Source organism: Rana temporaria, chromosome 4 (assembly GCF_905171775.1).
Source record: "Rana temporaria chromosome 4, aRanTem1.1, whole genome shotgun sequence".
Taxonomy (NCBI): Eukaryota; Metazoa; Chordata; class Amphibia; order Anura; family Ranidae; genus Rana; species Rana temporaria.
Window position 1 is genome coordinate 49,301,296 of NC_053492.1, and position 72,089 is coordinate 49,373,384.

Here is a 72,089-nt window from a genome sequence, read left to right on the forward strand (position 1 = left end):
TAGGCCAGTCCGACCTTGCCGGGACACGAAATCTTATATTCAAAATCTATAGACGTATCAGGAAGATACAGAAATGAAGATTATAGGCATAATTACACACCAACCGAATGCAATACCTTAAATTAATAATAAACATCAAATTCCCATCTCGTTTTAGTTATATTCTTTTGTCCAAAATGTCATTTTAGTTTTAGTCGTGTTTAAGGCCTAGTACACACGAGAGGATCGATCCGCGGAAACGGTCCGGAGGTCCGTTTCCGCGGATAAATCCTCTGGCGGATTTTGATCTAATGGTTGTACTAACCATGAGATCAAAATCCCCGCGGAATTCCCTCCGTGGTGACGTGTCGCGTGCCGTCGCCGCAATGATGACGCGGCGACGTGCGCGACGCTGTAATATAAGGACTTCCACGAATGCGTCGAATCATCACGACGCAAGCGAGGGATGGATTCGGACGGATTCATCCGGTGAGTCTGTACAGACCATCGGATCAATCCGCTGGACTGGATTCCAGCGGATCGATTTCTTAGCATGTTAAGAAATTTTGATCCGCTGGAAATCCATCGCCGGGAAAAATATCCGCGGAAAAATATCCGCTGGATCGTACACACCAGGGGATCTATCCGATGAAACCGGTCCGCGGATAAATTCCAGCGGATAGATCCTCTCGTGTGTATGGGGGCCTTAGTATTTTCCCTCCAAGCCTAAATCCTATCCTCCAACTCAGAATCCCCCCTCCCAGCACAACCCCCCCCCCCCCAATTTCCCCTCCTAGCATAAATACCCCTAATCATCCCTACTAGAACAAGTTCCCCTTAAAAAATTCCCTATCTACAAATCAACAAATCTCCTCCCTCTCTAGCATATCACCTCTTCTAGCACCCAACTTCCCCCTCCTAGCACAAATCCCCCCAAATCACCATTCCTAGCACACACCCCCAATTTCCCCTGCTAAAATGCTAAAACAATTCTTAATTGCTCCAGATTCCCCCTCCTAATACAAATCCATACCCCCACTCTGAATTTCCCTCCTAGCACAAATGTACCCTCCTAGCACAAATTCCTCCCCTCCCTCTAACATCACCTCTTCTAGCACAAAACCCCCCAAAATCCCCCTCCCAGCACAAATCCTCTCACTCCCCCCCCAACGCAAATCCCTCCAAATCACCACTCTTAGCACACCCACCTAATTTCCCCTCCTAATACAATTCTTATCCCGTGCCACCCTCCAAACTCTGACTCCCAAACAAATCTCCTCAATCTCTTCAGGGTGCCCCCACCTCACAAGATATCACAGTGCCCAGGGAAGCCGCCCTTTCTGCCCACACCTTTTCCCGGTCCTGACACTCCCTACTGCTCTCAATGATGCATTGCTCAGTGCTAAATGGCCCATCTGCAGGCCTGAGCACCGTTATGTGGGAACATACATAGCCTTGACCAAACACTGACTTAGGCCTCCTTCACATGGGGGCACAAGGTGTGTCAAGAAAAAGTTTCCCCCACACCATTACACCACCACCACCAGCCTGAACCGTTGATACAAGTCAGTATGGATCCATGTTTTCATGTTTTTTTATGCCCAATTCTGACCCTACCATCTGAATGTTGCAGCTGAAATTGAGACTCATCAGACCAGGCAACGTTTTTCCAATCTTCTGTCCAATTTTTGTCAGCCTATGAAAATTGTAGCCTCAGTTTTCTATTCTTAGCTGACAGAAGTGGCACCCGGCATGGTCTTCTGCTGCCGTGGCCCATCTGCTTCAAGGTTTGATGTGTTGTGCATTCAGAGATGGTATTCTGCAAACCTTGCTTGTAAGGCCGGGTACTAACGAGCAAACATGTACGATGAAACCGGTCCGTCGGAACGTTTTCACCGTACATGTCTGCCAGAGGGCTTCTGTACGATGGCTGTACTAACCATCGTACAGAAGTCCGCGCGTAAACAATACGCGGGGCGTGTCCGCGTCGTTGCGACGACGCTGACGCGGCGACGTGGGCGGACCTGCCATTTAAAGGCTTCCACGCATGCGTCAAAGTCATTCGACGCATGCGAGGGACGGCGGGCGCTCGGACATGTACGGTAGGTCTGTACTGACGACCGTACATGTCCGAGCGGGCAGGATTCCAGCGGACGGTTTTAAAACACGTCCAGGAATATTTTTCTGCTGGGAAAAGGCCCGGCGGGCAAATGTTTGCTGGAATTCGGGCCCCCTTGTGCCTACACACGACCGAACATGTCTGCTGAAACTGGTCCGCGGACCAGTTTCAGCATACATGTTTGGTCGTGTGTACGGGGCCTAACGAGTGAGTGGTTATTTTAGTTACTGTTGCCTTTCCATCACCTTGAACCGGTCTGCCCATTCTCCTCTGACCTCTGACTTCAATAAGGCATTTTCATCCACACAACTGCCGCTCACTGGATATTTTCTCTTTTTCGGACCATTCTCTGTAAACGCAGAGATGGTTGTGCATGAAAATCCCAGTAGATCAGCAGTTTTTGAGACGTCTGGCACCAACAACCATGCCACGTTCAAAGTCACTTAAATCCTCTTTCTTCTGCATTTTGTTTGAACTTCAGAAAGTTGTCTTCACCACATCTAGATTTAAAGGGAAAAAATATGTGCGCTACCCAAAAAACAAAAATGGCCCAGATTCAAGAAGCACTTGCGCGGGAGCAAGTGTGATTTGCGCCGCGCAAGTACTGATTTGCTCCCATGCAAATTTGCGGCTGATTCTGTAAACCAGTTAAGCCTGAAATGCGGCCATTTTCCCGCGCACGCAGCCTAGCTGTTCCTGCGCAATTTTCGCGCAATTTTGCGCGGGGTGTAAGTTGCGCCTTCATGGAATTCCCTCAGCGAATATGCAAATTAGGTACTGCCGATGATTCAGAAACATGCGCGTGTGATGCGCATCTTGCGCTGGAAGCGCGCAAGCTTTTTTCCCTGGGCAAACTTGCTCCTGCTAAAAGCAGGGGCAAGTTAGCAAAAGATGGCCAAATGTCATCTGAAGGAGCGCGCAACTTCAGCAGCACCTAGACAGACGAGCTGAACAAGCAGAGCACCCACATTTTCGGGACCTCACATCTGTGCACCAACATGCCAGGGGCAGCTATGGTTCTTGATATTCTATTGACTGAGCCGACTCGTAGGAGGGCACGGGAGAGGATTTACAGAGGGCGCTACAACCTTTTTCAGATGAGTGATACTGAGGTGTATCGCATGTTTCGCTTTAGCCCTGAGGTCATCCTTGAGTTGGTAACAATCCTGCAGGATGACATCAGCAGCCCGACCCATCGGGGACAGGCAGTGCAGCCACTGGTGAAGGTAGTGGCAACCCTTCATTTTTTGTCAAGTGGCTCATTTCAGCGCACAGGTGGAGTGGTGGCGGGGATGTCCCAATCCAGCATGAGCAGGTGTGTGCACCAAGTGATCCCTGCAATACTCAGACGAATGGGCACACAATTTATCAAACCAACCACGTCTGACCTGCGGCAGAAGGCAATCAGTGATTTTTATGCATTAGCCAGATTTCCACGCACTGTGGGTGCAATAGATTGTACCCATGTGGCACTCCGCCCCCCCCGGCTCCTCGAGCATATCTACTGCAACAGGAAACATTGGCATTCGATAAATGTGCAGATGATTGTGGATGCACATGGCCTCATATGGCATGTCCGTGCCAAACACCCAGGGTCAAGCCATGACAGTTTTATTTACCGACACAGCCCCATCCCAACCGAGTTTGACCAGAACATGTATGGAGACAGCTGGCTGATTGGTGAGTGACATGGGTGTCAGGTATGACTGCCCCCCCCCCCATGATGCACACATCACAAGGGGCACATGCACGACTAACATCCTCCTGTTTTTTCCCTTCCAGGTGACTCTGCATATGCCCTGGGACCTCACATGATGACCCCATTTCGTAACCCTCAAACACCAGGAGAGGAAAGATAGAACGAAGCCCATGCACGTACCCGTGCGGTGGTGGAGCGCACATTTGGCATCCTTAAATCTCGATTCAGATGTCTGGATAAATCAGGGGGGACCCTATTGTATTCACCCAACTTTGTATGCCAAATCGTAGGGGCATGTAGTATTCTCCACAATTTAGCTCTAAGAAGGGGCATGCACATTGAGCTACGCAATGACCTTACCCCCGAACCATGCAACCCCCCCCCCCCCCAAGAAACACTACCGGATCTTCTGAGGGAAGAGCAATCCGGAATGGTCTTGTGGAACGTCTCTTTGCACATTAAACACACCCTGATCTTGTCACAAGTATAATGCATGTATGTACACCACTGTAGTCCCTAGCACACACCCGACACATGCACCCCAAATTGGATTAGACCCAACAATACCCCATGGTATTAGGGAGCAGCAACGCCGCGTCAAGGCTCCAATTATGTTGCTGTCCATTCATACACCTTTCACATGGCAGAGGGTGACACCCCTTTTCCAGCAGGAGTGCCACCCCCCCCCATTCACACACCAGTCACACTGTAGTATACACTCCTCACCGTGTGTAGGGACTACAAATAAATATAAAAACTCATATCCTGAGCATATAAAAGATAAAAAATCTCATACCCTGAGCATATAGAAAAATAATAAAAAATCATATTGTGTTGAAAAAAAAAATGTAGACATAAAATAATTTTTTTGTTTTTTTCTTTGGGCCAAGGGTGCCCCGGCTCCGGGTCCTCAATCTCCGTGGTGCGGAGGAGGCATGGGGTGGGGATGGAGGGGGGGGAGGAGCATCAACCCCTACTTCCACACTCCTTGCAGGTGGTGGCTGCATGCCCTCCATGGCGTTGGCCAGGCGGGCAAGGATGGTGTTGGTCTGGGCCAACATCCGCATTTGGCGGGTGGTGGTATCCCGCTGATGCCGGCGGGTAACTCTCGCCTCCTCCTGCACTGCAGCGGTGTTGGCCTGCACAGCAGCGGTATTGGCCTCCACCGCAGCTGTCATCCTGCTTAACAAAGCTGGTGTGGTCTCCAGAGCCACCAAGCAGGTGACTATGGCCTTAGAGTTGCCACTAATTTCCCCCAGGCTCTGTGCGACATGTTTGTCCCGGTCCTCATGCAGGGTGAGGGCATGCTGCATAGAGGTGGAGGTGGATGCCATGCTGTCCGCCAGACGACGCACCTCTCCCACCATGGCCCCTATATGGCGGGTCTGCAGGGCCTGCTCCTCCAGCAGACCGTCACGGAGGCTGGAGGGTATATGCCTCGTTTTGGACAGAGCCTTCCTGGGAGGAGAGGCTCGGCCACGGACAGAGGGAGAAGGGGAGGGGTCCACAAGGGAGGGGCTTGCCCTGGAGGGGCTTGCCCTGGAGGGGGATGACGTGCTGGGCGGGGGGTGGTGGGTTGCTCAGGGATGGTGGTATCCTCCTGGAGGGAGCCAGAGTCCTCCTGGATGAGGAAAAAGGAATCCTCCTCCAATACCACTTGCTCCTCCATACTTGTCCCCGGTATGATCTCCTCCTGGACCAGCATAGCCAGAATGTCCATGGGGCCTGACTGGACCCCTGGCTCTGGTATGGATGGGCTGGGTCGACCCGCAGCCGAAGACGGCCCAGCTTCTTCTTCCTCATCACCACCTGTGGATGACACCAAAACGAAATATTTTGCTGGTGCAACACACTTCTCACATGTTCACTTGTACCCCCTCCCATGATGCACAGCAGATATGAAAGAAAAATAATAGTTCCATCTTCACTTCTACCCACAAATATGTTCACTTGTACCCCCTCCCATGATGCACAGCAGATATGAAAGAAAAATAATAGTTCCATCTTCACTTCTACCCACAAATATGTTCACTTGTACCCCCTCCCATGATGCACAGCAGATATGAAAGAAAAATAATACTTACATCTTCACTTCTACCCACAAATATGTTCACTTGTACCCCCTCCCATGATGCACAGCAGATATGAAAGAAAAATAACTTACCAGTCCCCAAGTTCCCAACAGTGGAGTCGTACCCTGCAAGTCCCTCCACCTGCTCCTGCACGAACGTTTGTGCAATAAGCTGCTCCTCCTGATTGAGCCGGATCATACATCGCGGCCCACCTCCCGTGCCACCGGTATGTTTCCTGATAAGAGCCAGTTTTTCACGGACCCTGCGCCTCATATCATTTAATTTCTTCTGGATGTCATCCCAGGTACGCACTTCATTACCCAGGGCATTGATGTCCAGGGCAATGGCTTCATATATAGCCCTCCTTTGGGCAATGGTGGTGTTTGCCCGCTGGGCACCATATAGGACTTCCTTATGCTGCTGGAGTGCAGCAATCAGGATGTCCATCTCCGCAGCCACAAAGTTGGCCTTCCTTTTTTTGGTCCCTTTGGGAGGTGCCATGTCTTGCAAATGGGCTGAATTTCCTTGCTCAGGGGGGGTAGGAAAAAGCAGGATGAAATTCAGCAAAGAACCTGCGCAAGTCTGCTCCTATTTATTTGCTCAGTGCAAGCAGCTGAGCAGGATTTGCCCTGAAATTATGCTAGGCGCAGTTTGACGCATGAGCAGACGGCAGCGCTCTAACTGCGCATGCGCGCGCCCGGCGCAAACCTCTGCTGAGCCGAAAATTCCTCATTTACATAGGGGCACACCCACTTTGACTTGCACGGCCTTGCGCCCTCAGCTTTGCCTTAAACAGGAGCAAATTAACTGAACAAACGATTCCTGAATCAGGTGGCAATTTGGCAAAATTGCTCCAGCGCAGAGAAATTCAGCTGAGCGGCTCATGTGTAAGTAATGGGCAAATCTACCTGAATCTGGGCCAATAAGTGTAACAAAGAATGAACCCTGAACGGGAGTGAAGCAGCTACACAGGAATGTGACAAAACTCAGACAAATGTGGATGGTAATATAGCGCTAGGTGTGAGCCAAAAAGCAATTAGCTGGATTCAGGTAGGGTTCCGCCGGCGTATCAGTAGATACGCTGTTGTAACTCTGAGGCCTTGTACTCACGACCGGATCTGTGCGCTGGAAACTGTCTGCCCGACAGTTTCCGGCGTACAAGGCTGATTTGTGTTTGGTTCCGCTGGCGTGTACACACCAGCGGACCAAATTACCGTCGTACCGGAACGCGTGCACGTAAACTACGTACGACGTCACTATAAAGGGGAAGACCAAACTTAATGGCGCCGCCCTCTGTTCCTCTTTTGCTAGTTACGGGTTTGCTCGTGTTAGTGAAGGTTTGGTTAGAGCTGATTCGCGCTTCTCGGTCTCCAGGCTTTGACAGCGTGTATTCACGGGTTCAGTGCGTGTGCTTGCGGTAACGTAGTTGTCATTCGGCTATAGGCTAGCAGGTTGTTTCTGCTTTAGCAGTTGCATCCTGTGCGCTCGTATCTGTTTGTCACGCGTTTGTCGCAGGTAGTGCTGGATTTGCGAGTGCTTTCTGTTTCAGTGTGTTCTTGACTGACCAGCCGGCCGGTTTGAAGCCATGATGGAGCAGCAGCGTCAATTTTCGCGAGTTGGTGCTGTTTATGGGATGGCTGCTGGATATGTTCATTTTTCCAGTACTTTGGCCAGAAACAGGGGGCGGAGGCGTTTCTGGACCAAGAATTGGTTGCGCCAGCGTGACCAGTTCTCACATATGCCTCTGCTTAGGGAACTCCAGGAGAATAATCCTAATGACTTTAGGAATTTTCTCCGCATGACGGACCCCGTATTCAACAGTCTGCTGGAACTTCTGTCCCCCTATATCACGAGGCAGGACACTGTGATGCGCCAAGCCATCACGGCCGAGCAGAGGCTTATTGCCACGTTGCGGTACCTGGCGACTGGGAGGAGCCTGCAGGACCTCAAGTTCTCGACAGGCATCTCTCCGCAGGCGCTTGGGGTCATCATACCGGACACGTGTGCTGCCATCATCAAAGTTATGCATGAGGAGTATATTAAGGTAAGTTTCCTGGCTGTAATAATGTTGCTAACTAACTTTTTTTTTCATTTCCCAGATATGCTGTGTGTTTAACTAACGTTCCCTTTTCTCCCTATGCATGTTGATATCAGCTTTACATGTTTTTTTCTTGGCCTACCTGCATATTTGTCCCTTACCCAATATTAACCTGTCCAGCATGCTATCCTAGGGACAAACCCACCTTGCCATTTTTTAAAACAGGACTTTTTGGTTTTTGTGTCCCCCCCCCCCCCTTCAAACTTTAATTGTCCCCATCAGAGGGCTGTGGAGTCTCTTAATGAAGTGGCCCTATATATTTCATTTCCCAAATTCTCCATGCACATTTTTCGAATGCAATTTTAATACTTTGAAGTGTCACAAGGATGCTTGTAGGATGTTTTTATTCCAAAGTACTAAATCTCTTTTTTTGTTTGTCCCCACAGCTACCCTCCACACCACAGGAATGGCAGTCTGTGGCTTCCCAATTTGCCCAGCGGTGGGATTTTCCAAACTGCGGTGGAGCAATAGATGGGAAACACGTTCGCATTGTGCCCCCACCCCACTCGGGGTCCTACTATTATAATTACAAGGGTTATCATAGTATTGTGTTGATGGCGGTGGTGTCGGCACAGTATGAGTTTCTATATGTGGACGTGGGGAAGAACGGCCGGATGTCTGATGGGGGAGTGTTCGCACGGACTGATTTCTATGATCGTCTCCAAGCTGGTGGTCTGGCATTGCCACCAGATGAAGATAATGTGGAAGGACTTCCGTTTGTGTTCCTAGCGGACGAGGCTTTCGGGCTTGGTCCTCACCTCATGCGGCCTTTTCCCCAGAGGACCCTCACCTCAGAGAGGAGTGTGTTTAATTTTCGGTTGGCCAGGGCTCGGAGGGTAGTCGAGAATGCCTTTGGGATACTCACCAACCGGTTCCGCCTGTTCAGGACATCGATACATCTGGCGGAATATAAATTGGACACCGTTGTATTTGCCTGCTGCATTTTGCACAACTTTTTACGCAGGCACTCCCAGACGTACCTACCCGACATCGGTTCTGAGGCAAGACTACCCTCAGATCCCCTTCCCGGGCTGGACACTGGTCGCGCTGGCTTGGCCCCCCAATCAGCTCGTGAGGTACGCGACAAATATGTTGAGTACTTCATGGGTCGGGGGGCCATTGCTATGCCAGATCATATTTCTTTCTAATTCGGCCCCCAAAGAAAGGAATATTCTCTCAAATAAAAAATAATTAGACCATTGGACTTTATACAGTTGTTTGTCATTAATGCTTTTTCTCTTTTTATCTGTCTTCCTGGTTCTCTAACTAACTTTTAAAATTTTCCTTGTCAAAAGTCTTTATTTGCGATTTGTCAAAGGAGTTATACAAACATTGTAGAATAAGAACACATTGTAATTAAGGAGAGAGTTCTTTCGCATGTTAGTTATTGTAGCGTTAACTTATAACAATAACAATACGTCCTTGCTAAAAAGGTTTATAAAGATCTTGCAATATTATATTTCCGTGGTGGGATAACTTGAGGTGTAACTTGGTATCATACCAACTATATTAATATTTCCACACACAGATCTGCTTATAGAGTATTGCAGTGAAAGCTTCAATATTGTTATTCTTCGAAGATACCTGGGGTGAGATATGTATCATAAACCTATTAACGATCCATATCACCAGGACGAAGACAAAAACTGAGTCAAAACAAGACAAAAAGAAAAAAAAAGGGGAAATAAGAGAAATAAGGGAAATAAGCGAGAGGAGGGGACAGGAGGGAGAAGGTAGGGCAAGGGAGTCTGCAGGACTAGGCCGGAGGACAACCACCTTCAGCAAGAGATGCCGCTATCGCTCCATTGGCTGGGCTACCATGGCATCAAAACCTCATTATTGAAAGTATTAGACATTGTATAAGTAATCCAAGGTTTCCATTCTTGTTCGAACTTGGTAATCGTGTCCGTTTCGATGGCCGACATTTTGGCGTGAGTCATTGCTGTGTTTGTTCTGGCGTGGACTTCCTCCACTGACAAATTTGGGGATTTCCATGCTTTGGCCATTGTTTGCTTTGCGGCTGTGAAAAGTTGTCTGATAAGTTTGAATTGTGTATTTGATACATCCACCGGTTTTAAATTGAGTAGGGCTATTTTAGGATCTAACGTGAAATTCTTCCCCAGTAAAATGTAAGCTATTTGAAAAATTTTCAGCCAAAATATTTGCGCTTTCGGGCACGACCACCAAGTGTGAAAATAGGTTCCTATATCCGTGCATCCCCTAAAGCATAGGCCTGAATAGTTGCGAGTAAATTTAGCAATTCTGGCAGGTACCAGGTACCATCTAGCAAGCACTTTGTAATTGGTCTCTGACGCTATCACATTTGGGGATGCAGTTTTGATGTTGAGCCATATTTGATTCCATTCCGATTCACTCAGTTCTGTGTTTAGGTCCTCCTCCCATCGACGCATGTATAGAAGTTTCCCTGTGTAGGGATGTGTGATTATTTGGGAGTATATGGTAGATATCAGGCCTCTAGCATGTGGATCCTTTGTACAGATGGTTTCAAAAATTGACATCTGAGTTGGCGGAGCAGGTGCATCTGCCAGGGGTTGAAAAAAGTTTTTTATTTGTAGGTACCTGAAAAGTTCCTTTTGAGGGATTCCCTGTGATTCACATAGTGTTGGGAAGGGAATAATGGAGGAAGAGTTTAGGAATTTGTATTTTTGTGTGCAATCCCTTTTCACCCATTCTTTGAATGTACCTGGGTATACCCACGCTGGATAGAATTCAGGGTTCTTGATAAATGAGAGTAATGGTGAGTGCGGGGATTGTAGACTGTACTTGGCTTTGATTTTGTCCCATAAGGATAGGGAGTGTTTAAGAATGGGGTTACATACATGTTTGCGTAATTTTGGGGAGATCCAGAGCATATTGGAGATTGAGATAGGATCGCTTTCTAGCGCTTCTATAGCCACCCATAATGGAGCTTCGTGTTTTGCGTGGTACTTCACTAAATTTGCTAGTTGTGCTGCGTTGTAGTAATGTAAGAAGTTGGGGTAACCCAGACCTCCTTTAACTTTAGGTAAATATAGGGTTTGGGGCTTAATTCTCGGTTTGGAAGATCCCCATATGAAGGATGAAACTCTTTTTTGGATTATTCTAAAATAATGAGCCGGGATGGGGATGGGAAGTACTCTGAAGAGATAAAGTAATTTCGGCAGGATTGTCATTTTGATAGCGTTTATTTTACCAAACCATGACAGCGAGAGTAGGGTCCAAGATTTCATAAGGTTTGTTATGTGTTTTAGGAGAGAGGGATAGTTAAACGAATATAGATCAGCTACTGCAGCTGTTAGGTGTATTCCTAAATATGGGATGCTTTTTGTTTGCCATTCAAACGGGAGACCTGACCTAGCGGCACTTAGTTCAATGGTGGATAATGATATGTTTAAGGCTCTACATTTTTTAGGATTTATTGCTAAACCTGAGAATGAAGCGAACTGGTTGAGGATAGGGAATAAGTTGGGGCCTGATACCTGGGGCGACGAGAGGAAAAGTAGGATGTCATCTGCATATAAGCAAATTTTGTGCTTGATACCTCCCAGTTCTATACCAAGAATTGTAGATTCAGTTCTGATCCTTTGTGCGAGGGGTTCTACAAGGAGGGCGAACAATAATGGGGATAAAGGACATCCTTGTCTAGTACCTCTTTGTATTTTGAATGTCTCTGATTTGTACCCCGCATATTTAACATATGCTTTGGGATTTTTGTACATTTCCAGAATCCACTGAATATAATTGGGTCCGAAACCCCATTTCCGCAAATTAAATGCTAGATATGCCCAGGAGACGGAATCGAAAGCCTGCTTTAAATCTAGGGAGACAAAGCACGCTGGGATTCCTCTTTTTTTAGCGATATGTGCAATTAAATTCGCCCTCCTTATATTGTCCCCCGCCTGTCTATTGGGCATGAATCCTACCTGATCGCGATGGATCAGTGTTCCAATGAATTTATTAAGACGACGCGCTAATATTTTCCCTAGTAGTTTAATGTCAACATTCAGCATAGATATTGGACGGTAATTTTCACTTAAGGTTGTATCTGTGTGAGGCTTAGGGATCATACAGATAGTGGCCATTAGTGAGTCTTGCCTGAAGGATTTCTGTTTTAATACGTCATTAAATGCATCTGCCAACCTGGGGGAGATTAAGTCCTTGAATGTTTTGTAATATCTAGCTGGGAACCCATCTGGGCCAGGCCGTTTATTCAATTTTAGGTCGTCGATGGCCTCCGCTACCTCATCTTGCGATATTGCTTCATCCAACTGTGATTTTTGGGTTTCGTTTAAGTGCGGTAATTTGATCTGTGAGTAAAAGGTTTCAGCTTCCGATTCATTAAACGAGGTTGTTTCCGAATATATTTTCTTTAAGTGTTCACTAAATTTCTTCACTATTTTGCATGGGTTACTGGAGGTATATTTATTTGCTATTTTTAATTTTATTGGGTTATAAGATTTGTTGGTCGAGTTTAGTGCTCTAGCTAGGTAAGTCCCTGATTTGTTGGCATATTTATAGAATTTGTGCTTAGACCTAAGAAGGGTTTTGTCTGCCGATTCTGTCAGGAATAGGTCATATTCTAAGCTCGCTTTATCGAGCCGCGCTTTGGATGTGGGGGTGTGATGCTGTTGGAAGGCCATATACGCTAACTCATGTTCTGTTTCAAGGGTTTTTGCTAATTGAATCCGTTTGCGCTTAAGGTTTCCTATTTGTCTCTGTAGGGTCCCTCTCAGAACCGGTTTGTGTGCTTCCCAGAGTGTGAGTGGGGAGATTTCTGGGGTTGCATTCAGTTCTAAGTATTCTTTGAAATTACGTTCTATTTCTGCGCAATATGTTGGGTGTTTAAGCAGTATCTCCGGGAGATACCACGTTGGGTCACGGTTCTTCGGAATTGCTGAAGCTACTGTGGTAAATACTGCGTCATGGTCCGACCAGGGGATGGGAATGATGCTGGATGCGATCACCTCCGGCAGCATTCCTGTAGTTAAAAATATGTGATCTATGCGGCTAGAGGACTGATGAGGGTTGGAATAGTAGGTGTAATTGCGTTTTGTTGGGTTAGTTTCTCTCCAGGAGTCCACCAGGTTGTATTTGGCTAACAGATTGGAAAGATTCCATTTGGATTGTTTGTTTAGGGGGGAATAGGGTGTTTTGTCTAGGAAAGGGAGGAGAACCTGATTGGAGTCTCCACAAACAAATAGGGCTCCCCTCTTATGTGTATTAATTGTTTGAAAGAGGTGTGACATAAATGCCAGTGGGTTAACATTAGGTGCGTAGTAGGACACTATGGTCACTGCCAAATCCATGATGAATCCAATCAGGATTATGTAGCGACCCTCTGGATCTTTAATTTCTGACGTCATTGTGAATGGTGTTGTTTTGTGGAATGCGATTAAGGTACCCCTCTTTTTGACAGAGGCTGAAGCCAAGTATGTTTGTGGATAGGATGCGTTAAAGTATTTTGGGGTAGTGGAAGGGGTGAAATGGGTTTCTTGTAAGCAGATTACGTGTGCTTTTTTGGACTGAAAATACCTAAAAGCTTTTGTGCGCTTTTGTGGTAGGTTTAAACCTTGGACGTTCAGAGACAGTATGTTCAACGGGGCCATGGTAGCCAAATCAATATGCCTATCTTACCGTGATTCCATGAGCTGCGGTCTCCCGACCCAATCCGTGCAGACATATAGGGAAGAGGGATAGGGGGGGGATGCAAGAAAGAAAGTGTAACAAAAGAAAGAAAAAAAGGTGCGTTAGTACATGTTACTTTGATAAGCAATAGCATTCTACCAATGCAGTCAAGTGAGTCCCGTGATGGGGAGAAAATATCCCCAACAGGGGAGAAGGTGCCCTCGTCTAGTCCCCGCATATTAGTGCGAGGACCAGAGGGGAGCTCAGTGAAGCGCATGTAGCATCCGTGTCATGGAGGCCCGCGTACTGAAATATTTTATTGTATCCATATGGGTAACTCTAATATAATGCTATAAATAAACATATTATAAGCTGAACTAGCTAGATTAACGTTTGAGCATACCTTTTAACGTGTGGGTGTCAGGGGAGACAATCTTGCTAACAGCAGCCAGTTATGCTGACTGTGTCTTAACTTTTTAATACTAAATAAGTAAAGTGGGAGTGTTCTTGGAGAATGTGCGTGGTGTATGACCGAATGTGTTAAACTAAAACCTTGTTTTTGTACAGGAGAAAGTGATTTTGTCGTTTCATTATTATCGCCTGTAGGCAGTTATGACCAGGCTTTTTAAGGGTAACTTGCTCTGGGAGTACCCAGGGTGGGGAGGTGGCTAAAATTTGCTGTGGGCACGGGTGGCGTGCCTTGTGATTTATGAGGGGTTGCCTAAATGATCCCTTTTTCCCTTTGAGGGTGTAGGGAGTGGATGAATTGATTGTTTAAACTATGTAAATCCAAAATAAATATTAAAGTCTAAACAGAAAAACATTTAAATTGTAACATTCACTCCATTCTGGGGTATTATGATGCTGAAATGGGAGAGAAAAAAAAAGAGTGGTTAGTAACTTTATGCAGAGTTAATTCAGTCCATTGTGTCCTCTTGGTCCTGGGTCTGCGTGACAAATCTGCCCCTTTTGTGCGTCTGCTGTAGGCCGTTGTTGTGATCCTGCCGAGGTGGGCTGCTGTGGGAGGATGCAGATGCTGGTCTTCTGCGAGCCGAATTAGTTGACGTAGGGCTCTCCATCACCTTGAAATCCATCAGGGCTTGGCGTAGCTGCTCTGGGTTTCTACAGACAATTTTAGTTCCTTGTATTGTAAAGCGTAGGGAGAAGGGGAATCCCCACTGGTATTTTATATTATGACGCTGCAGTTCCAGCAGGAGAGGTTTCATGGCTCTCCTTTTGGCTATAGTTAACTGAGATATGTCTGCAAAGATCTGATATTCATATCCTTGAAATGACAGGTTTTTTTTCTCTCTAGCCGCCTCCATTATTTGTTCCTTGGTCTTATAAAAGTGGAACTTTGCTATAATGTCCCTAGGAGGGCCGTCTGCTCTTTTTGGTGTCAGTGCTCTGTGGATCCTGTCCATTTCCAATCTTTCTACCGCTATTCCTGGCACTAGTTCTTGACACAACGCCAATGCGGTGGCTTGTAAGTCTATGACTGCCTCAGGGATTCCCCTGAACCTAATGTTGGACCTCCTGTCGCGGTTCTCAAAATCTTCCTGTCTATTCTGCAAAATTTCGTTTTCCTCTTTAAGCATGTCTATTTCAGTCATGCATTCTTGTGTGTATGTCTCTATTTCATCCAATTTGGACTCTAAAACTTCTGTTCGATTTCCAATTTCTCTAATCTCTTTTGTGAGGCTAGCAGTTATTTGGTCTGAGGTAATTTTTAGGGCTTTGTGAAGCATTCTTTCAAACTGCTTCAATAAGGCTGAGGGGATTGTAGAATCCTGTTTATTAGCTGACAATATGTCTTCAACCTCTTCCTCCTCACTATCTGTGCCCAAATTACACTGTGCTGCCATAAGTTTAGCTGAAAGTGTCGCTCGTTTCATCCCCTTTCCTGAGGTGATTTTGTCTGTGGAGCCTGGCGCCTTTTTAGCTGTACTTGCGGTCTGCTGTGCTCCGCTAATGGAGGTGGTTTTATTCCTGCTCCTGGCTCCTCCTAACACCATTATGCCTTCGGGGGGTATCCCTCACCTCTCCGGGATATATATCCGTGGTACCGCTCGTTTATATCTCCGGTTACCGGGGTTATCAGCGGGTTTTTTCTCCTACACGGAGCGGAGCTTCAGCCTGACATGTCCGTCCCGCTGGGCTCCGCGCATGCGCCCCAAGGGCATCCAACTTTTAAAAGTTTAATGCATAATTGATTTCTCCACTTTTAGTAAATGACCACATTTTGCACAGTATTCACTCATCTACAAACAGGGTATTGAGTCTAGAAATAAGAAGCAACTCCATTTGTACATTTTGAGGTCAAGTTTTTTAATTTTTGCTTGTTCATGACCCCAAAAAATTTTAGAAATTTTTTTCATTACTCCCTGCTTTTGTACTTAGGAGTCTACAAAATTTTTTTTTTTTTTTTTTTTTTTTTAAGGTAATTCAACCAAAAATATTATGCAGATTATACCTTTTTTAACAAGTTCACATTTTTGTTTATCAAATATAGTTAGATTTATTGTTTACATATATATATATATATAGAATATTATTGGTGGGGTGTTTACCGCCTTAGTATTTTTTATTTTCTGCATATTTTTTATGCACAAAAACCAAAATTTTTTTAAGAATTTTGATTTTTTTTGGTGTGTTTTTCAATAAGAAAATGTGTTGTTAAGATTTAGGAGTCAAATCTCGACTTCACTAAATTCAGTGATTAGAGAGATTTATAATTCTATATATATATCTTTTTAATTTTTTGTCTGTGTTTCTTCTTTATGGTCTAAACTTTATAGTATCCAAAAATGTTCAACATGGTCAAAAAGTAACAAAATACAATTATAAAAATATAAAAACTCACAACAGCAGTCAGTCATGGTGTGCTTTCACACTGGAACACGCCAAAATTTGAAGATACACACATTCAGTGCAAACTCGCCAAATGTCATTGGTTCAACAGACAAATGGCCACATGTGCTATCTGACATCATGGGTGATCAATGTCTGTGTTCTGTGGGAGCAAACCCTTCCTCTCAACTACTTGAGGATGGAGGAGGGGGTTGGACCCACAAAGCACAGACACTAGATATTCTGTGATGGCAGATAGCACATGTTGGCACACTGTGTGTGTATCTTCAAATTTTGGCGTATTCATTATTAAAACAGTAAAAATGTTTGTGGGGGCGGGGGATGGGCGGGGGGTGTTTCAGTCTTTGACACGGCCCATCATGTCAATAATATTTTTAAAATTAGATTCGATGACCATCATTCTTTGCCGCATATTGTCCATTTCCGTGCAGCATTCCAAAAGGACATTTGTTAAATTCTCTTCCATGACAACCATCCTTTCACGCATATTGTGCATTTCAGTGCTGCACTCCATTACCTGCTGAATAATTATAGCAGCACTTGCACGTGAAAATATTGGCACACCATCCTCCTCCCCTAAAAAAACAAAAAAAATGGTCATTTACAAAATTATTTTTCGATGAGGCCTATCTACATATGTTTTTTTTAATCAAGCTAGGGTGACACTGACCTGATGGGCTTCTCCTTTCAACCTCTTCGACATCTTCTATCACTCCTCCTTCTTCCACCACCTCACCATCATCTTCTATCACTCCTCCTTCTTCCACCACTTCCCCATCATCTTGGACTCCTCCTTCATCCATCAATCCACCTTCTTTCAATTCGCCAAATTGTTCTTCCGCCACTTGCCCTTCATCTGCTATAAATTCTAAGTCCAAAATTACTTCTTCCTCCTCTCTTCCTTCCTCCTTTCTTCCTTCCTCCTCTCCTTCCACATCCTCTTCTCCTTCCACATCCTCTTCTCCTTCCACATCCTCTTCTCCTTCCACATCCTCTTCTCCTTCCACATCCTCTTCTCCTTCCACATCCTCTTCTCCTTCCACATCCTCCTCCTCCTCCACATGTTGAGATGGCAGATTTTGGCCTTGTCTGGCCCTCTCTGCCTCCTCCAAATGCTGGCGACTTCTTTCCCCTGAAATAAACAAAAAAAAAATGTAGACTCATCAGCACACAGATATTGGAGAGCATAAATCGCACACATTGCTTAGAAGAGGCTTTCATTTAGTTACTTTTATCTTTCACCAAACCTACATTTTGGAATTACTTCTATGGCAAGCTCTGATCCTGCCCCTTTTTAGCAAAGTGACACACATGGATGTCCCCCCTAAACAGTCTTTCTGGGAGACCCTACCAAAACCCATTTTTGATTTGGGCAGACACAGGTGCTCTGCATTGCAGATGTGAAAACATCTGCTTTATTACCACTGTTTTTAGAATGAATCCTGTTTGCCTTTCCCATTCTCATAATTTTATTTTCTAGAACTAGCTTTTACACAATGTTTACAAACAAAGTTTTTGGCCAGTGAGCCATGTCCAGGTGTGTTGTTCCTGGAATAACCGAGCCTTTCTGAGAAACTATGTGATGTTACGTTGTTTACTAAGAACACTATTTGTAAATATGTAGGTATTTATGTCATAAAAAATAAATGACAACATGTCTTTAAAATTACAAGCAGGCCAAGGAGGCAGATGGTGAAATATACATGGCAACACATTATTGCAGACAATCACCCACCCCCCCCCCCAACCCCAATATATATTTACTTACTTTTACGCAGAATTTTAAGTATTTTCTTCATCTGATGTGGCTCCCTCAATTTTAAGTCTGACCAGCGTTTCCTCAGCTGTTCCTTGGACCTGGTGATCCCAAACATCCTCTGCATTCTCCTCGCCACCTTGTCCATAATATGTGCCTTTCGGCGGTTAGGGGTCTTGTATGGCCCTAATTCACCATCATAGTCCTTCTTTCGCATGATGTAAACTAACTCCACCATTTCCTGGAACCGCATATTAGTGGCTTTGTATCTTCTTGGCCTTGATCGGGACGTCCCTGCCTCTGTCCCTTCACTTGTGGCATGAGAGCATCGTGCCCGCTCGTGTGACATCGCCATCTTTCCTTTCCCACAGAGATTATGGGCGTGGAAAAGATGAATTCTTACGCCATGGGCGGAGAAGAGGGCGGCGTTTAATACATACGCGGAGTGTAGAGAATGCAAACAACGTGTTTACGTCGGTTACGCGGAGAATCTTCGAGCGCATCCAGAACATACACAGTTAACGCCATATTTCCTAAAATCATTGATTAAGGGCCTAGCAAAGGTGACGAGGGCGGGGTTTAATAAATACGCAGAGTGTTTAAAAGGTGCACGCCGTGATTACGCATCTTACGCGGTAATTAGGCGAGCGTGAGAAACGAGGAGCGAGAGACAGGAAGGTAAGGAAATTAAAAATGGGATCAGCAGAGGCCTGGAAAATGTAGACACATGGGATGGGGGTTTGGGCTGTTGGTTGCACCCTTTTTAAGCTATTCTGTCTATGGGGTACCACAATGTTATTTTGGTATCCAAATGCTTTTGGACACCTCACAAAATAGAGATGTGAACAATGCTGTACCTCATTGACAAGTTTTTGAATGGTGTATTCAGATCAGGCAAAGTATTGTTCAAGTGTTGGTTGTACAGAGGTCATTAGGAAGTGTCTTTTATGTCATCCATTGTCAGGGGCATGAGATTTACACATGAAAGAGTGCCTAGATGAATACTGTCATTTGTAAGCATTGTTTATTTTTATATATTAAAAATATTTACTGCAATGTTAACAATGGCTCTGCATCTAGCAAATCAATGTTTGGTACAAGCAATGCGGCCGAGCTGCCAATCATTGTCTAAACAAGAGAGACTGTGTTTGTAATTAGATATAGGTAATAAATTTGAAGACACATATTATATCAAGGTCAACGCTGATCCTTTTGAATATTTATTTTTCTTTGGTTTATGTTTTTTGAATCTAGACTCAAAAAGAAATATAATTTTTCTAAAACTTAAATGGACCAACTACAAACCAAGGAAGCTATAGAGGCCTTACTCCAAAAATATCAGGAGACGCCCATCCTGTGGAATTCAAAACACGCATTATATTGCAATAAAGATGTACGAGCGGCAGCACTAGAAGAGCTAGCAAACTATATGCAAACTTGGGTGCCAGGATGCACTGCCAACATGGTGAAGGATAAACTTGCCAACCTCAGAAGCACATACAGGAGAGCATACAAAGCTAATAAAAGCAAAAAATCGGGAGCAGCAGCAAGACAAGCAAAGAAACCCAAACTGTGGTATTATAAACAGATGGCTTTTTTGCGGGACGAAATGGAAGGCAGGAAAACGATGTCGAGTCTTTCTTCCAACCTTTCCTCCATGCTACCTTCCAGCGGACCTTCCCCAGATGACCACAGCCCTGCAGAGTCGGAGGAAGAGGGCCTGGCTGACAGAGATGCAGATCTGCCACCCTTCGATGAGGAGGTATAGTAGTTTCCTCTATATTTCTGGCGTAAATAATTCTTGGTGGATTAATGATTTGATATTGTAAAAGAAAAGCCAAGCTGGGAAAAAGCAAAAAAAAAGTGTACAGACAAATAGGTGTCAGAGATGACAACTGCAGGGGTCAGAAGTAGAGTGTATTCAAGTAATAATGAACAGAAAATTTTAAACGAAAAACATGAAAATGAGTGTGGTTTTATTTTGCGAAATTTTAAAAAATGTCCTTTTTTTTCCACACAGGAAGAAGAGATCAGCCAGGAGGTGGCAGATCCTCAGGTGTCTGTCAGCCAGGAGGAGGCCGGGGTCAGTGGCAGCCAGGAGGAGGCCGGGGTCAGTGGCAGCCAGGAGGAGGCTGGGCCCAGTGGCCTGCAGCAGGTCCCCCCGGCCAGGAGAACCACCACCAGCCAGTCTTCTCCCCCCCAGGTGAGGCCATCAGGCCGAAGGAGGCAGTTGAGGCCTGTGGAGGAGGCAAGCCTCCGCATGATACAGGAGGCAAGCGCCATCATGAGGGCCCCCCTCAACCCCACAGAGGCCTTCAGTGCCTCATTGGCCCACGATTTAAATGAAGGGGAGGAGGACCAGAGAAGACTGGCAAAGGCCCTGATGAACCAGGTCCTTTGGTGGATGCAGAGGGGCCTGCTGACCCCAGAGACTGGGCTATGTGACCCGGCCCGGCTTGCGGAACACCATCCTCCTGCTGCCACATCGACCCCACCTGCAAGACCCCGTGTTAGATCCGCTGGAAGGCTGCCTGGAGGGAAGGCTGGAAAGAGGAGGAAACGTTGATTCTCTGCCTTCCATTTCCTTCCACATAAAGGACATCTTGTTTGGACTACCACAGTTTGGGTTCCTTTGTTTCTGTGCTGCTGCTTCATATTTTTGTGTTTGGCTCCTGAGGCTTGGAAGTTTATCCTTCACCATGTTGGAAATGCAAGTTTGCATATAGTTTGCTATCTATTCTAGTGCTGCCGTTCTGTTTATTTTTTGTGATGACATTTGCCTGAATAAAAGGCTTTTTGCTTTCATTTGAAAACATGTCTATTGTTTGTTATACTGTGGGGATTATTAGGCAGCAAACCTTTAATAAATATACAATGGGTAATTTACAAAGGACACACTCCTTGGGGGGGGGGGGGGACATTTGGTGTGCCAACATGGTTTAATATTCTCAAATGAAACACAAAAAAAAAAAAAAAAAAAAAAAAACAAGAAAAAAACATGTTAAAAAAAAAATTATAAATGGTGACATAACTAGAAACAACAAAAAAAAAAAAAAAGATGCACATTCCTTTACAAAAATGACTACTATAAATTATGGAGGACCACCAACCAAAACACACGTCTGGCATAGAAAACATTATTAAAGGATTACATCACAAGCAAGAAATGTGACATTTCAATATGGGACAACTCTATTGAAATTGCATCAGCAAGAGAACGGGGTTATTCTAGCAAGAGAAGAATTAATAAAACGAGGCAAGAAAATGTGGTTTAGTGCGCCTTTTTAAGACATTGTTCTCTTGCTAGAATAAAAGGTTTCTAATGACGAATGTGCCATATCCCAAACAAACGCGAGTTTTACCTGAACGAGCGCTCCCGTCTCCTCATTTGGACTGAGCATGCGCGGGGTTTTTGTACGCTGCTTTTGTGTACAGACGACCGAACATGTCTGACGGACACGATTCCAGCAGACTGTTTTAAAGCAAGACCAGGAAACAGTTGTTCGTTGGAAAACGGTCTGGCCGACGATTGTTTGCTGGAATCCTGTACGTTACTGCCTACACACGAACGAACATGTCCGCTGAAACTGGTCCGTGGACCAGTTTCAGCAGACATGTTTGGTCGTGAGTACGGGGCCTTAATCTACACCGGCGTAAATTTAAGCGTATTCTGGAAACCAGATACGCTTAAATTAGGCTAAGATACTTGCGGCGTAAGTCTCCTACGCCGTCGTATCTTAGGGTGCAATTCTTCCGCTGGCTGCTAGGTGGCGTTTCCGTTGAGTTCGGCGTATAATATGCAAATGACTAGATACGCCAATTCACGAACGTACGTGCGCCCGTCGCAGTAAAGATACGCCGTTTCCGTAAGAGGTACGCCGGCGTAAAGATAAAGCTGCCCCCTAGGTGGCGTAGCCAATGTTAAAGCGGGGGTTCACCCTATCGACGGGAAAAAAAAAAAAAATTATTTTACCTTAAAATCAGGCATTGTAGCGCGAGCTACAGTATGCCTGTCCCGAATTTTTTACCCCCGTACTCACCTTGTAGTCGTCCATCGAAGATACCGGGGAATGGGCGTGCCTCTGGAGACGGAGGATGATTGACGGCCGGCTCTGGCGCGTCACGCTTCTCCGGAAATAGCCGAAATAGGCTTGGTCTTCACGACGCGTGCGCATAGCCTGTGCGCAGGCGCCGTGAAGAGCCGAGACCTACTCCGGCTGTCTTCGGGGAGAGTGACGTGCCAGGGCCGGCCGTCAATCATCCTCCCTCTCCATAGGCACGCCCATTCCCCGCGGGAGCCGAAATCTACGATGGACGACTACAAGGTGAGTACGGGGTTAAAAAAATCGGGACAGGCATACTGTAGCTCGCGCTACAATGCCTGTCTCGATGGTAAAATCATGGGATTGTGGGTGAACTACCGCTTTAAGTATGGCCGTCATTCCCGCGTCGAAATTAGAAATTTTTACGTCGTTTGCGTAAGTCGTTCGTGAATGGGGCTGGACATAATTTACGTTCACGTCGAAACCAATACGTTCTTGCGGCGTACTTTGGAGCAATGCACACTGGGATATGTACACGGACGGCGCATGCACCATTCGTAAAAACCGTCAATCACGTCGGGTCACCACCCATTTACATAAAACACGCCCCCTCATCCTCATTTGAATTAGGCGCGCTTATGCCGGCCCCATTTTCGCTACGCCGCAGTAACTTAGGAGGCAAGTGCTTTGTGAATACAGCACTTGCCTCTCTGACTTACGGCGGCGTAGCGTAAATACGATACGCTACGCCGCTGAAAAGATGCGCCACCATACCTGATTCTGGCTAATAGTATACACCTAATGGGTTGTGACCATATGGTGACACAAAGGATGTAATGGCAAAAATTACACCACAACAAAATGTGAAATTAAAATCAATAAAGTGAACAATATAAACAACAATGTAATGTAGTGTCCATAAACAATAAAACAATGAAGATGTCATGAGATGGTGAGGAACTTCAAATCTTCAAATATGAGGTGGAATACATATGCGCTTACCGCAACTGTTGGACCCAAATGTCGTACGACAGTGGATCGATCGAGCTTGGAATGTCCCACAGAGATGTCACCGGAAATCCAGAAGGAAATAGAGTCTACCTCCTAGGTAGTCAGATGTCATCAACCCAGGAAAGGGCAGGAAGACCGGGGGCCAGATTCAGAGAGAATGGCGTAAGTTTAGGCGGGCGTAGCGCATCTCATATACGCTACGCTGCCGTAACTTAGAGAGGCGAGTACCGTATTCACAAAGAACTTGCGCCCTAAGTTACGGCGGCGTAGCGTAAATGGGCAAGGGTAAGCCCTCGTAATTCAAAGTAGGCTGGTAGGGGGCATGTTGTATGGTAATGAATCGTGACCCCACGTAAATGACGCGCCTTACGAACGGCGCATGCGCGCGCATGCTCAGTATCATGTCAAATTTCCCCCCGTAAATTACGCTGGCTCAATGCTTTGTCGACGTGAACGTAACCTACGCCCATTCACGTACGACTTACGCAAACGACGTAAAATATGACGCTGTTCCGACGTTTCCGACGTCCATACCTTAACATGACTTACCCCTGCTTTATGAGGGGTAAAGTTACGCCGGTCGTACGCCTTACGTAAACAGCGTATTTTAATACGCTGGGCGCAAGCACGTTCGTGAATCGGCGTATCTAGCTCATTTGCATATTCAACGCGGAAATATACGGAAGCGCCACTAACGGCCAGCGGAAATATGCACCCCAAGATACGACGGCGTAGGAGACTTACGTTGTTTGTATCTTGGCAACCGTGAGGCGTATCTGATTCTATGAATCAGTCGCAAAGATACGACGGCGCACGTCGTAAGTCCTTTCTGAATCTGGGCCCAAATGTTCATCGGCCACCGACTACTCCAATACTGAAGATCCTAGTAAACCTTGGGTATATGGCAATCATAAAAGATCCTCCAAGCATCCAAACACAATCTGGCATGGGTACTGGAAACCAACTGGAGAAGGCTCGAAAAAACCTTATCTTCCACAAATTCATGTAAAGAGAAGAAAAAAACGGGGGCTCCAATGGTGTAGGTCATAAAGAGGTTTTAATGAAAAAAACAATATACATAATAAAATATAAAAAAGGTGATCACAATTCATAAGTATTAAAAGCAATATGGGAAGAAAAATGCATGGCCCGACGTGTTTCGATCCAATAGGACGTCTACATGGCTAAATGCATTGAGTTGCCGCCATGTGATTGGCTGATTAGCAATTTGTGTTACCAAGCAATTGAACAGGTGTACCTAATAAAGTGGTTGGTGAGTGTAGATCTATATTATGTATCTTGCTGTTGCCTTGACTTTATCTATAAACTTCAAACTGCAAGTGAAACCATGCCGATTATACTAGCCAGCAAACACTGCAACTGTGCCCATGTCAGAAAGTTTCCTAAATGTACTGTATGTTGAAGCGAACCTGTTATGGTTTTTAAAGTATATTTCCACTTCTGCAGCCAAATTAGGATAACACTTAATTCATATTGACTTAGCATAACTTAACCCTTTCACACCGACCATACGCAAATTTGCGTTCATGGCTTGAAGGGGTTATACCGCGGTGATGCCGGCATTAACCCAGTACTGTTTTTTAAAGCCAGCGGTTGGCTTTTTAGTGATAACAACTAATGCCGCTAAAAGCCATTATCCTAGGGCGTGGGAGGGGACGTCACCCCCCCTCCGCCGCTTTTATGGGGCCTCCCTCCCCACCAGGAGACCCCATCCATCATTCCGCCCCGTCCACCTCCTAGACTGAGACCCGAACTATGCCCGATTCTGCTCTGATCGGGTCTCCGATGTAAAATCCCAGAAGTGACGCCACTTCCGGTTTACTTGGCTGCCAATGGCGCAGATTTTAGGAAAATTACAGTATTCAGAATTGCTGATTTTGGCGATCTGAATACTTTTAAGTGCAAAGGAGGGATTGGGGTCTTTCAGACATTCGATCCCTCCATAAAGAGTACCTGTCACCACCTATTACTGTCACAAGGGATGTTTAAATTCCTTGTGACAGAAATAAAAGTGATCAGAATGTACAAAAAAAAAATTAAAGCGCCCCCGTCCCCACGTGCTGGCGCAGCAAAGAAAACGCATATGTAGGTCGCGCCCGAAAAAGTAAACGGTGTTCAAATCACACATGTGAGGTAGCGCCCCGATCATCAGAGTGAGAGCACTAATTCTAGCAAAACAACTCCTCTGAAACTCTTACCTGGTAAACTTGAATTTTTTTTTAAGTGTCGCCTATGAAGATTTTTGGGTACCGTAGTCTGTCGCCATTCCACGAGTGCGCAATTTCAAAACATGACATGTTAGGTATCTATTTAATCGGCGTAACATCATCTTTTACATTATACAAAAAAAATGGGCTATCTTTACTGTTTTTTTTGTTTTTTTAATTCATGAAAGTGTCTTTTTTTTAAAAAAAATTGCATTTGAAAGACCGCTGCGCAATACCGAGAGACAAAAAATAATGCAACAATTGCCATTTTATTCTCTAGGGTCTCTGCTAAAAAATATGACCTTGCCTGTACTGTATTTGCAGTTTTTTATTCTAAGCTTTAAAACGGTATTAAACCCAAAACCAAAAATGTATTACCGTATTTATCGCGGTATAACGCGCTCCTGCGTATACCACGCACCCCTAAAGTTGCCCCCGAAATTCCTGTAAAAAAAAATGTTATATGATTTTATTACCTACAGTTTTGGTGTCTTCCCAGCGTCCATCGTCCGGTCCGGCGTCCGTCTGCGGCCCCGATGGTGTCCTCCTCCCGGCTTCTCCAGCGCGCGCCTCAAGTCGAGTCCCCGCTTCCCGCGCTCAGTTCGAACGCCTCCGCCAACATATACCGAGTGCAGTACACTCGGGTACATTCGGCAAGGCTCGGCTTCGCTCGCGCTCACGCTCTGTGATGTTTATGCGTGAGCACGAGCGAAGCCGAGACTAGCCGAATGTACCCGAGTGTACTGCACTCGGTATATGTCGGCGCAGGATTTCAAACTGAGCGCGGGAAGCGGCTATCGGCGTATATCGCGCACCCACAATTTTACCCTTATTTTAAGGGGAAAATAGTGTGCGATATACGCCGATAAATACGGTATATTGCAGCTCACAACCATTAGATGTAGTGGCTGCATTAGTAATGCGTTACTTAGCATGTAGCACTTAACATGAAAAAACATCTCTGACGTTAGTTCAACTTTAAGACACATTGAAATACCTTTGTTAGTTCTACTTAATAATACATTTAATGATTTTTTAATGAATACATTACTGGAATAAATGGTATTTTTTTATGTTTTTGTTTTATATCTGCCTGTAGTTCAACTTTAAAGTTACTTTCTTAAAGCGGAACTTCATTCTCTCAATCAACATAGACTTTTTTTTTGCGCTATGAACAAAAAAAGTCAGACAATTAAGAAAAAAATACATATTTTTAACTTTTTTGCTATCATAAATATCCCCCCCCACCCCCAAAATGTAAAAAACAAAACAAATATCTTCATCAGTTTAGGACAATATGTATTAGTTTACATTATTTGGGCAAAAAAATCGCAATACGCGTATATTGATAGGTTTGTGCAGTTATAATGTCTACAAAATAGGGGATAGAGTTATGGTATTTTTATTATAAATTATTTTTTTACTAGGGGCGTTGATCAGCGGTTTTTAGTGGGACTGTGACATTGCGGCGGACAGATTGGACACTTTTGACACTTTTTTGGGACCAGTGACATTTATACAGCGATCAGAGCTACTGATTACTGTATAAATGACACTGGCAGGGAAGGGGTTAACTGTTCCTTAGGGAGGTGTTGCTAACTGTGGGGGGAGTGTAGTGACTGGAGGTGGAGACAGATCACTGTTCCTAGGATCACTAGGATCTCTCTCTACATTCTACTTTTGTTTACATTGACAGATCCCCATTCTGTCTCTCTTAGGAGCTATCGTGGGTGGCTGGCGGACTTTGCGGCCGCCGGCCACGCAAATTGGCTCAGGCTTCGTGCCCCTGGCAGAGGTCTTAAACCGGCCTACGTACAATAAAAGCCAATCGCCCAGGAGAGCCAACCAGTCGCAGTACAACTGCGGCGGATGGTCTGAAAGTGGTTAAATATTAAACATAAATTATATAGCATTTTTGGTTTGTGGTGTTAAGTTGAAGTGTAGTTCCACTTTAAGTTTTAACCACTTAAGGACCGCCTAACGCCCATATATGTCGGCAGAATGGCACGGCTGGGCACAAGCACGTACAGGTACGCTGCCCTTTAAGTGCCTAGCCGTGTGTCGCGCGTGCGCCGCCGGCAGCACGCTCGCGACCTGGTCCGAAGCTCCGTGACCGCGCCCGCAGGACCCACGGACCTGATCGCTGCTGGTGTATCGCGATCGGATCACAGGAGCTGAACAACGGGGAGAGGTGAGTGTAAACACACCTTCCCCGTTCTTCTCTGTGGCTTGTCACTGATCGTCTGTTCCCTGTTATAGGGAATGACGATCAGTGATGTCACACGTCCAGCCACGCCCCCCACAGTAAGAATCACTCCCTTAGGGCACACTTAACCCCTTAGCGCCCCCTAGTGGTTAACCCCTTCACTGCCATTGTCATTTTCACAGTAACCAGTGCATTTTTATAGCACTTTTCGCTGTGAAAATGACAATGGTCCCAAAAATGTGTCAAAAGTGTCCGATGTGTCCGCCATAATGTCGCAGTCACGAAAAAAAAACGCTGATCGCTGCCATTAGTAATAAAATAAAAATTATTAATAAAAATGCCGTAAAACTATCCCCTATTTTGTAAACGCTATAAGTTTTGCGCAAACCATTTAATAAACGCTTATTGCAATTTTTCTTACCAAAAACATGTAGAAGAATACGTATCGGCCTAAACTGAGGAAAAAAAAAAGTTTTTTATATATTTTTTGGGAATATTTATTATAGCAAAAAGTAAAAAATATTGCATTTTTTTCTAAATTGTCGCTCTATTTTTGTTTATAGTGCAAAAAATTTAAACCGCAGAGGTGATCAAATACCACCAAAAGAAAGCTCTATTAGTGAGAAAAAAAGGACGTCAATTTTGTTTGGGAGCCGCGTTGCACGACCGCGCAATTGTTAGTTAAAGCGAAGCAGTGCCGAATCGCAAAAAGGGGCCAGGTCCTTTACCTGCATAATGGTCCGGGTCTTAAGCGGTTAATAATTATTTGAGTCCTGTGTGACGTTTTAAAATGACATCGGGTGTCAGCAGCTCCGATCTTGGCATCCAGCACTAAGTCCAAGATCTGATGAGTGAAATTTGGGCACGCAGAAAGGTGTATGCCCCTAAGTAACAAATGCCTCTTAGCAACTATTTAGAGCAGGGGTCTCCAAGCTTTCTAAACAAAGGGCCAGTTTATTGTTCTTCAGGCTTTAGGGGGGCTGGACTGTGGACAGCAGGAGTAGATCTTTTTTAGATTTTTTTATCAGCAGGAGAAACTATCACCACATTTGGTATTAAGGGGAGGAATAGTGCTCCATCATTGGTATCATTGGGAGGAATAGTGCCCCATGGTTGTGTCAGTGGGAGGAATAGTGCTCCATCATTGGTATCGGTGGGAGGAATAGTTTCCCATGGTTGGTGTCAATGGGAGGAATATGCCCCACTGTTGGTGTTATTGTAAGGAATAGTGGCCCAATCTTGGTGTCAGTGGGAGAAATTGTGATCATGTGACACTTATATTGCACACCAATGGACATCATTTCACTAATGATGTGACTTCTGAAGGTAATTTGTTGCACCAGAGCTTTTTATGGGCTTCATAACAAAGGGGGTGAATACATACGCACATGCCAATTATCAGTTTTGTATTTCTGAATAATAGTTTTATGTGTATATTTTTCTAATTTTACTTCACCCAGGGCCGATCCTAGGCAGGGTGCACGGGGTGCTCCGCACCCAGGCGCCGCAGAGGTGGGGGCGCCAAAGCTCCAAAGTGCTCCCCTCCCTCCTCCCTGTCTGTGTCCACAGGCGGAGCGCATGTAGTGGGTGCTGCAGTTCCCCATCCCGCTTTCTCTCTCTGCTGGCAACTGACAATTGAGAGCATACCTCCCGCTGTCCTCGGAATCTGGGCTGGGTACCACAGCGGAGCTGTCCGGTGTGCATGGAGCAGTCTCCTGTCTGCCCCGCCCCCTCTGCTTGTGTCAAATCTTTTCCCATAGGCGGTGTGACGAGAGGCTTTATATATATATATATATATATATATATATATATATATATATATATATATATATATATATATATATATATATATATATATATATATATATATATAAATATATATATATATATATATATATATATATATATATATATATATATATATATATATATAGTATGGGGCAGATCCACAAAAGGATTACGCCGGCGTATCTATTGATACGCCGGCGTAATTTTAAAATTCCTGCGTCGTATCATTGTTTTGTATCTACAAAACAAGATACAACGGCATCTCGGAGGGATCCGACAGGCGTATGTCTTAGTACGCCGCCGGATCTTAAGGTGCAATATTTTGGCGGCCGCTAGGTGGCGTTTCCATCGATTTCCGCGTCGAGTATGCAAATTAGCTATGTACGGCGATCCACGAACGTACGTCCGACCGGCGCATTTTTTTACGTCGTTTTCATTTGGCTTTTTCCGGCGTATAGTTAAAGCTGCTGTTATGAGGCGTACTCAATGTTAAGTATGGCCGTCGTTCCCGCGTACAATTTTGAAATTTTTACGTCGTTTGCGACGTAAAAAACTGATAATGCGTAAGTCGTTCGCGAATAGGGATTTGCGTAGAATGACGTCATCGTCGTAAGCATTGGCTTTTTCCGAGTTAATTTCGAGCATGCGCACTGGGATACCCCCACGGACGGCGCATGCGCAGTTAAAAAAAAACGTTGTTTACGTCGGTTCACAACGTATTTACATAAAACACGCCCCCATTACATCCATTTGAATTCCGCGCCTTACGCCACCAAAGATACACTACGCCGCCGTAACTTACGGCGCAAATTCTAAAAAAAATAAGTTGCGGCGGCGTAGTGTATCTTAGATACGCTGCGTCCAGCGTATTAATGCGCCCAGGTACGTGGATCTACCCCTTTATATTTATATATATAGTTGTGCTCATAAGTTTACATACCCTGGCAGAATTTATGATTTCTTGGACATTTTTCAGAGATTTTTTTCATTCATGGTTAGTGTTTAGCTGAAGCCATTTATTGTCAATCAACTGTGTTTACTGTTTTTAAATTATAATTGCAACAGAAACTACCCAAATGACCCCGATCAAAAGTTTACATACTCTGGTGATTTTGGCCTGATAACTATTAAAGGTAACCATCCTCACCTGTCATCTGTGTGCTTGTAATTAGTGAGTGTGTATAAAAGGTCAATGTGTTTCTGGACTCCTGACAGACCCTTGCATCTTTTATTCAGTGCTGCACTGACATTTCTGGATTCTGAGTCATGGGGAACGCAAAAGAATTGTCAAAGGATCTGCGGGAAAAGGTAGTTGAACTGTATAAAACAGGAAAGGGATATAAAAAGATATCCAAGGAATTGAGAATGGCAATCAGAAGTGTTCAAACTCTAATCAAGAAGTGGAAAATGAAGGATTCTATTAAAACCAAACCATGGTCAGGTAGACCAACTGAGAATTTCAGCCACAACTGCCAGGAAAGTTTTTGTTTTATAATTCATATTCTCTGAAAAATGGCCAAGAAATCGTAAATTCTATCAGGGTGTGTAAACTTATGAGCACAACTGTAAAATAAAGCCAGAATAAAAAAATAAAAGTATATCATAATATATAGTCATTGGGCGCCAGACACTTCTTGGTTCTTTTGACAGTCCTTTTTATATATTTTGGAGCAAAGAGGGTTAGGGCCAGGACACCCTTTTGGCAGACTCCACGACTTTAATAGGGGGACAGCCGTGCAGCGAAAGGCCTCAGCAAGAATCCACATCTGCACTTGCAGAAATGCTGTCTCCTATGGTAACAGTCCTTTAACAGTTCCTAACTCAAACATAATAGTTCTTTCAGCTCCACTACACATGCTTCTTGTAGTTCTTCAATACTGAGCTCCCGGTGTCTCACTAGACCCTCTTATTCACTAACTCTGAATCCCTCAAGCATCACTCCCGCTTCTCTGCTGGGTCCCTAGCTTGGCACTCCAGATACTCCTCAAGCTTCGCCCCTGCTAACCAGCTTGGTCCCTGGCTTGACACACAAGTCTGCTCTGCAAGCGTCACCTCCGTTGGTTGGGTCCCTGACTTGATCAAAGCCTGAAGTTTCCAGATTCTTCACCGTGCTCTTGGGTGAGAATATTATTCTGGTACTTTCTTCAGTTACTCACTTCGGTCCCTGGTAAAGGTGATTGGCCCCTTCATGGCTACAGCTTCCCTTCTACCATCATTTCTGGTTGGAATGCAAGCCGCAATGCCAACCCTGCACTGCTCTCTCACTTCTGGATAGGCCCTCACACAGCCTAGCAGTCAGATGCCCCTGGGATAGGTCCAATCTCCAACCTAGCAGCCCGGGGTGTACAACACACGTCCACCCAGACGTCCATGTGGCACAGAACAGCGATCACCTGACTCCACCCGAATATTTAGGCTCTCCCAGCAGGCCAAGGGATTCAAGATAACCCATGTCCATTGGCTGAGATAGCCTTGAGTTGTTTTTCTCATATCTAGTACCACCAAGTGCCCGGCCACCTAGTGGTAGAAGTACAACAAGGCCAAACTTAGCGAGAAATCAATAGCTCCTTATCAATCGACCAAGAGAACTGCTCTTGGCTTGGCAAGTAAATTTGTGAGGAGCTCCCTGATTAAACTCCAGGGTGCTATCTCTCTCTCTCTCTCTACATATATATATATATATATATATATATATATATATATATATATATATATATATATATATATATATATATATATATATATATATATTTTCTATTTATATAAATATAATCATGGAGGGTCTAGATCTAGTCTCCACTAACCAAATCCAAACCCCATTGAATTGAAAAAATATATAAAATATACATTTTATATTGTTATTTATACTGTTGGCCAGATTCTCGTAGATCGGCGTAAAACTATGCGGCCGCAACATATCTCGTTTGCGTTACGCGGCCGCAAGTTTTACGGGCAAGTGCTTGATTCACAAAGCACTTGCCTGTAAAGTTGCGGCGGAGTAGCGTAAATTCTCCGGCGCAAGCCCGCCTAATTCAAATGATCCAGGTAGGGGGCGTGGATCATTTAAATTAGGCGCGTTCCCGCGCTGAACGTATTGCGCATGTGCCGTCCCTAAAATTTCCCGACGTGCACTGCGCTAAATGACGTCGCAAGGACGTCATTGGTTTCGACGTTAACGTAAATGGCGTCCAGCGCCATTCACGGACGACTTACGCAAACGACGTACTTTTTTAAAATTTCAACTCGGGAACGACGGCCATACTTAACATTGGTTGCCCCTCACATAGCAGGGGCAACTTTACGCGTCGCAAATGCTACGGAAACGTCGTAAATTCACTGCGTCAACCGCGCGTATGTTCGGGAATCTCGCGTAAATAGCTAATTTGCATAGACGACGGGGAAAACGACGTCGGCGACACCTAGCGGCGGGAAAAAAAATTGCATCTAAGATCTGACAGCGACAGCGTCTTACGCTGTCAGATCTTAGATGCAATTTTTTTTCCCGTCGCTAGGTGTCGCCGACGTCGTTTTCCCCGTCGTCTATGCAAATTAGCTATTTACGCGAGATTCCCGAACGCCTGTCAGATCTAATGGATATCTATGCGTAACTGATTCTAAGAATCAGTCGCATAGATACGCCGGGCCAGATTAGGACTTACGACGGCGCAAATGGTGTTGCACCGTCGTAAGCCTTTTAAGAATCTGGCCCTGTATATATAAATATATAAAATGTTAACACACGCACTTTTTTAGATTTTATATATATATATATATATATATATATATACAGCCCTCAAAATTTCCACTCGCCTACTAGCATTTGGCGAGTGGATTTAAGCTGGGGGCGAGTGATGACAGGGCTGCATGACCAATCTCCCTCCAATCTGTGCCTACACTTAGAGTCCCAATGAGATTGGCAGCCGAAGAGGAAAGGTGCATGCTCGGGAAAAGTAGTCTGGTGAGCCGCGCACAGGCAGAGCAGTACACAGGTGCTCTACTTACAATTCTCATTAAGCCATGGGACCTAACAGTATGACCTCTCTGAGCCTGCCCCCCTCCCCCAGCCCCGACCAATGTGGCTGGAGAGCAGAAAGTAATGAGTGAGGTGGAGGATTGCAAAAATGACCACTCCGGTGCAGCGCTCACTGAAAGCTGCCCTGACATGAGAGTGGCAGCCTTCTAGTTTGTGCAGTTTTCTTCTCCTTGTGCTCTATGTAAGTGTCCAACAGTTTAGCCTGAGCACTGTGAACAGACTGGTCTCAATGTGTGCTGTGCGCTGTCAGTGTACGCTGTGCTATGGTGTCAATGGCTGTGCAGTTGTGTGGATCTCAGCGCTGGATTGTACTTCCTCCCGCTGTGCTGCAGCTCCTCTCCTCTCTGCCAGCCTGAATAAAAGGGGGAAGTGGGGACATGCAAGCGTGGAGCCGCACACACAGGCTCCTGATGATGAGATGAATGGGAGAGAGAGAGAGGATGGATGGGAGTTGCAGAGGAGACAGCAAGAGAATGGGGAAGAGACCCAGTTCTAGTGCCCTGTCCCTCTGGTCTGCCCCCAGTGCCCTGTCCCTCTGGTCTGACCCCAGTGCCCTGTCCCTCTGGTCTGCCCCCAGTGCCCTGTCCCTCTGGTCTGACCCCAGTGCCCTGTCTCTCTGGTCTGCCCCCAGTGCCCTGTCCCATTTTGTTAAAGTTGCTGTTGGTAATATTTAATTTTGTAACTTGATTCTGCATAAAACATTGTCATTCCATGAGATAATCTACGAGGGCATGTTTACGGGTGCAATTAGGCGCAGGGCAGTGTATGAATTAGGTGGGGCAACTGGTGGCGAGTAACTCTTGAGGCCTGGCTAGTGGCTCAGGACTTGACATTTTGAGCCCTGTATATATATATATAAAGCCATGGGGAATATAGATCTGGTCTCCAGTGGAAAAATAAAATAAAAATAATCCAAATTCATGGGGCGGCAAGATCAGGTCTCCACTGACAAAATCCAGACCCCGCCCCCCATGAATAAAAAAAACAAATTATATATATATATATATATATATATATATATATACAAAAAGATCTCAGACTATACCAACTTTTACATCTATTTCTACGTATAGTACAATGTTCAGCTTTTCATGCAAGTCTTGTTTTAGGATTAACAGTCTAATATAAAGCTAAATTTCACCCAATAAAATATGTCTTTTTCCACCTCCCAATAAAACATATGAAGTAACTGCCTAATCCTCCCTGTCACCCTTCCCATCTTTCGAAATCAATTTGAAATGTAAATGTTTTTTTTTTCTCCTTTAAACCAAAAAAACAAACACACTCCACAACATTAGAATGTAATGTACACTACCCTGATATTCCAAACTCTCCGGGTGGCTTAATTCTAGTTAAATATATTTATTTTGGCAGGCAGTAAAAAAAAAAAAAAAAAATCCATAAAATTAGGAGCGGTACACCCCGTGTACGGAACACGCCGTTTTTATTGGATTCAATCTAACTCCGTCCAGCGGCTTGGGCTATTAAACAGCACGACTCAGCCACTCTTGTAGTGGTAAACGGATAAATAATCTATAATTATAGAGATACATGCTGGAACACTATTCTGTTGGAATGTATTTTAATGCGCCAGGCTCTACCTGATGACAGCTACAATCAAGACTGGCTGCAGGCAGCTGCTTAGCTCGGGGCCACACTCAATTATGTCGGACTGTATTAGTCCCTGGTGAAGCTGTCACCTTCCAGCTTGTGAAGTGATAGGAAGTGGATCCTGATGTCTCTACAGTCACTGGCACAGGGAAGGGAGCATGGGAGCTAATGTGCAAAAACAGCATTCACACTTTTTATTTTGCTTATAGAAAAACAAAATGAAGAGTTGTGGCTCCATGGAAGAGCGGAACCTTTCCCTTTCCAGTGACAGCACATCTGGAGGGAATAAAAAACACTGATCTGATCTGTCTGCAAAGGTCAGTTATTAGCATATTCAGATGTGGAAGCCAGAGCACATTAGTCCGTGGGCCCATTGACGAGGGGGTGTCATGCTGGAACGGTTTGTGAGAGAAGACAAGGAAAGGTTAAAGTTCAACGCCAGCCTTCCCTTCAGTCTTGAACAGTTGTACTGGCTCCTCTCCTCTACTGAAAATACTTAATCTGATTTCCCTGCACACTGTGAGCCTTTCTCGCAGTGTGCATTAGAAGGTGCAGCAGGCAGTGGCCCAGATTCAAGAAGCACTTGCGCCCGCGCAACCATAGGTTGCGCGGCGCAAGGGCTTACTTGCTCCGGTGTAACGAGTGCTCCTGATTCAGGAACCTCGTTACACCGACTGCAGCCTAGGATATGACAGACATAAGCCTCCTTATGCCTTCATATCTCAGGCTGCATTCTTGCGTTGGCCGCTAGGGGGCGCGGCCATTGTGATCGGCGTATAGTATGCAAATTTCATACTACCACCGATTCACAAAAGTTGCGCGGGCCCTGCGCACGCAAGGTACGGAGTTTCCGTACGGCGACTTTAGCGCAAGGTTGCTCCTGCTATAGCAGGGGCAACCTATGCTAAAGTATAGCCGCCCTTCCCGCTCGTGAAATTAAAATCTCACGTCGTTTACGTAAGTGATTCGTGAATGGCGCTGGACGCCATTCACGTTCACTTAGAAGCAAATGACGTCCTTGCGACGTCATTTGCCGCAATGCACGTCGGGAAAGTTTCCCGACGGAGCATGCGCTGTTCGCTCGGCGCGGGAGCGCGCCTAATTTAAATGATTCCCGCCCCCGGCGGGATCATTTACATTAGGCAGCCTTACGCCCGGCTATTTAGCATATCGCCCGCGCAATTTACGGAGCTACTGCTCCGTGAATCGCGGGCATTTCAAAATATTTGCGTGGGCGCAGAGCAAAACTCGTTGCCCTGTGCCCACGCAAATATTGCACGGATCTACCTGAATCTGGCCCAGTGCATTTTATTTTCTGCCTATAGGAAAATTAATAGCTAGATTCAGAAAGATTTACGCCGGCGTATCAATAGATACGCCGACGTAACTCTGAATCTGCGCCGTCGTAAGTTTAAGTGTATTCTCAAACTGAGATACACTTAAACCTATCTAAGATACGACCGCTTGCGCCGTCGTATCTTAGGGTGCAATATTTAGGCTGGCCGCTAGGTGGCGCTTCCGTTGAGTTTGGCCTAGAATATGTAAATGCATAGATACGCCGATTCACGAACGTACGTGCGCCCGTCGCAGTAAAGATATGCCGTTTCCGTAAGAGATACGCCGCGTAAAGATAAAGCTGCCCCTAGGAGGCGTAGTCAATGTTAAGTATGGCCGTCGTTCCCGCATCGAAATTTTTAAATGTGACGACGTTTGCGAAAGTCGTCCGTGAATAGGGCTGGGCGTAATTTACGTTCACGTCGAAACCAATACGTCCTTGCGGCGTACTTTGGAGCAATGCACACTGGGACATGTACCAGGACGGCGCATGCGCCGTTCGTAAAAAACGTCAATCACGTCGGGTCACGAGTAATTAACATAAAACACGCCCCCCATCCTCATTTGAATTAGGCGCGCTTACGCCGGCCACATTTAAGCTACGCCGCCGTAAGTTAGGAGGCAAGTACTTTGTTAATACAGTACTTGCCTCTTTGACTTAAGGCGGCGTAGCGTAAATACGATACGCTACGCCGCCTTAAAGATGCGGCGGTCTTTATGAATCCAGCTATTAGAGTCGTCTATTCTTTTCCCCCTATCAGCCTGACTGTCCCTGCCCCACCCATTTCATTCATTGGAATTACGGAAGCTTAGCATTACCTAGGGAAATTTGCAAGCAAACAGACATCACATTTCCCACTAAAGCAGTCCTACAGTGTCCTCAGTTAGCCTTTACGTCACAAATCACAGTCCTCCTTTACATTACAGTACCCCATTACAGTGCAGTCCCCTTTACATTACAGTGTGTCTTTACAGTACAGTCCCCTTTACATTACAGTGTGTCTTCACAGCGCAGCCCCCTTTGCATTACAGTTTCTCTTTACAGTGCAGTCCCCTTTGCATTACAGTTTCTCTTTACAGTGCAGTCCCCTTTGCATTACAGTTTCTCTTTACAGTGCAGTCCCCTTTACAGTATATTACAGTGTCTCTTTACAGTGCAGTCCCCTTTGCATTACAGTGTCTCTTTACAGTGCAGTCCCCTTTGCATTACAGTGTCTCTTTACAGTGCAGTCCCCTTTGCATTACAGTGTCTCTTTACAGTGCAGTCCCCTTTGCATTACAGTTTCTCTTTACAGTGCAGTCCCCTTTACAGTATATTACAGTGTCTCTTTACAGTGCAGTCCCCTTTACATTACAGTGTTTCTTTACAGTCCAGCCCCCCATTTACATTACAGTGTCTCTTTACAGTGCAGTCCCCTTTACATTACAGTGTCTCTTTACAGTGCAGTCCCCTTTGCATTACAGTGTCTCTTTACAGCCGTAATGAAGGGGGTGTTTGGAATCGCAAAACATTTTTGGATTCTACCCCTGGCTTTTAATGGAATATATTTGTATTCAGAAGTTACAAATGGTGATGGAGACCAAATTGCTTAAATTGTTCTTTATATTATCACATAAAACAGCCAACTTGTTTCGAAGACAAACACCATCCCCTCTTCATCAGGGCTACAAAATAATATAAATATAAACATCATGAAGTTAAATAGAATTAATATCTGTTTAACTACATTATGGGCCAGATTCTTGTAGAATCCGCAGCAGCGTAGCGTAAGCCATTTACACTATGCCGCCGCAAATTACTAGAGCAAGTGCCGTATTCTCCAAGCACTTGCTCCGTAATTTGCGGCGGCGTAGTGTAAATGGGCCGGCGTAAGGCCGCGTAATTCAAAGGGGGCGGCTTGTATTTAAATTAAGCATGCCCCCGCGCCGATCGAACTGCGCATGCGCCGGGCAGAAAAATAGCCCAGTGCGTATGCTCCAGCTCACGACAGAAAACGTCAATGATGCCAACGTGAGCGTCATTGACGTAAAGTCGTATTCGCGGACGACTTAGGAAAACGACGTAAACGTCGGAAAAAGCCGACGCTGACCCGACGCCATACTTAACATGGCATACGACGGACCTTCGTAAACTTGCCCCTCATATAGCAGGGGCAAGTTTACGCTTACGCAAACGTCGTAAATTCACTGCGTCGTCCGCGCGTACGTTCGGGAATCTCGCGTAAATAGCTAATTTGCATAGACGACGGGGAAAACGACAATGCGACACCTAGCGGCGGGAAAAAAAATTGCTTTTAAGATCTGACAGCGTAAGAGCCTTACGCCTGTCAGATCTAATAGATATCTATGCGTAACTGATTCTAAGAATCAGTCGCATAGGTATGCCGGGCTAGATTAGGACTTACGACGGCGCAAATGGTGTTGCGCCGTCGTAAGCCTTTTAAGAATCTGGCCCTATATACGTAAAAAAAAAAAAAAAAAGAATAATTGATATTTAAAGCAATAATAAAAAGTGCATTTAAGTGGTTCTAAAGGCAGGATGTTTTTTATCCTAATGCATTCTATGCATTAAATAATAAAAAAACCTTATGTGTGCAGCAGCCTCCCTCAGCCCCCTAATACTTACCTGAGCCCCATCTCGATACAGAGATTTTGCATGAGAGTCTCGGCTGTCTGGGACTCTCCCTCCTGATTGGTTGACACACAGGTACCCACTGTTGTAAAGTCAGTGAGACAATTTAGGGGGGGTGGGGGTACACAGCTCCGTGTATGAATGGAGGGAGGGGCCAGGAACACCAGTGAGGGACCTGAGAAGAGGGGGATCTGGGCTGCTCTGTGCAAAACCACTACACAGAGCAGGTAAGTATAACATGTTTGTTATTTTTAAACAATAAAATTGACTTTACAATCACTTTAACTTAAAAAAAAAAAAAAAACTTTTTGTTATAGTTTTAGATAAAGCAGGGAACATTTTGATCCTTTGTCAAGTTCTCATAGCTGTCTGTGTACTTATGGTGAGAGTAAAGCCTCAGATATCTGATGGAATCTAATCCAATGAATTTTTTCGTCAGATATCCGATGAATCTGACTTTCATCAGACTTGCCTACACACCATCAGTCAAAAATCTGACCGTGTCCAACGCGGTGACGTATAAGGCCTCGTACACACGACAGAGTTTCTCGGCAGAATTCACCGAGAAACTCGGTCAAAACCCGGATTCTGCCGAGAAACTCTGTCGTCTGTACAGTTTTGGCTCGATGGAGCCGCCGAGGAACTCGACGAGAAAATAGAGAACATGTTCTCTATTTTCTCGTTGTCCGCGTTGTTCTATGGGAGAAGGCGGCCCGCCGAGCTCCTCGGCGGCTTCATCCCAAAACTCGACGAGGAACTCGACGTGCCAAGCACGTCGAGTTCCTCTGTCGTGTGTACGGGGCCTAACACTACGACAAGCCGAAAAAAATTAAGTTCAATGCTTCCGAGCATGCGTCGACTTGATTCTGAGCATGCATGGATTTTTCTCTGAGGCCCCGTACACACGAGAGGATCCATCCGCTGGAATTGATCCGCGGACCGGTTTCAGCGGATAGATCCGCTGGTGTGTACAACCCAGCGGATCTGTTTCCGAGGATTTTTATCCCCTGGGATGGATTTCAAGCGGATAAAAATTTGAAGACATGCTTTCAAATCTATCCGCTTGAATCCATCCCAACGGATTGATCCGCTGGTCTGTACAGACTCACCGGATCAATCCGTCCGAATGGATCCCCCGCATGCGTCGTAATGATTCGACGCATGCGTGGAATTCCTTATATGACCGCGTCGCGCACATAGCCGCGTCATCATCGCGGCGACGGCGCGACACGTCATCGCGATGGGATTTTTGCACGGATTTCGATCCTATGGTGAGTACACTCCATCGGATCCAAATCCGTGGAAATCCTTGAGAGGATTTATCCACGGAAACGGTCCGTTGGACCGTATCCGCGGATAAATCCTCTCGTGTGTACTAGGCCTGATGGAGTTCCACAAAGACAATCTGATTTTTCTACCGCTTTTTATCCATAGGAAAAATTTAAAACATGTTCTATATTTTTTCACTGATGTCTGTTTTCATCGGACAAACCGATCGTGTGTACACGGCTTAACTCTCTCTATTTGTCCTGGCATGTCTCATCATCAGGATAGAAGGTAATGGTGAAACCAACTTTTGAAAGCTACCAATGGAACGGCAATAGATGGGAAATCTAAAAGGGTATTTTCCCTCACTTAAAGTGGAGTTCCACCCATAAATATAACATTACATCAGTAGTTTTAAAAACATGTCATTAGTCCTTTAAGAAAAAAAAAAATTTTTTTTTTAGATGCCTTCAAAGTGTTGTTGCTAGGCAGAATAGTTAATCTTCCCACTTCCTGCACCTAGGTGCTTAAGCTTCCTAACCTACACCGCACAGACTCCTGGGAATGTAGTGGGTGTAACTTTCCAGGAGTCTGTGCACTCCCCAGTCTCGAAGAATCATGTGACTTGGACAGTACAAGTGCTGAAACCTGATCTGAAACCTATAACACTGCTTGTGCAGCACTGAGCGAGATCTGCAAGGCTGAAATCCAGGAAGTCATACAGTCTGGCTTCATGATGCCCACACTTAAGATGGCCCCAGTCAATTTCTATTTTATAAAGTGTCTAAATGCTATAACAACCTAACAAAACGGACCTTAGTTTACAGACTAACTTTACTAGAATACATTAAGCTTGTGTATTACAGGGGTATTTATATTTAAAAAGTGAAATTGTGTCCGGAACTCCGCTTTAAAATGTATGTCAAGGCAAAATAAAACAGAACATATTTCATACAGTGCATGTGGTCTTTAGCCCTGCCTACTTCCTTTCTGATGGATTACAAAGGACACAACCCTTTCCTCATCTCCTCCCCATCTCCATAACCCATTCATGTGCATGGGATGTTGTACGCTCAGAGGATTTTCTTACTGAACAGATATAACAAAAGGTTTTTAATGGTTTATTTATAAGACCAAAGGAGGCAAATAAGATGAGTTCTTTAACAAATACTAAAAATAAAAACTGTAATCATTCTTCCTACTGTATTTATTGGAGAAACAGAAAAATTACTGCATAGAAAATATCTCAACTTTTCTCAACGCGTTTCACAAGAAGCAAGTCGGGAGTGGTGAAACGCGTCAAGTAAGTTATTTTTTTAATGAGATATTTTGTATGCAGTCATTTTGCTGACTGCTCAATAAATACAGTTAAAAGACTGTAGTGTGCCTTTCATCTTTACAGTTTGTTGATGGTGAGCAGAGACAGGCCACAGGAGTCTGCACCCAGATTTTCCACGGATAGCATGAGGAGTGGGTCTTGGTGCTGAGAACCGGGGTATTTTTTTTTACTATAAGATGAGTTTGTTGTTAGGGTTTTGTAAGGGAATTTGTTTCCGTATAGCATATCTCATAGAAAAGAGCATAGGTGCATTGCTAACAGAAATACACGTGGATGCATTGCTCATGGGAATGCACATGCGTGACCACGTGTGCACGCACGTGGGAGTGTGCCCACAGTTTCTGCCACCAGATGGGCTATTTAAGGAATGATGTTGCTTACTGTTGGTGCTGACTGGTCTTTAGCTTTCCCCTTTGTCCTGAGTGTACCTGATTTCTGTTGATGACCCGGCTTGTTACTGACCTAATTCTGGATTCAGCTTGTAACTCTACCCACCTATTCCTGACTTTGTTCCTCACCACATTTCTGCCTACGCTTCTGTACCTGCTACTGACCTTGGCTACAGGGGTCAAGTAATGGGGAAACAAGTGTGGGAACTCCCAACCAAGATCCACTCCCCCACCAAAAAATAAATAAATGATACGCTCATATGAATAATTACTAAACCACATGTTTTTTGTTTTTTTTCGATCCACTGTACCTTAGTAATCCTTTACGTTACTGGCCGCGAGTTCTTTCTAAATCCTGCGATAACTTGCGGCAGACTTCCGCAATGTCTCCTGGGAACAATGACAAAAGCTCCCAGGAGACATTGTGGCATCGAGGAAGTGACGGAAAACCTGCACACTACCCGATGAATCCATATACAGGAAGCGGCCAGTAACATAGGATTACTAAGGTTCGCCTGCCCCTGACAGTGACTCGAGCTGGGCATCGACACTTAGTGAAGGATTGGCTCGGGTGGCTCGGCTGCTCTCGGATGCTCTAGTCCTGCAAAGGGAACTGCGTTCCTGCTGTGAAAAAAGTGCAGGAACTTCGTTCCCACGCGTTCCCGCAGGACTTGAGCCCTGTTGTGGCTACCTCTGTGACCTCACTCCTGCTTCCGACTTGGCTTCATACTACTTATGAGTGTCTGCTTTGGCTGTCCTTCATAACTACTCCAGTCACTAAAGTGTGTTCCTTCCTAATGCCTGCTGAGAACTTAGACAAGCCACACTTCCAGAACCTGTAGTACATGCAAAGTGCCCCTTTTACCATGGCTGGTCCAGCGTGTATCACATCTGCTCCTGGCCTGATGTCCTGCCTGACTTTTCGAACCTGCATCTCCTGCTGCAAGTTCTGCTATTAACACCTGCTGGCACTTGTGTTCCTCCTGTCCCTTGGCACCATCTGTTCCACCTTCAGTGGAGCCTGGGCTGGAGATACAAGGGAAGCCCACTTCATCAAATCAGTCTCCTACCAGGTACAGGACAGGTTTGCTTAGAATTTAAAAGAGATTTCGTTCCACTTTCTGTTGTGTCTCTTATACAGTGAAGGAAAATCTCCTAAATGAGGACATTCGGACATTCGGACAACAAAACCGTGGATACATTTCCGACGGATGTTGGCTCAAACTTGTCTTGCATACACACGGTCACACAAATGTTATCGGAAATTCCGAACGTTAAGAACGCGGTGACCAGTGTTTCCAACCTACCAGATTGAAATTTACTGTCTCGACACCCAAAATGTACTGGCGCAGCCACGTTTTTACTGGCATTTCACAAAAGTTGCTAAATTCAATTTTTAGGTGCAAATTTCAGTATTTAGTCTACAAACAAGTACTCTAGGCAAATAGCAATGTGATTTAAGGTAGATATTAAGGTAAAAAAGCATATTTTTGTTATTTTCGATATAATAAGGGCAAAATATTTAGTCACATCACCCCCTGCCTCCATCCCCCTCTGCCACCAACACCCCCTGCCTTCAACCCCCTCTGCAGTGCCACAATCTCCCTCTGCCTCCAATATCCCCCTGCCTCCAATCTCCCCCTGACTCCAATCTCCCCCAGGCCCCCTGCCTCCAATCACCCCCTGCCTCCATCATCCCCTGCCTCCACCCCCCTTTGCGGTTCCACCAACAACCCCTGTCTCTATCCCCACCCTCTGCGATGCCACTATCCCCCTCTGCGGTGTCACCAACACCCCCTGCCTCCACATGCCACTAACACCCCCTGTCTTCAATCTCCCCCTGCCTCCAATCCCCCCCTGCCTCCATCGTCCCCTGCCTCCATCCCCCTCTGTGGTGCCACCAACAACCCCTGTCTCCATTCCCCACCCTCTGTGGTGCAACCATCCCCCTCTGCGGTGCCACCAACACCCCCTGCCTCCAATCGCAGCACCTGCCTATTGAAATTAATGGGCAGCGCTTCCAAAGCACATTAAAAGCGCATAAAAAACTGGACTTTTTCCCTTTTTAAAAAAAAAACGCCTAAAAGTGCTACAAAAACACTGCAAAACCGCCGGAGCTTTAGCAGCGCTGCAGTGTGAAAAGGGTCTTATATGGCTTTTGATTCACAGGGAAAATCTAATAAGTCTAATATTTTTCATTTACTTTTTAAAGCTGCTACTTTGGCAAAGTTTCCTGGGACTTCATAAGGTGTGATCAGTGACGCTGTTACGAGAAAAATTGCGGCGTTGAAATATCACCTGAAGGGAAACATCAGGAACCTCAGCAGAATACCACAAACTTTTATGTCATTAATGTCATTTACCACAGTTAACACCACTTTCTATTCCCTGTGTTGTAGTTTTTGTATATTTACATGATAATAAAGTTGTGTGTATTGTACTGTTATTGTTTTTTTTTTCCAAATGTTTGCTAGTTTTATAGGCCTACAACATATAAAATACAATATATAAATACACAGCATTTCAAAATGTAATAGGAATGTATTTTTTAACATTTTGCATTCAGAAGTACATTTACTTATATTTAAAATATATTTAAAAAAACATTCTGAATATATTTTTCCAAAATATATTGCCATATATTTGAAATGCTACAATTTTGGCCAGATTCAATATATTTCAATATAATTGTGAATATATTTTGGAATGCATTGTGAAATATGTTGCAAATATATTCATAAATATATGTTAAATGTATTTCTGAATGCATTTAGCAATATATTTTTGCAGCCATAAATATATTGCAAAGTGCATTTTGGAATGCATTGTGAATGTATTCAGAAATATATGTGAAATGTACTTCTGAATGCATTTAGCAATATATTTCTGAATATATTCACAATGCATTCCAAAATGCACATTACAATATATTTATGGTTGCATAAATATATTGCTAAATGCATTCAGAAGTACATTTAACATATATTTATGAATATATTTGCAACATATTTCACAATGTATTCCAAAATATATCCACAAATATATTAAAATATATTTTTGAAATATATTGAATCTGGCCAAAATTGTAGCATTTCAAATATATGGCAATATATTTGAGAAAAATATATTAAGAATGTTTTTTTAAAATATATTTAAAATATATTTTTCTTTCACATGGGCACCCCCTGCCACTAACACCCCCTGCCTTCAATTTCCCCCTGCCTCCATCCCTCTCTGCGGTGCCTCCAATCACCCCCTGCCTCCAATCACCCCCTGCCACTAACACCCCCTGCCTTTAATCTCCCCCTGCCTCCATCCCTCTCTGCGGTGCCACCGCAGCCACCGCAGCCACCATCACCCCCTGCCTCCAATCACCCCCTGCCTCCAATCTCCATGCGCTGTTCTAAGCCGAACCGATCTCGGCTATTTTTACTGGCACATTTCCGCAACCACGGACATTTAGGAACGGGGGGGGGGGTGCCCGTTTTTACGAACTGTCCGTTAAAATACGGACGGTTGGCAACACTGCCGGTGACGTACAACACGTACGAGAGCACTATTAAAGGGAAGTTCAATACCAGTCGTGTTAGTAGAAGTTCGGAGAGAGACGATTCGTGCTTTTCAGCCTCGTGCTTTTCAGTCCTTTACAGCGTGACAAATGTGCTATCTCCGTTACGAACGCTAGTTTTACCAGACCGAGCGCTTCCGTCTCGTACTTGATTCAGAGCATGCATGGAATTTTGTGCGTCGGAATTGTCCACGCACGATGGGAATTTACGAGAACGGATTTTGTTGTTGGAAAATTCGAGAACCAGCTCTCAAATTTTTGTTGTCGGAAATTCCGACAGAAAATGTCCAATAGGGCCTACACACGGTCGGAATTTCCAAAAGCTCACATCGAACATTTGTTGTTGGAAATTCCGAGCGTGTGTACACGGCATTAGTCTAAAATGTTCTTTCCAGCCGTTAGTTAGGGCACATAAGGATACTTTATAGCTACCTAAAGTTGTTTCTATATAAACAAAACTTATGCAGAGGAAGTACAATATGCAAGCCGTGTTACACATCAAACTCTACTTTCATATATTACATTTTATACTTTTTTTTGGGGTGGGGATGAAAAAATCTGAGGTGGCACAAACTATTCTTGCTAACAACTCTTCTTGCCTGAGGGAATATATTTGATAAAAATTTCAAACAGAATACTGAACATCACATGAGGAACTTCTGTTAACAATGCACAAGTGGTGGAAAAGTAGTGGCAGGGGGGATAAATTAGCAGTGCCCCTTGCCAACAATTACCTGTTTGTCGCAATACAGTTATTGGTGTATGAAGATTAGAGCACACTACTTTGTGTGACAAATTTGTTTTCGGCTATTTGTCAAGCACCGTTTATAAAGAAAATCAACAAGATCTATTTTTACCCATTTTTTTGTTTCGGCTGTTGTATATTTATTGGTTTGCGTCTGATTTTGGGTTAGAGAACATATAGAGAAAGGGAGGAGGCGTACTGGTAGGCTAGATCTGCTCATTAAAGGGGAACTTTCAACAAGTAGAGAGGTGCAACGTTCAGAAACAGTGGTGACTGGTGCTCAAAATTTTTGGGGGGGCGCAAACGAAAAAAAAAGAAAAAATTGCAGCCTCACTGTGCCCATCAAATGCAGCCACTGTGCCATCAATTGTCACCTCTGTGCCATGCCATCAAATGCAGCCACTGTGCCATGCCATCAATTCGCACCACTGTGCCATCAATTGTCACCACTGTGCCATGCCATCAAACGCAGCCACTGTGCCATCAATTGTCACCACTGTGCCATGCCATCAAATGCAGTCACTGTGCCATCAATTATCACCACTGTGCCATGCCATCAAATGCAGTCACTATGCCATCAATTCGCACCACTGTGCCATGCCATCAAACACAGTCACTGTGCCATGCCATCAAACGCAGTCACTGTGCCATGCCATCAAACGCAGTCACTGTGCCATGCCATCAAATGCAGCCACTGTGCCATGCCATCAAACACAGCCACTGTGCCATCAATTGTCACCACTGTGCCATGCCATCAAACGCAGCCACTGTGCCCCTCAATTGTCGCCACTGTGCCAATTGTCGCCACTGTGCCAATTGTCACCACTGTGCCTTTTAATTGTCGCCACTGTGCCCATTGTTGCCACTGTACATGTCACTGTGCCCTTTAATTGTTGCCACTGTGCCCAGTGTCACCACTATGCCCTTTGTCACCACTGTGCCCATTGATGCCACTGTGCCCTTTGTCACCACTGTGCCCATTGATGCCACTGTGCCCTTTGTTACCACTGTACCAATTGATGCCACTGTGCCCTTTGTCGAATCTGTGCCCATTGTCCCCGCTGTGCCATGTAAAATGCAATTACCTTACTCCTTCCACGTCCCTCGATGTCTTCTCCCGCCTTGGTGACGCTTCAGCCAATCAGGTTACCGATAACCAGAATCGGGGAACCTGATTGGCTGAGACGACCGTCAGTCTTATCTAAGGAATGCATCCCCTGTACGTTCCGAGGATAAGACATCCGGGAGCCGAGGGCTGTACTCGGAAAGCCCATCAGAGCCGCTGGCGATGCGTCAATGCGATGCTCTATCCATTGCCGCCGCCACCCCTGAATTACATTGCCGTCGGGCGCCTAAATTAGAGGGGTGGTTTTTTTAAGCACCAGATAAGAGCCAGAGGCTCTAAAAGGCTTTGAAATAGGGTGGGCTCATCATGCAGACCATTGTTTCACAAGCCCACTCAGGTGTTACAACAGTGAATGAACATTCGCTGTTGCAACACTGATCCTCCTCCCGGCCAATCGGAAAGCTGATCTGATACCTGCCACCCAATTGGCTGAAAGGACAGGTAGACCTATTGGATGCCTAGTAGGAGGGGAGGAGACGCATAGGGGAAGCAAGGAGGAGGAGAAAAACAGGAGCTGCTAACCGATGTCTGATGTCTGCCGATGCTCGGATCCCTGCCGCTCCTTGATGTCCGCCACTGCACGATCCCCATCACTGCCCGATGCCCACCGCTTAGATGGGGTAAGTGGACCGACCGGCAGACAGTGAGCAGGGGGGGTTGGAGAGGCTTTGAGGTGCTGCGGTGGGGGGTCGTTGCCCCCCAAACAAAAAACTGACACCGGGCAATAAATATTACCATAATCAAGTGTCTTATTTTGTGTATTCTTGGACCTTGGTCACCTTTGTCTATTTCTTCCAGATCCAGCATAAATCTACTACAGCACTTTGCGTCTGTGCAGGAGTTCTGTAGTAAAGACCAGTCACTTCTGCTCTCTCTCCTTGTGCAGGGTGACTGGTCTTGTCTTTGCCCCCTCCTGTAGTTTTCTACAGGAAGCCTGTAGTGGGAGTAGATGCCCCACCCACAGTTCTGCTCTTTGCACAGTCTATGTGCAGACCATCAACAATGTCACTGGGTTTGTAAAGGTATTGGGCATACACAAAGTACTGTAGGATTTAAAGGGTCGCTTAAGGAATTATTTTTTTCTTTAAAATAACAAACATGTTATACTTACCTCCACTGTGCAGTTCGTTTTGCACAGAGTGGTCCCGATCCACGTGTTCTGGGGTCCCTCGGCACCTGTCTCTGTTCCTCCCCGCAAGAACTCACCACAGTCATGCGAGAGAGCTCGCATGGTGATGAGTCCTTGCAAGTGCGCTCCCATGATACAGCGAGCGGCCATAGCCGCTCACTGTATCACTCGGCCCCGCCCCTCGGCGCGCCGCTTCACTGGATGTGATTGACAGCAGCGCCAGCCGCGGAGTATGTAAATTAGCAAAATACGCAAATTCCCAAACGTACGTGCGGTCGACGCAGTGAAGTTACGACGTTTACGTTAGATTTGCGACGCGTAAAGTTGCCCCTGCTATATAAGGGGCAACCAATGTTAAGTATGGCCGTCGTTCCCGCGACGAAATTAAAAAATTTACGTTGTTTGCGTAAGTCGTCCATGAATGGGGCTGGACGCTATTTACGTTCACGTCAAAACCAATAACGTCCTTGCGACGTCATTTAGCGCAATGCACGTCGGAAAATTTTAGGGACGGCGCATGTGCATTACGTTGGGCGCGGGAACGCGCCTAATTTAAATGCTCCACGCCCCCTACCCGGCTCATTTGAATTAGGCGGGCTTGCGCCTGGGGATTTACGCTACGCCGCCGCAACTTTACAAGCAAGTTCTTTGTGAATAAAGCACTTGCCTGTAAAACTTGCGATGGCGTAACGTAAATGACATACGTTACGCCGCCGCAGTTTTACGCCCATCTACGAGAATCTGGGCCTTAGATACTAGATCGGTGATGGTGAACCTTGGCACCCCAGATGTTTTGGAACTACATTTCCCATGATGCTTAGTTGAGAATTATGGGAAACATAGGGCCAAATCCTCAGCCAGGCGGCGTAACTTAGTTAAGTTACACTGACTTAAAGTTTCTACCTAAGTGCCTGATCCACAAAGCACTTACCTAGAAATTTCAGGCCGTGTAACTTAAGTGCCGCCGTCGCAAGGCGGTCCTCCTCTCCGGGGGGCGTGTAAAATTTAAATGAGGCGCGCCGGCCGTACTGCGCATGCGTGTGACGTAATTTTCCCGACGTGCAGCGTGCGAACTTAATTGACGCCGGGCGGCTTTGTGGATTGCGACGGGACACTAAAGTTGCGACGGGTGAAAAAAAATATACGCGCCGGGAAAACAAATAATTATAAAAAAAAATGACAGCGTCGCTCAGCATGCATTCCTGAGAGGGAGAACTCCATGCCAATTTTCAAAGAAAAAACCGGCATGGGTTCCCCCCCCCAGGAGCATACCAGGCCCTTAGGTCTGGTATGGGTTGTAAGGAGACCCCCCCACGCCGAAAATTCGACGTAGGGGGTCCCCCTACAATCCATACCAGACCCGTATCCAAAGCACGCTACCCGGCCGGTCAGGAAGGGAGTGGGGACGAGCGAGCGCCCCCCCCCCCCTGAGCCGTGCCAGGCCGCATGCCCTCAACATGGGGGGGTTGGGTGCTCTGGGGCAGGGGGGCGCACTGCGGGCCCCCCCACCCCAGAGCACCCTGTCCCCATGTTGATGAGGACAGGACCTCTTCCCGACAACCCTTGCCGTTGGTTGTCGGGGTCTGCGGGCGGGGGCTTATCAGAATCTGGGAGTCCCCTCAAATAAGGGGGCCCCCAGATACCGGCCCCCCACCCTAAGTGAATGGATATGGGGTACATCGTACCTCTACCCATTCACCTGTAGGCAAAAAGTAAAAGTTATTAAACACACAACACAAGGGTTTTTAAAATAATTTATTATTCTGCTCCGGAGGCCCCCCCTGTCTTCTTTATTAGCTCTATTACCAGGGGGGGCTTCTTCTTCCACTCTCCGGGGGTCTTCTTCCACTCTCCGGGGGTCTTCTTCCACTCTCCGGGGGGGGGGGGGGTTCTTCTTCCGCTCTCTGGGGGGGGGCTTCTCCGCTCTCCGGGGGTCTTCTTCTCTCTTCGCCGCTCTCCGCTGTTGACTCGGCGAACCCCGGTTCTTCTCCAGCTGTCCGGTGCCTTCTTCTTCAGCGCTGGCTGCCTGCTATCTTTGTGTGTTAGCTCAATTACTAACAGGCAGCCGGCGCGGTCTTCTGTGACGTCACCTACCTACCTCCGGTAGGTACCCACGTGGTGGGTGCACGTGGGTAGGCACCCACCACGTGGGTACCTGCCGGAGCATGATGGGACGGTGATGCCTATATAAATGGGATGCAAGGCGCGCTTCCATCATTACAGTGACAAGAGGCGACGAGGCAACATCGGAAGAGGGGAGAAGAACAGAAGAGAAGAAGATGACGTCACAGAAGACCGCGCTGGCTGCCTGTTACTAATTGAGCTAACACACAAAGATAGCAGGCAGCCAGCGCTGAAGAAGAAGGCACCGGACAGCTGCAGAAGAACCGGGGTTCGCCGAGTCAACAGCGGAGAGCGGCGAAGATAGAAGAAGACCCCCGGAGAGAGAAGAAGACCCCCGGAGAGCGGAGAGGCCCCCCCCGGAGAGCGGAAGAAGAAGCCCCCCCCCGGAGAGCGGAGAAGACCCCCGGAGAGCGGAAGAAGAAGCCCCCCTGGTATTAGAGCTAATAAAGAAGACAGGGGGGGCCTCCGGAGCAGAATAATAAATTATTTTAAAAACCCTTGTGTTGTGTGTTTACTAACTTTAACTTTTTGCCTCCAGGTGAATGGATAGGGGTACGATGTACCCCATATCCATTCACTTAGGGTGGGGGGCCGGTATCTGGGGGCCCCCTTATTAATGGGGACTCCCAGATTCTGATAAGCCCCCGCCCGCATACCCCGACAACCAACGGCAAGGGTTGTCGGGAAGAGGTCCTGTCCTCATCAACATGGGGACAGGGTGCTCTGGGGTGGGGGGGCCCGCAGTGCGCCCCCCTGCCCCAGAGCACCCAACCCCCCCATGTTGAGGGCATGCGGCCTGGCACGGCTCAGGAGGGGGGGGGCGCTCGCTCGTCCCCACTCCCATTCCTGGGCGGCCGGGTAGCGTGCTTTGGATACGGGTCTGGTATGGATTGTAGGGGGACCCCCTACGTCGATTTTTCGGCGGAGGGGGGGTCTCCTTACAACCCATACCAGACCTAAGGGCCTGGTATGCTCCTGGGGGGGAACCCATGCCGGTTTGGATTTTACAAATTGCCGTGGAGTTCTCCCTCGGGAATGCATACCAAATGCCGTCGCTTGAATGTGCTTTTACATGGTGTTACTAACTTTACACTTTGTAAAAGCAGCCCTAGTTTTACACTTGGCAAACTAAAACTTACGGCGAAAAAACGAAGCAGAAAAGCTTTGTGGATCGCCCTAAGTGCTAATTTGCATACCAGAAGAGGCATTTCGACTCGAAATGCCCCCAGTGGCGGATGCGGTACTGCATCCTAAGATCCGGCAGTGTAAGTCCCTTACAGATGTCGGATCTTCTGCCTAACTTAGGAAAACTGCTTCTGAGGATCAGTTCCAAAGTTAGAACCAGAGATACGACGGCTTACGCCGGAGTATCTCTTTTGAGGATTAGGCCCATAGTTCCAAAACATCAGGGGTGCCAAGTTTCGCCATCACTGTACTAGATCATTCCTTGCAGTTCATACACCAATGAGTTGTTATAAAGCCCAACACCAAAACTTTTTTTATTTAATTGTTATTTTTGGGTTTTGTGGAGAAGAATTACATGCCCTCTCAACTTTTGATTCACATTTTTGATGTGTCCTTAGAAACCTCAACATTTGCATATTCCATAAAACTCAGTTTATGGAGGGAAAGAATTTTGACGAGCCATTGGTGCGGAGCAGGACCTGGGGATGCTGAACAGCACCTACTTCTGCCCAGAGGCGATTCAGTTCGCATGTGTTGCGCTATATAAGTTTCTCACTCACTTTATATTTTTTTATATAGTAAAAGGTTATTTTTTTGTCAGTAGCATGTAAGACAGAGTGCAGGGGTCAGTAGTATGTAAGGCAGAGTTCAGAAATCAGTAATATGTAAGACAGAGTGCAGCGTTCATTAGTATGTAAGACACATGGCAGAAGTCAGTAGTATGTAAGGCAGAGTGCAGAGGTCAGTATTATGTAAGGCAGAGTGCAGTAGTCAGTATTATGTAACGCAGAGTGCAGTAGTCAGTATTATGTAAGGCAGAGTGCAGAGGTCAGTAGTATGTAAGGCAGAGTGCAGAAGTCAGTAGTATGTAAGGCAGAGTGCAGAAGTCTGTAGTTTGTAAGGCAGAGTGCAGAGTTCAGTGGTATGTTAGGCAGAATGCAGAGGTCAGTAGTATGTAAGGCAGAGTGCATAGGTCAGTAGTACGTAAGGTAGAGTGCAGAAGTCAGTAGTATGTAAGGCACAGGTCAGAAGTCAGTAGTATGTAAGGCAGAGTGCAGAAGTCAGTATTTTGTAAGACAGAGTGCAGAGGTCAGAAGTATGTAAGGCAGAGTGCAGAGATCAGTAGTATGTAAGGCAGAGTGCAGAAGTCCGTAGTTTGTAAGGCAGTGGTCAGTAGTATGTAAGGCAGAGTGCAGAGGTTTGTAGTATGTAAAGCACAGTGCAGAAGTCCGTAGTTTGTAAGGCAGAGGTCAGTAGTATGTAAGGCAGAGTGCTGAGTTCAGTGGTATGTTAGGCAGAGTGCATAGGTCAGTAGTACGTAAGGTAAAGTGCAGAAGTCAGTAGTATGTACGGCAAAGTGCAGAGGTCAGTAGTATGTACGGCAGAGTGCAGAAGTCAGTAGTATGTAAAACAAAGTGCAGAGGTCAGTAGTACGTAAGGTAGAGTGCAGAAGTCAGTAGTATGTACGGCAGAGTGCAGAGGTCAGTAGTATGTAAGGCAGAGTGCAGAGGTCAGTAGTGTGTAATGCAGAGTGCAGAGGCCAGTAGCATGTAAGGCATAGTGTAGAGTTCAGTAGTATGTAAGGCAGAGTGCAGAGGTCAGTAGTATGTAAGGCAGAGTGCAGAGGTCAGTAGTGTGTAAGGCAGAGTGCAGAGGTCAGTAGTGTGTAAGGCAGAGTGCAGAGGTCAGTAGTGTGTAAGGCAGAGTGCAGAGGCCAGTAGCATGTAAGGCAGAGTGCAGAGGTCAGTAGTGTGTAAGGCAGAGTGCAGAGGCCAGTAGCATGTAAGGCAGAGTGCAGAGGTCAGTAGTATGTAAGACAGAGTGCAAAGATCAGCAGTATGTAAGGCAGAGTGCATAGGTCAGTAGTATGAAACACACAGTGCAGGTCAGGAGTACCTAACACACATCTACCACCCTACGCTTAGCCTCAGCACAAATCCCCCCTCCCTCTGTAAAATGTACTCACCAGACCTCAGCTGCAGCATCACCCAGCAGTGTAATGGCAATTCCCCCCCGGTCTCCCCTTGTCCATGTCATATGACATGTCAGACCTGAGGGGAAACCTAGGACTTCTCTATCGCCACTCTGATCTGAGACCTGAGAGACAGCGGGTAATGCCAGGAAGTGGTGGCACAGCAGGGTCGCAATCTACCTGTCACAGGGCCACGATCGGCCATGGTGATTGTCTGCATGCTCTAATCTGATGAATTGTTCACTGATGGTTATACTTTCCAACACCTCATTAAATAATTCCATCTGTCCTTTACAGAACAAGGGTTTGCAAGTGTTGGACGCATCAGCAAAGAGACTAATATAAAAACTGTTAGTAATAAAACAGGACAGAAAATACGACAAAAAATAAAATAAAAATTCTATTATTTGTATATATTTATTTCATTTCGGCATGTCACTGTAATAAAGTTGGTTGTGACTCCGGGGAGATTTTCTGTAAAGTACAGTTGCCTTGGGCAAGAAGAGATGGAGCCCTCAATAACTGATATGAAAGGTCGTTAATTAAGCACTTAACATTTCAAGGCAGTTATCACGGCTAGCCCACAGACTGAGCTGCCGCTCCGTCATCACCGATAGGCCACCTAGATGACTAACGTGAGTTGAGTTGAGTCTTTTGTACTTGAGGCGAGGAGCCCCGAGGCTGTGCTGATCTAGTGACCCTCCCAAATACACTCTCACTGCCATAAGGAACTGGATATCGGATGTGACAACGGTGCAGACACCGAAGACGGCAAAGGAATTTCATTTCGCCCCTAAAGATCGGCAAAGGGAGAGGAAGCCAGAGCAGAGATGGCATGTCTTGACTTCGGCAAAACGAAAAAAAATAAATAAATAAATAAATAAACAGCTGCGATTACCGCCAGATGAAAGGGAAGGAAAAGACGACGGTGAATTTATAGAGACGCATTCCCCCGACTAAGGAATATTTTTGCCTTTATTTCTGTCATTATCTTTATTGTATTACCTAACAGCTGGATTCAGAAAGCTTTACGCCCGCCGTCGTAACTCTGAATCTACGCCGTCCTAAATTTAAGCGTATTCTGGAAACCAGATACGCTTATATTAGGCTAGGATACGAGCGGCGTAAGTCTCCTACGCCGTCGTATCTTAGGGTGCAATATTTACGCTGGCCGCTAGGTGGCGCTTCCGTTGAGTTCGGCGTAGAATATGCAAATGACTAGATACACCGATTCACGAACGTATGTGCGCCCGTCGCAGTAAAGATGCGCCGTTTCCGTAAGAGGTATGCCGGCGTAAAGATAAAGCTGCCCCCTAGGTGGCGTAGCCAATGTTAAGTATGGCCGTCGTTCCCGCGTCAAAATTGGAAAATTTTACGTTGTGTGCGTAAGTCGTCCGTGAATGGGGCTGGACGTAATTTACGTTCACGTCAAAACCAATACGTCCTTGTGGCGTACTTTGGAGCAATGCACACTGGGATATGTACACGGACGGCGCATGCGCCGTTCGTAAAAAACGTCAATCACGTCGGGTCACCAACCATTTACATAAAACACGCCCCCTCATCCTCATTTGAATTAGGCACGCTTACGCCGGCCCCATTTACGCTACGCCGCTGTAACTTAGAAGGCAAGTGCTTTGTGAATACAGCACTTGCCTCTCTGACTTAAGACGGCGTAGCGTAAATACGATACGCTACGCCGCCTGAAAGTTACGCTGCCCTACCTGAATCTGGCTTTAAGTCTTTAACCAGCTCAGCGCTGGCATTTTTTTTTTTCAGTTGATTACAGGTGACATTCCGCTTGCATCAGGTTTCATAAAAAAAAAAGAAAAAGTTAGAATAGAATAAATCATCACATGTATTTTTAAACCACCTCCGGACCGCCGCACGACTATATACGTCGGCACTTTGAAGCGGGATATCTCTGTTATGGCAGCAGCTAGCTGCCATAATCCAGATAGCCTCGTCCGGTTTACAATAATGGTGGTCTCTGTGCAGATTCGAAGCAAGATCACCATTATCAGCGACAGGAGAGGGGCTCCCAGGCCCGGATTTACTCCCATTTGCCACCCCAATGACGGGTCCTTCAAAGCTGCCCCTGCCTGCACTGTACAGGGGGGACATTATACGCCAGGGGACTTTTTCCGGCAAGACACTGCCGCGACATGACAGGGGGGGACTCACGAAATGAAAGTGAAAGTATCCTGCCCTCTCAGCCGCAAACTGAGATGGGGGCCCCTGTTGCCCCAGCACTGCCCCTGCACCCACTGCCGTCCCAAGGCCTGGCCTCGTTGGCCTTATCTGGAATCCGGCCCTGGGGGCTCCCCCCTCCTGTCACTCTCCTGTGCCCTCCTTACCGGAGGTAGCGGTGGAGGCGATCGGGTCCTGTCCGTGGCTGGGTAAGGATATGAGTGAGGGGGAGATGGCCCCCACCGGTCTCCATACCATAGCAGGGCGGAAGCAACGTCAAAACGTCACTTCCGCCCATAGCTCTTAAAGGGCCTTTTTTTTTATTGCATTTAAGTGTAAATATGAGATTTGAGGTCTTTTTGACCCCAGATCTCATATTTAAGAGGACCTGTCATGCTTTTTTCTATTACAATGGATGTTTACATTCCTTGTAATAGGAATAAAATTGGCCCAGCAGCAGGGGAAGGAGAAGGGAGGAGGAGAGAGCTGGGGATGTAATTCGCCATTGCCCGGTCTCTTCCGGAAGTGGGGAATGGTCTCCCCCCCCCCCCCGAAAGGTGACAAATGTGGCAATGAAGGGGGAGGAGACAAATGAGACAAATGAGCAGAAGTTCCTCTTTTGGGTGGAACTCTGGTTTAAGTTTCCTTAGCCTACCACTGCATCTATGCTACTAAACATTGCCCATTTCTTTGTGCTTCTTCAGTAGAGCTTGAACAGCACATCTGGAAAACCCCAGTCTGTCTAGGAGAGACCTCACTGATGCAGTATAACTACCTTGTGTCTTATTGCCATTCTCAGTCTTGCCATGTTGTATGACATGTGACATAAAACTGTCTTCCATAACCTCACCTTAGTTGTAGAGTTTGGCTGTTCCTCACCCAAATTAAAGCTTCCTACACAGTTGTTTGTTTCAGTTAATGACTGTGCTTCAACCTACATATGAAATTGATGATCATTAGCATCTGCTTGGTATAACAGGTAAATCATACACCTGACATTAATCCCCTAAAATCCCTGATTTGATGCTGGTTTAAAGTCAACAGGTTTTTGCATGTCATAATTAATAAAAATAAACAATTAAAATATATATTCTTTAAAGCATTCTTTCAGCATTGTGGGTCAGAGCTTTATAACAGTAAGCCAAACATTGTCTGATTGGACGCAGGCAATTTAATTAGCAAGATAGCCATCCAGTCTACAGGGTAAGTTAGTAATCAAATTTTCTTCTATTTAGACTTATTGGGCCAGATTCACAGTGGACTTACGACGGCATATCTCCACGTACACCGTTGTAAGTCCGAATGTGAGCCGTCGTATCTTAGAATCAGTTATGCATAGATTTGGCCAAGATACGAGCGGCGTAAGTCTTCTACGCCGTCGTATCTTGGGTGCATATTTACGCTGGCCGCAAGGGGCGCTTCCGTAGATTTACGCGTCGAGAATGTAAATTAGGTAGATACGCCGATTCACAAACGTACTTGCGCCCGCTACGCCGTTTACGTTAGGCTTACGTCCGGCGTAAAGTTACCCCTGCTATATGAGGCGCAGCTAATGCAAAGTATGGACGTCGGCAAGCGTATCTTTTTACGTCGTTTACGCAAGTCGTACGTGAATGGGGCTGTGCGTAGGTTACGTTCACGTCACAGGCATTGGGCCTGACTTATCTTATGGAGCAAATTTGACGTGATACTGAGCATGCGCGCGCATGTACCGTACGATCGGCGCTTCATTTGCATGGGGTCACGGCTCATTTTAATAAAACACGCCCACCTCTTCCACATTTGAATTAGGCGGGCTTACGCCGGCCGATTTACGCTACGCCGCCGCAACTTACGGAGCAAGTGCCTTGTGAATACTGCACTTGCCTGTCTAAGTTTCGGCGGCGTAGCGTAAATAGGATATGCTACGCCCAACTAAAGATACTCTCTCCTACGTGAATCTGGCCCATTGTTTTTAGCACAGCTTTGTGAATGAAGGATAGGTGATTGAAAGGTCCCCTCTTCCATTTAAAGATTGCTTTTTATTTTTTATTTACAGGAAGTATAGCAAAGTTCTATGAATGGAGAGGGGGGATGATTAAACGGTCTACCTCCTCCACTAATTCTATGAATGGAAGAGGTGGGCAGAAAGGGCAGGCATTGTCGGCACCCTTCATGAGTGCCTTTGACAAGTTGGGGGTTAATAGAGCTGAGCGAGATGTCACAAGCACTCAGCAAGACTCTGCCCTCCCTTTCATTCATCTGTCTTCCATTCATAGATAGTTTTCTTTGCTTAATAGAATCTATAGTGCAGAAATTAAAATTATTGAAAGGAGAGGGGAATGGATATGAACAGGGGGGACTTAATATGGAGCACACAGTCTTCAGGGAAAACCAAATATCAACTAATTGAAAATATAATTGTTTTATTCGGTACAGTTGAACAATAGTTAAACAGAAAATTATATAAATATAATATACTTGATAGTGTTGAGAACCATAAATACATTTAAAAAACATCAAAATTGATATTGTTTGTACAAAAGTGACCCATCATTGGTTTTTATGGGAGGAAAAGTACCCCCATCATTGGTTTTATTAGGAGGAATAATGCCTCATCATTGATTTTAGTGTGAGGAATAGTACCATTATTGGTTTTAATGGGAGGAATAGTGTCCCTTAATTGGTTTTAATGGGAGCAATAGCGCCCTATAATTGGTTTTAATGGAAGAAAAAGTGCCCCATCATTGGTTTTATTGAGAGGAATACTGGCACATTATTGGTTTCAATGGGAATGGAAGGAAACATGCCCCATCATTGTTTTTTTAGGGGGGAATAGTGTCCCATTTTTGTTTTTAATGAGAGGAATAATGACCTATCATTGGTGTTAATGGGAGGAATAGCGCCCCATCATTGGTTTTAATGAGAGGAATGGTGTCCCATCATTGGTTTTAATGGAAGAAATGGTGCCCCGTCATTGTTTTTATTTGGAGGAAAATTTCCCCATCATTGGTTTTGTAGCGCTACCCCCGGAGGAGCCGCTGGTTAGATTTGGGATCAGCGTATTTAAGTTACCTCTATACTGTGTCTAGGGGTGATGGTAGTGCTGAGAGTAATACTAGAATGTCCAGAACCGTTGGTTGACGTTTTCAATGCTTTATTCTCTGGTCAAACACGACCAACATGTCAACTTGGAGGTAGACAGGATAGGTTGATGAAGGAAGAGCAACTTCACAGAATCAGGCTGTGGATAGTAAAGGCAATCCTGCCCTTTAGCAATTGTATTCGTCTGCGTTGCCACTCCAGCCGGAGTGGGTAAAGTGCCCCTGGACATACCTCTCTCACAGGCCTGGCAGCCAGAGTGCCACTTAGGCCCCGTACACACGATAGAATCCATCCGCAGATAAATCCCAGCAAATGGGTTTCTGCGGATAGATCCTATGGTGTGTACACGCCAGCGGATCTTTTTCCGCGGATAAATCTCCCCTGGGATGGATTCCAGCAGATCGGATATTTGCTGACATGCACAACAAATCCATCTGCTGGAATCCATCCCAACGGATGGATCCGCTCGTCTGTACAGACTCACCGGATCCATCCGTCCAAAGGGATTCCCCGCACGCGTCGTAATGATTTGATGCATGCGTGGAATTCCTTATATGACAGCGTCGCACCCGTCGCCGCGTCATAATCACGGCGACGGCGCGACACGTCATCGCCAGAGGATTTCCGCGCGGATTTCAATGCGATGGTGTGTACACGCCATCGCATAGAAATCTGCTGAAATCCTCGAGAGGATTTATCCGCGGAAACGGTCCGCTGGACCGTATCCGTGGATAAATTCTCTCGTGTGTATGGGGCCTATGAGCTTCTGGGAGGAACAAGTCTCTGCCACCGACTTGGCTCTGATTAAATTGGGATGTTAAGGTGAGACCTCTGCCACAGGTCTAGTGCTTAAAAGTTTGAACGATAGAGCAAATCCTCCCAGCTTGTCTTTGGGGTCACCGACTGACAGATCCCTGGTGGTTCGTTCAAGCACTGTTGGATCACCTGCCTCCGGGTTCTCCTCAGACCGATCCCCCACCGAAGAGCACCCAGCTTGGGATCTTCTTAATAGGTATGGGAACCCAGTAAGTCACTGGGGTCCCCTGGCAGTATCAGTTGCTCCGGGCTATGAGAGCCCAGAGTCAGGAACTCCGTGTAGCACGCGACCCCGGCCTGGTAGGCCATAGTGGTGGCGCCCGTGATGTGCGCACACCCTAAAGGTGGGTGCCGCACCTGGAACCGGGAACCCGCGAAGAACCCCGAACAACGGCCTCCGCCACAGAAATACCCCTCCCCAAAATGCCCCGCGAGGGAAAACTCCTCTAATTGGCTGCTGGGAAGAAGCGACTCCGCCTGGACCCCCTCTGGCGCCACCTGCCGCCCAGAGATGAGACTGCATCTCTGGGGCACAGACTGACCCACAGGACAATGCAGATTTGGCGACAGCCACATTTAACAAATTAAGGAATGAGAGCAACATAACTCTCTCATTCCCCCACTAAATCCAAATATAGCACCTGTACGAAAGTACACAGGCGCTACAGTTTTAATGAGAGGAATGGTGCCCCATCATTGATTTTATTGGGAGGACTAGTGCCCCATCATTGTTTGTCATAAGAGGAATATTGCCTCATCATTGGTTTTAATGGGAGGAATAGTGACCCCCGTAATTGGTTTTAATGGGAAGAAAAATGCCCCATCATTGGTTTTAATGAGAGGAATACTATCACATTATTGGTTTTAATCAGAGGAAAAGTGTCCCATCATAGGTTTTATTGGGAGGAAAAGTGCCCCATCATTGGTTTTATCGGGAGGAATACTGGCACCTCATTGGTTTCAATAGGAGGAATAGTGCCCATCATTGGTTTTAATAGGAGGAATAGTGCCTCATAATTTGGTTTTAATGAAAGGAATAACACCCCATTATTGGTTTTGATGGGAGGAATAGTGCCCATCCTTGGTCTTAATGGGAGGAATAGTGCCCCATTGTTGATATCATAGAGAAGAACAGTGCCCTGTTGATGATGTCAGTAGGTGGAATAAAGGCAATCAAAGGGCCACAGTTTGGAGACCCCTGCACTATGCGATAAAGAAGAGATGAAGGGGAGGTGTTCAGTAGTCTTGTCCAAGGGCATCAATGCTGCTACTCCACAGATTCGGTGAGTGAGCCTTGTTACCCTAGGGCAGAAAGTGTTTTACTAGGAGGCTCACCAGGTGAAAATAAAGGGGTAAAAAAAGCAGAAAAAAGAAAACGAATGCAGCCACCGCATCTATGGACTAGTAAGCTGCAATATATGACATTTTTGTTCTTTGGTTTCGATAAGCTTTAAGTCCCTTGGATTTCCTACTCTTTGCCGTGCAAAGGGTTAACAGAAAGAACTGTACAGACTAAATTGTATAGCAATCAAAAGAAAGCCAAAGTGTTTATAGCAGCGAACCATCTTCTGGTGTTTGGGTCTGTGTCAAGCCACGGAAGTGGAAAATTAGAGCCATATTGAAGAAAGAAATGAACCATATCTAATATATCTCCGGCAATAAAAATGGTTTCACTAGGACTGTAAAGCTCCGGCTTATATTAGGAGAAGGAAAATCAGCCTATATGTCAATTCCACATCACGGGACATGAAGTGTCCTCAAAAATTTATATTACTATTTAAAAGTGTTTCATTCTCGTGTTTTATTGTGATTGGATGTGCCCTTTTCTGTGTCTTTTGACTGGTATGAAAATGATTTGAACTTCTTTTTTAGCATTTATTTTACATCTATTACCTGTTCTATTACTTTTTATTATTTTATTGTGCTTGTGTAGAGGATTTTTGCTCAGTTTTCATTATAATGTTACATTAAGCCAATTTATTCGTGTATTATGGGCTGGATAATTGCACCTTTTTTCCGGGAACAATTTGCTTTTCATTATCCGACAAATCAACAGCGCTATATCCCTGAAAGAGGAAAAAAAAATATGGTTAGTAAAGGAAAGCGTGTGTAAAGTTTTCAAGACCAGGGTCAAGACTGATTAATTATTTTATGCTTGGAAATAATGTAATTGGTGGTATTACGTTTTGCGTATCCAGCATTCATTTTTAGTGTGTTTAAGACCTTGTCTTGTTTTCGAAGGTAGCGTGATGTCATTTCGACCTCTGCCGAGAAGAATACAATTCATTTCAAAGTAATTCATGATTATTTTTATTGCTAGCATTAAAAAGTTAGTCCACTCTTGACTGATTTGTTTTTCATTAGTAGAAGCCGAACTTCTAACTGGTATGCGCTGAACTTGTCTTTTACCAGGCTGAATTATAACTGATGCCATTGATTTGATTGAAGGTTTTTTTGATTTCTTTAGTCCAAAATTTTCAGTACGAGGGCCACATCATACATTTTAAAAATATTTGCGGACCGAAAAAACGAAATACAGTGGAACCTCGGTTTACGAGTAACTAAGTTAAAGCGGTTCTCCCACGCAAAAACTTTTTTTTTTAACTACTTGCCGACCAGCCGCCGTCATTCTACGGCGCCAGGTCGGCTCTCCTGGGCGAGAGCACATCATACTACGTCGGATCTTAGAGCGGCCACTAGGGGCACGTGCGCGCCGCCGGAGGCGCGCGCGCCCCCCGCTCGCCCCCGACTCCCGTGCGATTGCTCGTTACAGAGCAAGGACCGGGAGCTGTCCCCGCTCCTGTCAGCGGGGGAAATGCTGATCCTATGTTCATACAATGTATGAACAGAGGATCAGTGTTTCCCCTAGTGAGGCCAACCCCCCCCCCACAGTAAGAACACACCCAGGGAACATACTTAACCCCTTCCCCGCCCCCCTAGTATTAACCCCTTCACTGCCAGTGGCATTTTTATAGTAATCCAATGCATTTTTATAGCACTGATCGCTATAAAAATGCCAATGGTCCCAAAAATGTGTCAAAAGTGTCCGAAGTGTCCGCCATAATGTCGCAGTACCGAAAAAAAATCGCTGATCGCCACCATTACTAGTAAAAAAAATATATTAATAAAAATGAGATAAAAATACCCCCTATTTTGTAAACGCTATAACTTTTGCACAAACCAATCAATAAACACTTATTGCGATTTTTTTTACGAAAAATACATAGAAGAATATGTATCGGCCTTAACTGAGAAAAAAAAAAGTTTTTTTATATATTTTTGGGGGATATTTATTACAGCAAAAAGTAAAAAATATTAATTTTTTTCAAAATTGTCGCTCTATTTTTGTTTATAGCGCAAAAAATAAAAACCGCAGAGGTGATCAAATACCACCAAAAGAAAGCTCTATTTGTGGGAAAAAAAGGACGTCAATTTTGTTTGGGAGCCACGTCGCACGACCGCGCAATTGTCAGTTAAATCGACGCAGTCCCGAATCACAAAAAGTGCTCTGGTCTTTGACCAGCAATATGGTCCGGGGGGTAAGTGGTTAAGGGCTATTTAACCTCTTTACCACCGCGCTATAGACAAAACACGTCTACAGCGCGGTGGAGTTGTTCTGGGAGGTGGTCCTCCCAGAATCTTCCTCTCGCGCGCCCCCTGGGGCGCGCTCCCGGAATCATCTGTGAGCGGCGGGTCTAGAAGACCCGGCGCATCACAGATCGCGGTAAATTGTCGCTGATATCGGCCGTTTACCACGTGATCGCTCCGTCAAATGACGGAGCGATCACTTGTAAACAAACCGGCGTCATGTGATGACGCCGGTTCCTCCCTCTCCTCTCTGTACCCATCGGTACAGTGTGAGAGGAGAGGGGGGAGAGCGGGTGGCAGCAGCAGCTGCTGTGGCTGGATCTGTGACAAATGCAGTCACAGATCCAGCCATCCATCCCTCCCTGTGCATACATACTCTGCAATACCTGCAATACTCTGCAATAACCCCCCCATACGCTGCAAGAACCCCCCCATACTCTGCAATAACCCCCCCATACTCTGAAATAACCCCCCAATACTCTGCAATACCAGCAATACTCTGCAATAACCCCCCCATACGCTGCAATAACCCCCCCCATACTCTGCGATAACCCCCCCATACTCTGCAATAACCCCCCCATACTCTGCAATAACCCCCCTTACTTTGCAATAACCCCCCCATACTCTGCAATAACCCCCCCCATACTCTGCAATAACCCCCCCCCCATACTCTGCAATAACCCCCCTTACTTTGCAATAACCCCCCCATACTCTGCAATAACCCCCCCATACTCTGCAATAACCCCCCCCCCCCATACTCTGCAATAACCCCCCTTACTTTGCAATACCCCCCCCATACTCTGCAATAACCCCCCCCCATACTCTGCAATAACCCCCCCATACTCTGCAATAAACCCCCCCATACTCTGCAATAACCCCCCTTACTTTGCAATAACCCCCCCATACTCTGCAATAACCCCCCCATACTCTGCAATAACCCCCCCCATACTCTGCAATAACCCCCCTTACTTTGCAATAACCCCCCCATACTCTGCAATAACCCCCCCCCATACTCTGCAATAACCCCCCTTACTTTGCAATAACCCCCCCATACTCTGCAATAACCCCCCTTACTTTGCAATAACCCCCCCATACTCTGCAATAACCCCCCCATACTCTGCAATAACCCCCCTTACTTTGCAATAACCCCCCCTTACTCTGCAAGAACCCCCCCATACTCTGCAATAACCCCCCCATACTCTGAAATAACCCCCCCATACTCTGAAATAACCCCCCAATACTCTGCAATACCCCAAATACCTGCTAATATGACAGAAAGTTTACAGAATTTTCAGTGTTTTTTCTTTTATAGCGCAAAAAAAAAAAAAACCCAGAGGTGATCAAATACCACCAAAAGAAAGCTCTATTTGTGGGAAAAAAGGACAACAATTTCAGATGGGCACAATGTTGTATGACTGAGTAATTGTCATTCAAATTGTGAGAGCACCGAAAGCTGAAAATTGATCTGGTTAGGAAGGGGGTTTAAGTGCCCAGTGGTCAAGTGGGTAAATTGCTAATGCCAGTTATTGTTTAAACTCAAGTTTTTTTTTTTTCCCGCGGCTGCTCCGCTGCCATTCTGTGTGAAATATGTAGTTATATTCCCTGTTTTGTTTATTTGCCATTTTAACTGTGGGCATAAGCCCACAAGCAGGCACTTCCTTGTTCGGGTGGATGCTGATGTCCCAGCATCCACCGCTTGATCTCGCGCATGCGCACGAGCAACGGGGAGGAGAAGCGGGAGCGTCTGTGTAGCTATGACAACGGCAAGGCTAGGAAGTCAAAGTTACCGCCCCGTTGTGACACATCGCGAGATTTGATATGACGGCTGCGCAGTGAAGACAGGGAGCTATGGAGAGAAGCTCCCACAGTGCACAGCATCGAACGGGAAGTGACGCAATGCCCGTCAAATTCCCGCAACGACACAGACCGGAAGCCTCAGCAATGTACAGGTACTGTACATATTTACAAAATGAAAACTTATTTTTTCCTTATTTAGCATTGTTGATAGCACAAGTGTAAATGCAGTAATGTTGTAATTAGGGTGGAGCTTCGCTTTAACCACTTAAAGTGGATGTAAACCTGATTATTATTTTTTTGATGTCACAATGTAGAGTATACGATTTCCTATCATCTGTGCCCAGTCTTGCCACACAGAGTTAATCTAGCTCTGAGCAATCCTCTTTTATTGTTCAGTGAAATAAAACTTACAGAGAAAAACATTAGTCCGTTCCGCCCCCTTGCTGTTAGTGACAGGTTATTTACATATCTCATGCGCTAGCCTGGTGCTTTTCTGAAGTCATGTGGTTACTTTTCTGGATTATGACTGGGTGTTAGTGATCATGGCAGAATTTAGTGTAATGAATACACAGGAAAAAATGCATGTTGACAAGGGAAGTGTAAAGGTGGGCGGGGAGACTACTGACATCAAGACTCCACCCACCGAGCTCCTGACAACAGATCCACCCACAGAATCTGCAGTTTTTCAGTTCTTATAACAGACAGAGGGGAGATATTTGACAGGTAAGGATACATGCAGGAGGCATCTATACCCTTATAGATCAGCACTATGGCAGTAGTTTAGAAAGGATGACAGTGGGTTTACATCCACTTTAAGCCCAAGACCATTTTGCTGGTCAAAGACTAGGCCACTTTTTGCGATTTGGCACTGCGTCCCTTAAACTGACAAATGCGCGGTCGTGCGACGTGGCTCCCAAACAAAAAAAAACAAAATTTACATCCTTTTTCCCCCACAAATAGAGCTTTCTTTTGGTGGTATTTGATCACCTCTGCGGTTTTTATTTTTTGCGCTATAAACAAAAATAGAGCGCCAATTTTGAAAAAATAATTCTATATTTTTTTCTTTTTGCTATAATAAATATCCCTCCAAAATATAAAAAAACATTTTTTTCTTCAATTTAGGCCGATATGTGTTCTTCTACATATTTTTGGTAAAAAAACAAAAAAACACAATGGGCCAGATTCTCAGAAGAGTTACGACCGCGTATCTCAGGAAACACCGTTGTATCTCTGTTTTTTGATCCGGGTATCTATGCGAGTGATTCCTAGAATCATTTTCGCATAGATACGGCCTAGATCCGACAGGTGTAAGTGACTTACACTGTCGGATCTTAAATGTAATTCGCCGCTGGTCGCTAGGTGGCGTTTACGTTCAAGTCTCATTTGACTATGCAAATGAGCCTGATACGCCGATTCCCGAACGAATTTGCGTTGCGTACTTGTCGCTTACGTCGTTTTTGTAGGCGTAAGGTTACCCCTGCTATATGAGGGGTAACCTTACGCCAGTCCGCCGTATGCCATGTTAAGTATGGCGTCGGGTCCGCGTCGTCTTTTCCCGTCGGGTACGTAATTTTCCTAAGTCGTTCTTGAATACGACTTTACGTCAATGACGCACACGTCGGCGTCATTGACGTTTTCCGTCGTGAGCTGGAACATGCGCACTGGGCTATTTTTCAGCCCGGCGCATGCGCAGTTCAATCGACGCGGGGGCGCGCTTAATTTAAATACAAGCTGCCCCCTTTGAATTACGCGGGGATACGCCGGGCCATTTACACTACGCCACCGCAAACTACGGAGCAAGTGCTTGAGGAATACGGCACTTGCTCCAGTAAGTTGCGGCGGCGTACTGTAAATGGCTTACGCTACGCCACCACAGAAAGTACGAGAATCTGGCCCACAAAGTGTGTATTGATCAGTTTGCGCAAAAGTTATAGCTTCTACAAAATAGGGGATAGTTTTATGGCATTTTTATCAATATTTTTTTTACTAGTAATGGCAGCGATCAGCAATTTTTATCATGACTCTGACTTTATGGCGGACACTTCGGACACTTTTGAGAAATTTTTGGGACCATTGTCATTTTTAAAATGCACTGATTACTGTGAAAGTGACACTGGCAGTGAAGGGGTTAACCACTAGGTGGTGCTGAAGGGGTTAAGTCAGTACTAGGGAGTGATTCTTACTGTTAGGGGCGTAGCTACAAGTGACACGTCACTGATGACCGTTCCCGATCAGTGACAGCGTCACTAGGCAGAATAAGGGAATGCCTTGTTTACAAAGGCCTCCCCCTATTCTGCCTTTGCCAATCGCAATCGCGGGCCGCCCGGGAGCATCGAGTTCCCGGGACCCGCGAGCGCACTCACGAAGCACGTGGTGGGCGCGCACGAGCTGGGGGCGGCAAATTTAAAGGGACGTACAGGTACGCCAATGTGCCTGCCCGTGCCATTCTTCCGACGTATATCAGCGTGCGGCGGTCGGCAAGTGGTTAACAAGATTTTTGAAAGACAAGCAACTTTTTTTTAAAGGATTCTGACTCGGTTTTGCGAGTGTTGTCTCGCAAAACGAGCAGAATTCAAGCTAATGGGACCTGCAGTACCGCATTTGGCTTGAATTGGGGGCGTCAGAGTCGAGCAGAGAAGAACGTCACCGATCGCAGACAATCTGCGCTGTTTTGTAATGCATGAAAAGGCCTGAGGACAGCTCGGCTGACCTCGGCAAATCTAGGGAACAAAGTACTTTTCGGACGTTTCCGAGGCTCTCCGGCGCCCCCCGCCTTTGGTTGTTTGTGATGCCATTGAAGTCAATGCGGAACTAATTATTTTTGTTTCCATTGGCTTCAATGGGGAAACTCGCTTTGATATGCAAGTACTTTGGATTACGAGCATCCCCCCCCCCACACACACACACACATCAGGGTCCACATCAGGATTCCCCCCTATATCAAGGTCCTCAAAAGAGCCCCCCTTACATCAGTGTTCCAATCATAAGTGTCCCAATCAGAGACCCCCCTCTCCTACATTAGTAAGTAGGGGATACTAATGCGCAAACCAAAATGATTAAATAAAGACTAACAAACAAGCTGCCAACATAAAAGGTGTTCTCACACTAAAAGTAAGTGACAGTAAAGGGAATGTGGCGCTTACAAGATAAATAATGAATCCTCATAAATTACATAAATCTCACATATGTGTATAGTTCATATAAATAAAGTGCATACAGTATGCAGGTTTGCCAACTGCCAGTAAATACGCCGTCGTATCTCCACTGAGAATCCGGGCCTCAGTGCCCATCACCCTGAACACACCATCCCCACCATAAAACATGATGATGTGGAGATTCTTTTCTTCAGCAGGGACATCAGAGTTGATGGGAAGATGGATGGAGCCAAATACAGGGCAATCTTAGATATATATATATATATATATATATAGATATATATATATATTGCTTTGCGCAGCCGTGGCATTCTGCCGGCGTATATGTTTGTGATATGGTTGGCAAGCGGGTTAATCCAATTTAACATAATAAACTGGCTTTTGAAAGTACAGCTTATAAAAGATTTAAGGCCTTGTACACACGATCGGAATTTCCGATAGAAAAAGTCAGACGGACTTTTTCAATCGTAAATTCCGACCGTGTGTACACCCCATCGGAGAAATTCCAATGTATTCCATCGGAGAATACATAGGGCCAGATTCAGGTAGCTCGGTGTATCGTTGAGTGGGCGTAGCGCATCTCATATGCGCTACGCCGACGTAACTCTGAGAGGCAAGAGCAGTATTCACAAAGCACTTGCTCCCTAAGTTACGGCGGCGTAACGTAAATGAGCCGGTGTAAGCCCGCCTAATTCAAATTTGGAAGGTAGTGGGCTTGTTGTATTACAATTAACCATGACCCCATGTAAATGAATGGTCAAACGAACGGCGCATGCGCGCGCATGCTCAGAATCACGTCGCATATACTCCCTAAGAAACGACGGCTCAATGCGTACGATGTGAACATAACCTACGCCCAGCCCCATTCACGTACGACTTAAGCAAACGACGTAAAATCAGACGGCTGTTACGACGTCCATACCATAAATCTACGCCGGACGTACGCCTTACGTAAACGGCCGTAGCTTACTGCGACGGGCGCAAGTACGTTTGTGAATCGGCGTATCTAGGTCATTTACATATTCGACGCGTAAATCAATGGAAGCGCCCCTAGCGGCCAGCGTAAATATGCACCCAAGATACAACGGCGTAGGAGACTTACGTCGGTCGGATGGAGCCAGAATTCAGGCGTATTTGGTTTCAAGAATACGGCGCATAGACACGACGGCGCATCCTAGAACTTACGCGGCGTATCAACAGATACGTTGGTGTAAGTTCTCTCTAAATCTGGCCCATAGAGAACATGTTCTCTTTGCCTCCGATGGAATTTCGTCGGAATTCCGATGTGAATTTGGTCGGACAAAGGTCCGATCGTGTGTACAGGGCATTAGTGAGATTTTAGTAATCTTTAATGCTGCTCCAGCTACCATTTTGTCCTGAAATGGGTTTCAACACCAAACTTTGCGCTATGCATTGCATAAATTTTTCATAATAAACAATATACCGGTATGTGTCAGCACATACATTTATCTTCTGTTGATGAAGCCTTTTCCCTAGTAGTTTTTTTTTTTTCTGGAGCATGAGGATTTCGGTAACAATAAATGAAATCGCTAACAAGCCTTCCACAATGCAAAAAAACAACATTCTTGAAGTTGGTTTAACTGAAGCAATCTGGAGTTTAGAGGCTCTGCTTCCATGACTTATCTCCAGTGAGGAAGATGGAAGCTGACAACTCAGTGCAATGCTTTGTCAAAAATATACATCTGCATGAAGAGAGTAGAGTTAAAAATTTAATCTGCAAAGCTATTTAGAGAGCGTATAGGCCTTGACAGGCCTCCCAAATGTATTAAGAGAACAAGAACAGTAACGTTAAGGAAAAAAAAAAAATGCTTCTGCAGCAAGCTGAATGAAACTAAGTCCTCGTGGCAGAATCAGTTTGCCAAATGACTTTAAAATTGCACTTTGTCTTGGTGGATTTCTTAAATAGACTTCCTTTAAAAAAAAAAAAATCGAACAGAAAATAAAAGTTGTGCTATTCTTGTTGTATCATTAAACTAACATGAGTAACGGAATTCGTCAACCTTGGTCCTTACCATTAAATTAAAGACACAGACTGCGTGACATGGGTTTTATATGGCCACAGCAGCTAAATTTTATTAACCAAAGGATAAAATAACATCACGTAAAACATACCCGCAAGTGCAAATTCAACAAAGTAATGCTCAACAACAAGAGATATTTGGGTGTCTTTAAGTGGATGTAAACCCAAAATGTATTTATTTTTTGATGTCACAATGTACAGTATAAGATTTCCTATCATCTGTGCCCATTCTTGCCACACAGAGTTAATCCAGCTCTGAGCAATCCTCTTTTATTGTTCAGTGAAATAAAACGGACTTACAGAGAAAAACCTTAGTCCGTTCCGCCCCCTTGCTGTGAGTGACAGGTTGTTTACATATCTCATGCACTAGCCTGGAGACAGACGTTATTTTTTAATTCCCACCCCCACTCCTTTTCTGAAGTCATGTGGTTACTTTTCTGGATTTTGACTGGATGTTAGTGATCATAGCAGAATTTAGTGCAGTGGTTCTCAACCTGGGGGTCAGGACCCCCTTGGGGGTTGAATGATGATTTGCCTGGGGTCACCAAATCCTGGCCTGTTTCTGAAGCCTGCACCGCTCTCCCAGCCTCTTCTCGGCCACCCAGCTGGGCTGTTCCTGGAGCCTGCGGGCGCCCACTCAGCCTTTTTGCAGCCGCCCGTTCAGTTCACGGCATGGCTTAGGGGCAGAGACTAGAAGTCGGCTGACTGGTGAGGAAATTGAAGTGGGAGTGGCTGAAGGAGACCCTATCTCATGATTTCAGCATAGGTGTCACTGCTGCGAGACACCACTCTAGTACGGGTTCCACGCTACAAAAATCATTTTACTGTTAGGGGTCCCCACAATTTGTGAAATGTTGTCAAGGGGTCACGACACTAGAAAGGTTGAGAACCACTGATTTAGTGTGAGGCCTCGTACACACGACCGAGTTTCTCGGCAAAAGAAGATTTTTTTTGCAGAGGAAACCGGTCGTGTGTACATTTTCATCAAGGAAACTGTCGAGAAACTCGACGAGCCAAAAAGAGAGCAAGTTCTCTATTTCCTCGATGGGAATGGAGAAACTTGCGTTGTCGAGTTCCTCAACAGCCTAACAAGGAACTCGACGAGGAAAAGGATGTGTTTCGCCCGTCGAGTTCCTCGGTCGTGTGTACGAGGCTTCAGGAATACACAGGAGGTGGGTGGGGAGACTACTGAAATCACAACTCCACCTACCGAGCTCCAGACAACAGATCCACCCACAGAATCTGCAGTTTTTCAGTTCTGATAACAGACAGAGGGGAGACATTTGACAGGTAAGAATACATGCAGGAGGCATCTATATCCTTATAGATCAGCACTATGGCAGTAGTTTAGAAAGGATGAGAGTGGGGTTTACATCCACTTTAAGTAACAATTTTAACTGTCCTCAACTGTCCTCGACCGGGCCCCAACCGTCTCGAAGACGCTCCGACATCACACATACTTCTACATT